The sequence below is a fragment of the Uloborus diversus genome, chromosome 8 (genome assembly GCF_026930045.1).
Source record: "Uloborus diversus isolate 005 chromosome 8, Udiv.v.3.1, whole genome shotgun sequence".
Classification (NCBI taxonomy): domain Eukaryota; kingdom Metazoa; phylum Arthropoda; class Arachnida; order Araneae; family Uloboridae; genus Uloborus; species Uloborus diversus.
The window spans coordinates 387,764-449,988 of record NC_072738.1 but is presented as its reverse complement, the minus strand read 5'-3'; the positions used below and the strand labels follow the sequence as shown (position 1 = coordinate 449,988).

Here is a 62,225-nt window from a genome sequence, read left to right as displayed (position 1 = left end):
TGCTGAGTCCATTTCGACCATTTTTGGAAAATGTCTGTCTGTCTGTGTGTGTGTGTGTGTGTGTGTGTGTATGTGTGTGTGTGTGTATGTATGTGTGTGTGTATGTATGTGTGTCACGTCTGTGTGTGACCAGTTTTTTGTGGCCGCTCTACAACAAAAACTACCGCATGAAATCGAACGAAATTTAGTACACATATGTGCCCCTATGTGAACTTGTGCCCATTAGTTTTTGGCGCGAATTCCTCCAAGGGGGGTGGAGCAATGGGACGTTTTTTGAGTTACGCGTGCTTGCTATTCCTCAGGAAGTATCTGGCGGAATCAAACCAAATTTTTTGTCCATATGTTGCCATTAACAGGAGCAGGTGCTGATTCAATTTTGGTGTCAATACCTCAAACGGGGGTTGAGCTATAGAACGTTTTTTGTCGTCAATTGTGACTGCTGTATCTCAAGAAATAATGAACGGAATGAAAGAAAAATTTATCGGCAAGTAGCCCTTAGTGGGTATAAGAACTGATTTTATTTTTGTGTCAACAGCTAAAAAGGGGGGTAGCACAATCACCCCTTCTTTTTTTCCATTTTGAGTGCCCTATCTCAAGAAGTAATGCTACGTTCTGGTTGAAATTTGGAATATATGTGAATCCATTTGTAAACAGGCTTTGGTTCAATTTTGACGCCGATCGCTCTAAGAGGTGTTGATTTTTTTTTTTTTTTTTCCGAATAAAAATATTTTTATTAATGCAACAATAAGAAAGATAAATCGTAATAGATTGTCGTCTGCGTATTTCTCGTGATTTTAATTGTATTCAAATGGCCGGAAATATTATCTCAATGATTTAAAATTTTTAACTGTTGCCATCTTATGTTTGTTAACAAATAAAATATTTGTAATTAATTCAAGCAAGGCTTTTAAAATAACTTTCAATTTTCGCTCTTTGCTTTACTTTTGCAATAATTCAGACATTGGGATGGTCGTCAAGTTTTTGCATGTGTAATTTTGTTTTTGTTGGGAATATTGCTTCCTCGTCAAGCATGGGGAGGGATCAGAAAAAAAAGAAAAATATAGAAGAAAGTTTCGTGATGGCCACAACATACTAGTTCTTTCTTATTGTTGCATTAATAAAACTATTTTTATTCGCAAAAAAAAAAAAAAATCAACACCTCTTGGAGCGATTGGAGTCAAAATTGAACCAAAGCCTGTTTACGTATGGATTCAAATATGTTCCAAATTTCAACCAGAACGTAGCATTACTTCTTGAGATAGGGCACTCACAATGGAAAAAAAGAACGGGCGATTGCGCTACCCCCTTTTTAGCTGTTGACACCAAAATAAAATCAGCTCTTATACCCACTAAGGGCTACTTGTCAAAAAATTTTTGTCTGATTCCGTTCGTTATTTCTTGAGTACAGCAGTCACAATTGACGACAAAAAACGTTCTATAGCTCAACCCCCCTTTGAGGTATTGACACCAAAATTGAATCAGCACCTGCTCCTGTTAATGGCAACATATGGACAAAAAATTTGGTTTGATTCCGCCAGATACTTCCTGAGGAATAGCAAGCACGCGTAACTCAAAAAACGTCCCATTGCTCCACCCCCCTTGGAGGAATTCGCGCCAAAAACTAATGGGCACAAGTGCACATACGGGCACATATGTATACCAAATTTCGTTCGATTTCATGCGGTAGTTTTTGCTGTAGAGCGGCCACAAAAAACTGGTCACACACAGACGTGACACACATACATACACACACACACACATACATACATACACACACACACACAGACAGACAGACATTTTCCAAAAATAGTCGAAATGAACTCAGCACACCTCAAAACGTTCGAATCCGTCAAAATTCGAAATTCGAAAATTTGCACGAATCCAATACTTTCTTCTATATATTAGATATAGAAGAAAGTAAAAAGAAGAAAGAATTATAGCAAATCAATCTTTGAAGATTCTTCCAAAGTATAAAAGAAAGGTAAAATGGTCAGTTTTTCATAGATTCACTAACTTTAAAAACTAAATTACTCGGCACTTATTACAGCTACATTAAAAACAAAAAAAGCTTTTTAAATATACTTTTATGCTCTTAAAGTTACTTACAATTTTGCTCACAAGAAAATAGTGTTTGAGATAAAATACGAAAATTGAAAAAAGGAACTAAAAACCAAGAAAGCGGCACGAGTTCCGCCTTCCACTGGTGACTTTTAATATGCTCTTCAGGGACCCGTTTTGTATATGTGTACCAATTTTTAAAACTGCTTGCCTTTTTTTTTGCGTGTGTGTGTGTGTGTGTGTGTTTATTTTTTTTTTTCGAGCAATCACGATTACTTATTGCTTTCATTTGACTGTTTTGAGGTCCCATCATTTTATTTTCCCGCCAGCACTCTCTGCAGCATCACCGTCGACCGGCCACCTCACGATGCTACTCCTCTAGCGAAAACCGCCTCCAGGTTGCGTCCATATCCTACACATACGCGCATACATACACACACATACACAACTACATACACACACACACATACACACACATACACAACTACATACACACACATACACACATTCATGCCTGCACACAGACACAAACACATACGCCTACACACACATACACATACCCCGCCCCCCACGCACACAAACACTCATACACACAACTACCAACATTCATGCCTGCACATAGACACAAACACACATGCCTACACACACACATACCCCTACACACAAACACACATTGCCCCCCCCCCACACACACACAAACACACACGCCGAGATACACACCCACACTCGTGATTGCGAAAAACATAATTTGAATTCCAGATGACAAAGTTTTAATTAATTTTTTTTTCCACTTTTTGTTTGGTCTTCGTTTACTAGACAACCAAGGGAGAATAAAATTCTAATGCTAATGACAAGCAGAGAAATTTTACCAACTACTCTCTTAAAAAATTCCAGCGATTTTAACTCAGACTGAGTAAATTTTCACTCCTTTACAGTTTCGAAAACGCACTTTCCTTATAGGAGTGAATTTCATTCCTTTTGCGGAGCGGTTATTTTCACTCCATTTGGATAAGCTAATTTCACTCCATTTTGATAAGTGTTTTCCACTCTTTTTTAAGACTAAATTAATATCCTAAATGAGTGACTGCTTTCCGTTTTGGAAAGCCGCTATTTCACTCTTTTTTAGAATAAAATAGATAAAATCATTTCACTCTCATTTGGTGAAATTGTTTTTTAAATGTGTTTTCATGTGCTTATGCTGTGTATTTGAATTTAAAACTGTTTTTAAAATTATTTCATTTGAAAAAAAAATTAGGTTAAAAAAGTGAAAAAAAACTGTTTTTAGTGTTTCCGAAGAGGTTGCACAAAAACTGTATGGTAAGTACGAAGACTTTTCTAATTTATTATAACTTTAACTGGTAATATTTCTTGAACTACTCGTATATCGTTACAAATCACCCACGTGCAATATTACGTACATTTCCGAATTTAAAGATTAAAATAAAATTAAACAAACCCACACAGTTCCAAATAAATAGATTTAAAATTTTGAAACTCTATATTGATATTCTCGGTGTGCCTTTTAACATTAATAATGTTTTAAAAGTTACCTCAGTTCAAATTAATTTAAAAAGTCACTCATAAAGTATGACAAGATACGTTTGAATTCAATTTTGTTTCTTCGGGGCCATTCATTAATTACGTAAGGACAATTTTGGCGATATTTTTGACCTTCCCTTCCCCCTATGTAAGGGTATGTAAGATTCCCTCCCCCCCCCATCTTACGTAAGATTCTTTTTTTTTCTTCACAATAATAAAATAACAAATATTACATCACTGGGATCGTTCTTAAATTAACTATCATTATTATTTTTTAAAACCTTTTTGAGTAAAGAAATGTTTACTGTAAGGAATCTAGACCGAATGTTTTTTCGACAAATAATTTTTGTATATGATGCGATACTAATTAAAAATAAGACATGCAAAACACAGAGCGATTCTTTTATTATATTTTACACGTTTCATTCTTTGAAACACAAAACAGCTCATCCTATAATACATACTTCTACCTTCCTGAAGCAAATGAAATATAATATTTGCCAAACCACTTGACCGCGGATTTCTAATATAAAATATCGGCTTAGAAAATATTAGTAAGAATGGATCTAACCCCCCCCCCTCCAAGCAAGGGTATGTAGAGAATTTTCCACCCCCTCCCCGTCAGGACACTTACTTAATGAATTGGATGTTACACATATGAATGAGTGTATTGTACAAAGTTTATGATACTCTTTAAAGTTTATTATACACACAAACAATATTTGATTAATTTAAAATATACGAAGTGGTTGGAGCTCCGACCATCGGGAGCGGATTCGGTATCCGACCTATAGATTTGCGCATGGTCGGGTCTGTAACACCTGCCTAAAATATATATACAGTACACACACACACACCAAAGATGGCAACGACTGTTTCAAATGTCCTATTTTTGATTCGATGACCGAAACAAAATTGTTGATGAAAGTTTCATTCATTTGGAAGAAAAAGTTACAAAAAGTTCGCCATAACATTGCACGTGGGTGATTTGTAATGATATACGAGCAGTTCAAGAAATATTAACAGTTTCAAGTTTTGATAAAAAAGAAAATTCTTCGCACTTACCATGCAGTTTTTGTGCACTTCCTTCAGAAACCTCATTCGGCAACAAATATTGTTTAAATTCATTAAATGAAGACATTTAGATAGCGACATCCACTTGGTACTCGCGACCAACGTTGGGTAAGCCTAACGTGGAGGTATAGAAGATTCTCCCTAAACAAAATCACGTGACAGAATCGAACCAATGAAAATGTTTTTGAGTCCTTCTTTTAAAGAATGTTTTTATATTTCGCTCATCAAACGGAGTGTTTCCGAATTTCACGCGAATAAAGAAAAGTTTTAGTCTTGGTTTTTTCGTAAAGCGTCTTTTTTCGATAAAGCTAGCACTCAGAAAGAATGAATGCACCCGCAATAGATTTCACTCTTTTTAAGAGTTATTTTTTCGCTCTTTTGAATTAAGAGTGTAAGAGACTAACTACAAATGTTGTCACAATTTGACTGGGGTGGGGAAATTTGGAAATTGTGACAAGGGAGAGGAATTGGGTTATAAGAAGTGTGACACCACGCATTTTTTATAAGAATACGTTTATGAAATATAGTGTGACATGAGACAAAGGGAAGGTAAGACGAAGTGTAACACTTTGTGACAAATTAATGGAGGGAGTCAAAACTATTGAAATAAATTGTGACATCACTTAAGGACAGCCCCCAAGTGACATTTTCAATTATCGGAGGAAAATCATAATAACAAATTAGGTGAAAAATTATTGTGATTAAAAGAAAAAAATTATGAATGCAAAAAAAAAAAAAAAATCCAAGTGATTATGCAGAGGTGCAACCAAAGGGTAAGGACCTCCCACCGAAACTTCGGGCTTCCTAGTTATGATTACACGGGGGTACACACCTGGGGGTCATGGCGCAGACTGAGCCATTGAAATTTTTAGGAGGGGGGGTTTGAGGGGCATTTTTCCCTTTTTAGGGGGGGGGCTCTTGCTTTTGGGGAGGGGTAATTTCGATTTTTAGGGGGTGCGCCCTTTGCTCGAAGGGGGGGGGGGAACCCCTGGATTAAAAATGCTGTTATGCTTATCAAAGAATTTTTATGGCCTCTCCCGCTCAAAAGAAGAAATAGTTGTGACACTGTCATTATTATAAAAACCCACTGAATGAGGAAACTTTTTCTAAATATTGAAAACGAAATCCAAATAACTGCTGAAAATCCTACTCTGAAAAAAAAAAAAAAAAAAAAAAATCTTGAAAATCTAGATTTCCAAGGTAAAACTCCAATGTGATTAAACGAATTGAGTTAATATTACACTTTCCAAAACCATTCATTAACTTTTGAATGACTGTTACAAAACCAATCACGAGATTCTGTTACGTTTCCGTAATATGCTGTCATCATTTATATTTAAAAAAAACCCAACGCGTTCAAATCAATACAGCGTTCGAGACTTCGGACTTTGTTCCATTGGTACGCGATAAAATGACAATCGAATTGAGTGAAAAATTTCCCTGTCGGCGCGATGTACGATAGCAAAGAGTTATTAGGAGATCGGGTGCTAACAGGTTCGAAGGCCAGTTTCGAAATCTGTCCATTATCTTTCAAATTTTGCGGAAGTGCAGATATTTATCTTAAGTCATCTTGTTCTAGAATTTAAAAGAAAAAAAAAGGAAGGCTATGTTTTTGAATTATTATTGTAATTTATACATACGTATCATTTATCTGGGCAAGGTTAAATTCGGATCTACCTGATGCAGGATTCACGGAGGTAACCAGTGTGATATGGGTTGGTGCTGTAGATGGGAATATAAACATTTCTTTGCAAACCAGTAGCTTCGTTGCGAAAAGATCAAAACATGTTCAAAGTTATTATTTCCCAAGTGAATAGGGTTGATGCTGTAAGCGGGAATATAACATTTCTTTGCAAACCAGTAGCTTTGTTGCGAAAAGATCAAAACATGTTCAAAGTTATTATTTCCCAAGTGAATAGGGTTGATGCTGTAAGCGGGAATATAACATTTCTTTGCAAACCAGTAGCTTTGTTGCGAAAAGATCAAAACATGTTCAAAGTTATTATTTCTAGAGTGATATGGGTTGATGCTGTATGTGGGGATATGAACATTTCTTTGCAAACCAGTAACTTTGTTCGAAAAGATAAAAACATGTTCAAAGTTATTATTTTCAGAGTAATATGGGTTGATGCTGTAGGTGGGAATATAAACATTTCTTTGCAAACCAGTAGCTTTATTGCGAAAAGATCAAAACATGTTCAAAGTTATTATTTCCAGAGTGATATGGGTTGATGCTGTAGGTGGGAATATGAACAGTTCTTTGCAAACCAGTAGCTTTGTTGCGAAAAGATCAAAACATGTTCAAAGTTATTATTTCCAGAGTGATATGGGTTGATGCTGTAGGTGGGAATATAAACATTTCTGGGCAAACCAGTAGCTTTGTTGCGAAAAGATCAAAACATGTTCAAAGTTATTATTTCCAGAGTGATATGGATTGATGCTGTAGGTGGGAATATAAACATTTCTTTGCAAACCAGTAGTTTTGTTGCGAAAACATCAAAACATGTTCAAAGTTATTATTTCCAGAGTGATATGGGTTGATGCTGTAGGTGGGAATATAAACTTTTCTGTGCAATCCAGAAAAACTTAGTTGCGAAAAGTTTGTTTTGTCGAAACATATTCAAAGTTATTATTACCAGAGTAATATGGGGCGACGCTGTAGGCGGGAATATAAACATTTCTTTGCAAACTAGTAGCTTTGTTGCGAAAAGATTGTTTTGTCAAAACATATTCAAAGTTATTGTTACCATAGTGATATGGGTTGATGCTGTAGGCGAGAATATTAACATTTATTTGCAAACCAGTAGCTTCGTTGCGAAAAGTTTGTTCTGTCAAAACATATTCAAAGTTATTATTACCCTAAAAACGGGGAGTTATATCTCTCACGAAAATGCTTTACTTCCCTTTTTAGTTCATAAATAAAACAAGGTTGTAGGTCCTTCTTATTAATTAATTATGTATTATGCAGGAATGTAATTAAAAAAAACTTTCTTAATATGCCTTCTAGACGGACTAGTTCCGTGAAAGAGAGGGAGAAAAAGAAAAAAGGCAACCATGTTTGTCCGAACTCCAGAAGTGGGCGATCCCGAAATCTTGCCTTTCGTGATGGGATACTTACCCGAGAACTACCGGAGAAAGGCGGAGATCGAACTCAGAGACACACCGGAAAAGCGGGTGCAAGGCCTTCGCCTTCTTAAAGAAATGATGAAACGTAAGTACCCGATGTTTTTTACTGAAAATCTGAAAATTTTTGATACTGCATAAATTTTTATTGTGTTAATCTTTACTTTGTGACACAGCCTAAAGTGCATTATGCTCAAATAGTTTTCCATTCTTCCCCACAATTCTCGGGTTCTAATTCCATGTTCGAAGTCACTTCACTTTAGCCGTTTCCATGGGCACTTTCGACCCCGGAAAAAACCTGCTTTTCACCGCATTCCGGTTATTAGCGGGGTTTTGTGTGGAATCTTTCTACCCCTGCTAGCTTCTGGAGTGAAAGCGGTGTTTCTACCCGGAATGCATCACGCGAAACAAGTTCGTCTGCTATCCGCTAAGGATGCTGGGTAAAATCCGCTTTCTCTGGTATAATGGGAGAACCCATAGACTAATAATAAGAGTAGACCGAGCTTCCCCAGACTTGCTGATGAAAAAATTGATTCATGGATACATCATGTGACTGGTGGAAGGCTCGGCGAAAACCTTGGCGCCATGGTTGCCAGCTGGCAGGATTATCTATAGTTTGGCACTCGGCATGTATTTTAAGACGTAATGTATTTTTATTATAATTTTTTCCCCAGATGCAGAGATGATTGAATTGTTTTTCTTTTAGTTATACATTATTTTGACATTAGTAATTAGTTTTTGATCGCAGATTTCAGTAACTTTAATTTCATTCGGAAATACTACGTTGGCGTAAACGTAATGGCGTACACGTTTTGCGTTAACGCAAAAATGTACTAATCGGTATCTTAAATTGAAATTGTAGGTAAAAATCTTACCGTTTGCCGATTCTTTTTGGGCGCTTGCATCTTTAATTGCTCAGAGAGTTATTAAAATTGAATAAAGAATATGCGCAGTACTATCTAAACGAAAAACTCACTATATGAACAAAATATTTACAACTCAGAATAACAAATTTACAAATCGGACTCCATAAAAGATCATTCTTCCGTGTTCCATCAATTCTATTTATTTTATTTCTCGCGGACGTTGATCGTCTGCTACCATCAACGGCCGCTGTTGCTAGGATATCCACCAGTCACATGGTTTGGTTTATGAGCAGCAAGAGGAATGCCATAGCTCGGTCTACTCTTATTATTAGTCTATGGGAGAACCTCTTTTTACATGGAAACGGGGAATTTTTCAATCGGGTTTTTTGCGGAGCCAGAGCGGGGATTAACCGGGTCGAAAAGTAAGTTGTGAACGCGTCTGCTGAGAAAGGGGAAGGTAAGGAGGTTAATCCTTTAGAACTCGCGTGCTAAACAGCACACAAAAGGTCGCGCGGGGTACCTGTATAACCCTATCCATTAATTTTTTCTTGATGCAATTTATTACATGCCAATTATAACAGAAGTTCATTACCAATTAATCAAATAGATTTTTTTATGTATTAACTAGTGGCACCCGCACGGCTTCGCCCGTAATAGAAAAATAAAAGGTCTTTTGGTTCGCCTGTATATTTACAAATAATGTGTGGTGAATTTTCTCGCCAATTGGCTAGTGCCCACGTTACAGTTCCACGTTATGATAATTTCGTATCTCGCCAATTGGCTTGTGCCCATGTTACGGTTCCACGTTATGATAATTTCGTAATTTATGATAGTTTTTTTTCTTAAAATTGGAATAAAAAAAGAACCACATCGAATTTTCGAAAAATCGCTTCGAGGTACACACCCCTATGCTACATACTAACTTTGTGCCAAATTTCATGAAAATCGGCCGAACGGTTCAGGCGCTATGCGCGTCACAGACATCCAGACATCCTACAGACATCCTACAGACATCCAGACATCCTCCGGACAGAGAGACTTTCTGCTTTATTATTAGTAACTAGTGGCACCCGCACGGCTTCGCCCGTAATAGAAAAATTAAAGGTCTTTTGATTCGCTTGTATATTTACAAATAATGTATGGTGAATTTTCTCGCCAATTGGCTTGTACCGATGTTACGGTTCCACGCTATGATAATTTCGTATCTCGCCAATTGGCTTGTGCCCATGGTACGGTTCCACGTTATGATGATTTCGTAATTTATGATAGTTTTTTTCTTAAAATTGGAATAAAAAAAGAACCACATCGAATTTTCGAAAAATCGCTTCGAGGTGCACACCCCCATGCTACATACTAACTTTGTGCCAAATTTCATGAAAATCGGCCGAACGGTTTAGGCGCTATGCGCGTCACAGACATCCTACAGATATCCTACAAACATCCTACAGACATCCAGACATCCTCCGGACAGAGAGACTTTCTGCTTTATTATTAGTAAAGAAGATTACACATGAGGATATTTTAAATTGATTACTACATGTTTCTGAGCAAAAATAACAGTGTTTCAAAAAAAGGGAAAGGAATAAAGAAATCCCACTGACAAGACATTTAACAGATACCCATATTAAATTGCACTTCATTTATCGCAGACATCATTTGGTTGAACTATTCAAGTAAATTGTTGACATTTAAAGCGAGAGATTTTGGCTTTTCTGATTTGGCCTCCTGTTGCAGTTGATGGCTTTCCAGAAAAATAATGAGCCATTCAAGGACGGATCCAGAAAGTTTTCAAGGAGGGGGCGTTTTTTTTTTTTTTTAGCTGACCTCTTACTACATATATGATAGGGGGGGGGGGACTTCTACAACACTTTTATTTAAAATCTTCTCTTTTTGAGCAATCACGATTGCTTATTGCTTTCATTTGACTGTTTTTGACGTTCCTATCATTTTTTCCCTCCGCCACCCTCCGCAGCATCACCGTCGACCGGGTCCTCACGATGCTGCACCTATAGCGAAAGCCGTCTCCAGGTTGCGTTCATGTCCTACACACACGCGCATACATACACGCACCTACACACATATACATATATACACCTACACACACATACATACACCTACACACATACACACATACACTCACATACACACATATACACCTACACACACATACATACACCTACACACATACACAAACACATACACACATACACTCACATACACACATATACACCTACACGCACATACATACACCTACACACATACACAAACACATACACACAAGAACACACATACACTCACATACACACAACTACCCACACACTCATGCCTGCACACAGACACAAACACATATACCTACACACACATACACATACCCCCACACACGTACACACAACTACCCACACACTCATACCTGCACACAGACACAAACACACATGCCTACACACACACACATACCCCTAACACACAAACACACACGCTTACATATACACACACACTCGTGATTGCGAAAAACATAATTTGAATTCAAAATGACAAAATTCAAATTAATTTTTAATTTTTTTTTTTACTGAATAGATTTTTATTGTGTTAATCTTTACTTTATGACACAGTCAAAAGTGCATTATCTCCTATAATTTTCCATTCTTCCCTTGCAATTGAAGTCAGAGATCAACAAACCCTGTAAGCTGAGAGTAAGTACATATGAATTTAGGGGAAAGTGGTGATTTTCAAACTTTAATTACTCCGGTCCATCTTGTCCCTGGGGTTTGAATTTTTGTATATGTCCTTAATGGCCCCCCAAGAATATGTATACACAAAATCATTACCATAGCCCCCTGGGGGACTGCTGCAGAACTCCGGGAAGGAACGATTTGGGGGGTAAAAACAAGGGGGGAGGGACAGGGGTCAAATGGCACAAAAGGCACATCAGTAGGGCACAAGGAATGTGTGTGCGAAATTTCAGCTCGATTCCTCTTCTCATCTGGGCTGTAGCCCTGTCAAAGAAAGCGAAAACTTTTTTGAATAGCGATTTTCTAACTTAAGTTCCTCCTCCCCCTGATGGTCCAGGGGATTGTATTTTGGTTCATGTGTTCAGGGGCCACCAGAGATCGAGCTTACCAAAAATCAACTCCAGGGGTTTTTATGAGGCTGAGATACAGAGGAGTGAAAAACCCCAAAAAAAAAATCCAACCTGTTCTGTCTCGTAAACTGTTCTTAGTCGCTTTTATTTTCTTTCGTCTTTCTTGGCGGTGGATTTGCTTTTGTTGGCTGCTGACGTTTGGTTTCCTTCGCGGCGGGACGCTTCCGAGTCCCGTGATTATAACACGAGGGCAAGGTTATTTAATAAACCTATACATCACTTGAGTTTTTTTTTTTTTAATTAGTTTATAAAGAAAATCATAACTTCATAACATACAAGTTTTACTAATTCAGAAACTATTTCAGTGCAAATTTCAAAACAGTTGCTGATTTGTTCAAAAAGACATTATAGAGTTGAGATAACATATTGATACTACATGCCGTTTCCATTAAAAATCATGTTTTTTCCAAGAAACTACCATATGATTTCTTTCACTTTGCATTTTTCATAAGCTGAAAAAGAAATCTATTATTATGCTAATAGGTTCTTGGATCCAAATGACTCTTTTAGGTGCGCCTACACATTTAAAAAAAAAAAAATGGTTATCATTGAATCCGTCAAAGAAGAATTAGTGGAAGAATTACGATAACACGACCCCTTGAATTCGAAACCAGTGAGTTTAATTTATTCTGCAACTCTGAACCTCTAAATCCAGTAATACTTCTTTAACAAACAAAAATGCTTTTATTCAAAATATGCTGTGTGTGTTTTGTGTTCTTTTTAATTAACTACGTAAAAAAATGCAAAAGAAAGGTCAATTAAAAAGAAATAAATAAAATAGATAAACTAATTCATCCTTTTTTAGGGAGGGGCAAGGGCCCCCTGGCCCCCCTAAAATTCGCTACTGAAAGCAACATTTGAAGGATTTAAAATCAAACGATTATTGTATTTTACAGAAGGGAAACGCTTAAGCAACCTAGAACAGCTGTCGGAATGGTTCTATTTTTCAAAGATTTGTTCTTGCAACGTAGAAAATAATTCATATTTTGGAAACGAGAAAAGTCTGTGCAACTTGGAGACTGTAAGTCGTCGGACTCGTAAACCAAGGGTCTCGTGTTCGACGGCAGACAGATCGATAATCCTTAATGTTCGTCAATGGCGACTGGGGCACGTTAAATATGCCGTGGTCACAAAGTCCTCTAAGTGAATCAATACCTGTAGGCGGGCTAGACCAGGTATAGCTCGGCTTCTGGTCTGGATCAGAAAAACAGAGCTGTCTTCAGGTTCCCATTCAACCGGTTAAACCACAAATAGTGCTAGGTATGGGGAACACTGGAGTGTAATATGATATGTGATATGATACTCTTACAGAAACTGTTTCCTGTGGTAAAATGTCTCTGGCAGCTGGAATAAACCTTCAATGTCCTCATCAAATCAGTCATTTCAGATTTTTCCAAGGGGGGAGGGGGGTCACAGTGTATAAAGTCAATGTATATTATACATCCAAACCTGTTTTTGTGCTGTCTTTTTTTTTTTTTTTTTTGGTGCGATTTTTTTTTTTTTTTTTTTGTGTGTGTGTGTGTGTGAGTGTGCGTTATATGAAAATCATTTGTAAAACGAGCGGAAATTATTTATAAAACGAGTGCGAGGTAGTATCTTCAAGTGACGACAGGGGCATCTCGATGGGAAGTCACTGTGACCTCCCAAAAATTTCCTTATTCGGCAAATTTTTCGGGAGTCGGAAAAATTATCATTACTTGGTTTATTTTGATTTCGTTTAAAGATAACTTTTTGGGTTATTTTCTACGTGAGACTTTTTTTTATACGGTCCCTATCCACCGCATACAAAAAAAAAATAATAATAATAATAATAAACTGTGTTGCGAAAACAACTTTTTATAGGTACTCGTGAAATTTCGAACAATTTTTTATGCAGTCTCTATTCACCGCATAAAAACAGGTTTGGGTGCATTGAAAAGCTTCAAAAACCACTCCCACACATACGGAAACATATTGATTTCTCAAAGCCAGGGGGTCAATTGCACCCCTCCTGACCCACCCACCTAACCTGGCCCTCATATACTGTCCAACCACGGATTGCATGGAATTTTCAAACTTACAGATAAGACAAATCTATGTGAATAAGGGGGAAAATTAAAATTTGATGGGCGTATTCCGCTCTTTTTAATGAGACTCTGCTTCTTTAAAAGTTGACATACGTAAAAAATAATAGATTCGTCCATTTCCGGCTGTAAAACGGATGTTTGTCTTTCCATACAATGCGTGGTCAGACAGTAATCTTGATCATTTCGCAGACGAAAAGAGCCTGTGCAACACGGAACTGGATGACGACTTCCTCATGCAGTACTTGCTCTTCCGGAAGTTCAACGTCGACAGGGCCTTGTCGACTCTGAAGGCCTACGTCAAGCTGCGGAAAAAGAATCCGGATATGTTCCGGAACTTTCATTTCGACCGCATCGTCCGGACATCCACTGATCGCATCGCTGTCTTTCTGCCATGGAGGTGCCCGGATGGTTGTGCCATTATACTTGTCCAACTAGGTAAGGAGTTAAACTTAACAGTTACTGGTTGCTAGTCAATATGGCACCTCCCCTTTTACTCAATGTATGGCACCATCACTCTTACCTGTTATAAAAGGTGTCACAAAAGTAATGAAAGATTTGAATTTGCCATCTTTTTTTTTTTTTTCTTCAGGGGAAGCCACGATTTTAATTTTGTTCTTATTATACTAAGTATTTCAAAAAGATTCTTCGTTCTTTGAGTTAGTAGTTTCTTCCGGATCTCGGTTAGTTACAAGTTATAATCTTATTATTTAATTTTAAACGCTTCGCTACGGTGGTTTTGAATGGCTTAGGGGTCTAAGGACCTTTAACCTTCAAAATTTTCCACTTTTTTGGAAAAAATAAATGTTTTGCATAATTTAATTCTGAACAATTTGATACCTTATTTAATACCATACGCAAAAACCTTTCCAAGTTATCGCAAAATTGCGTAAACTTTCCCCATAGAGATGTATGTTAACAGCAGCTGTTTAATCTTCTTTTTCTCAGGTGCCGGTTTCTCGTTTTGCGTGCATCTCAGAAAGTTTCTTATATATTTCTGTAAAATTTTATCATGCATGTTTGTCTGGTTTATTTTTATTATCTGAACCTAAATTTATTACTTTTTTAATTAATTATTTATTTTTTTGAAATTTTATAAATTAACAACAAAATTTTCCAAAATTATGGGCGGAAATATATTTTCTTTTAATATTAACTGTTATTTTTAGTTAAAATTTAGGTTCAGCACATTAAAACAAACCAGACAAACATGCATGAAAAGTTTTACAGAAATATATAAGAAACTTTCTGAGATATCACGCACGCAAAATGAGAAATCAAAACCTGAGAAAAAAAGACAAACAGCAGCTGTTAACATGAATCTCTATGGGGAAAGTTTACGCATTTCTACGATAACTTGAAAAGTTTTTTGCGTATGGTAATAAATAAGGTATCAAATTGTTCAGAAATAAATGATGCCTAACATATATTTTTTCCAGAAAGTCGAAAACTTTGAAGGTTAAAGATCCTTAGACCCCTTAAGCGCATATAAAGTAGCTGCTTTTTTCATTGGAAGAGGTAGTTTTGACAGACAGTTGTCGTCATTATATCAGGATTTTTTTAAATAACTTCATGGAATATGCTTCGAGTTTCGGTAAAATAAAATGTGCCCATTTTAATTAACAAAACAGAATCTTTAATTCACTTCGGAGTGGGAAGGGAGTTTGCTAAAAAGATTTTTTTTTTTTAACTTTATAGCGCGAGCACAGCTACTTGTTTTATAACAATAGAAGAATGTTTTGACTTCCCATAAAATAATGCTACACTAGCTGCGACGCCCGGCTTTGCACGGTTCACCTCGAAAATAAAAGTTACGTCAAGTGACGCGTGTTCAACAACTCAGGCTTAAACAAAAACAAAAACAAAAAAAAACAGTAAAATTTTGCGGCAGATTGCGGAAAAAAATAAAAAGTAAACATTTTAAATCCCCCGATTACAGGGGAAAGCCTTTAAAACAAAAGTTTGCTTGAATTTTACTTGTTAATATTCGAGAAAAAAATGGCAACATATCTTTCGTCTCAACGATTTTCTTCATAGACTAATAATAAGAATTACTCTTATTATTAGTCTATGATTTTCTTCACGCTATAAATTTTAATAAAAGCATTGTAGCGGAAAGTTGAGATGAAGCACTGAATAATAATTTGAATGGAGAAAAGACTTCGAAAAATAGGGGTTTTATGTCGAAATCTAAGTGTCATAATTAATATATATAGTTTTTAATTGATATATCCGCTAATTATTATGAGAGGATTATGTTAAATAGCCAAACATATAGACGGGAAGATTGCAAATCCATCGATACCTGGTTCGAGGGTCAGTTTACTGTCGTCCGGGAGAAGTAACTTGAACATACATACATACATAGTAACATACATAGGTACATACGCTCAGTTTTTAAATATATAAGATGAGTAAGATAAATAAATACCTTTGTGCTGAATAGTAAAGTCAAAACAAACAACGTAAGTAGAAGCACAAATTTGTGCTTCTGGAACTGCTTTACAAATTTGTGCTTCTACTTACGTTGTTTGTTTTGACTTTAATATAAGATGAGTATCAATTTTTGAAAATTGCTTGAATTATGCTATGCTTTGATCTTCAGAGATTTCCTTTTTTCCTAACTAGAGTACAACTGTTATTACATGGTTGCAATACTATCAGATAGGTGGGGCTAAAAACGGCACATATTTCCTCATTTCCCTTTGCCCACCCTATTCGTGTTTTTCAATCGAAGTCAAATGTTGCTAACTGGGCTTTAAACCAAAAACCGTGCTTAACACAAAAGTGAAGCACCATTTATACGTTTCTCTTTTATACGCTTTTATCATTTATACGTTTTTTTAAATTGGTCACTGCAAAGTCCAATACACATTAACGTATACCTATTATACGTTTTTTTCATTTGTACGCTTCTTCACGCAGTCCCTTCAAAAACGTATAAACGGTGCTTCACTAATTTGAAGCACTATTCGCACGATTTAAACAGGAATTAAAAGCTACGCAACAATGTTAGGAAAGCAATATACCAGACATCCCAGTTATCCCATCCTGAGACTGCAGTTTCGTTCTTATTAGAACTTCTCAGTCAGGAATGGTGAATAATTGAGTTAGAGGCAGATGTCATCGCATTGAAGCTGAGATTGACAACAATTAATTAAATAGAGTTACCTCACCAGCGAGTGTCCGCTGCATGGTGTGGTTTGACTCGAGAATTGAAGGCAAAGTTTGGGCATTTAGCAGTAAGTTACCGGCCCTAAGTCAAGGCTAAGGTAGAACTACATGCAATATAACAAGCAGCCTGGTTATCATATCCTGAGACTGCAGTTTCATTTTTATTAGAACTCATCAGCCTGGAATAGTGAATAACAGAGCTGGAGGCAGATGTCATTCCATTGAAGCTGATATGACAAGTCTCAGCTTCAATATGATGACATCTGCCTCTAACTCAGTTATTCACTATACCAAACTGATAAATTCTAACAAGAACGGAACTGCAGTCTCTAGCTGTGATAACCGGTCTGTCTGATATACTTTTCTCCGCACGCACCCCACCTGCATGTAGTTCTGCCTTAGCCCTAGCTTAGGGCGGGTAACTTACTGCTAAATGTTTAAAAAGGTTTCTAAAAAATCAGACAATTAAGGGTTAAACGTTCCTTTTGTTCTGTTTGTCTAGCTAGGTGGACGGAAAGCGAAAGATGCGCTCTGCATAATAAACGATGTTGCAAATACAGTCAAACCTGTTTATCTCGAACCTGCCTATCTCAAAAAACTCTCTATGTCGAAGTTTTTCATTTTCCCTGTACCATAATAAAGTATTAGTTCAATGTTTTCCCTCATGTTTGTCTCGAATGAAATTTTCTGAAAACCTGTATATCTCGAATTTCGACTACAGTGTCTTTCTTGAATTCGATCCTCAACGATTTTCATTAACTGGAATTTGGGGACAAAAAGCATTTTTCTTAATATTAGCAGTCACATACTCCTCCAGAATTAAAACTTTATGTACAAGAAGCAAGTTTTCCAGCACTTATATCCATTCGGAAACTGAGAGGAAGGGGACATTGTTGATTAGTGAAAGTGCTTCAAAATTTTACTTTCGAGTCATTGCTCCAATTCCTTATTTTTAGAACTTTTTTCAAAACCTCTGTATCTCGAAACCTTCATATGTCGAATTTTTCTTCTCTTCCGTAAAATTCGAGATAGACAAGTTTGACTGTATTGTCTTTCTCTTCGCAGACAACTGGGACCCCACCGTGTTCCCCGTCGAAGAGGTGAAGCGGATGGTGGCGGTGATAGTGCTGCAGTCCCTGCGCGACCCCATGACGCAACTCAACGGCTTCAAGGTCATCTTCGATGTCAACAGCAATCCCTTGCGACATCTGAGATACATCACTCCACAGAACCTATACCTCCTCTACCACGGCACACAGGTGAGGTCCCTTTTTCCAATGGACTATCCATTTGACATCAGTTATTGAGAAATCTTTGCGGACAAATCTGTGCGTGACATAATGACATTTTTGATAGAAAAGGTTTTTGTGATTACGTAAAATCATTTTGTATAAAACTCTTTTTTTCTGCTTTTCATCGTTAACAATTTAATATTAAAAACAAAACGGAAAAAACTAGTATGTTGTGGCCATCACGAAACTTTCTTCTACATTTTTCCTTTTTCTGATCCCTCCCCATGCTTGACGAGGAAGCAATATTCCCAACAAAAACAAAATTACACATGCCAAAACTTGACGACTATCCCAATGTCTGAATTATTGCAAAAGCAAAGCAAAGAGCGAAAATTGAAAGTTATTTTAAAAGCCTCGCTTGAATTAATTACAAATATTTTATTTGTTAACAAACATAAGATGGCAACAGTTAAAAATTTTAAATCATTGAGATAATATTTCCGATCATTTCCATACAAATAAAATCACGAGAAATACGCAGACGACAATCTATTACGATTTTTCTTTCTTATTGTTGCATTAATAAAGCTATTTTTATTCGCAAAAAAAAAAAAAAAAAAAATCAACACCTCTTGGAGCGATTGGCGTCAAAATTGAACCAAAGCCTGTTTACGTATGGATTCACATATATTCCAAATTTCAACCAGAACGTAGCATTACTTCTTGAGATAGGGCACTCACAATGGAAAAAAAGAACGGGCGATTGCGCTACCCCCTTTTTAGCTATTGACACCAAAATAAAATCAGCTCTTATACCCACTAAGGGCTACTTGACGATAAATTTTTCTTTCATTCCGTTCATTATTTCTTGAGATACAGCAGTCACAATTGACGACAAAAAACGTTCTATAGCTCAACCCCCGTTTGAGTTGTTGACACCAAAATTGAATCAGCACCTGTTCCTGTTACTGGCAACATATGGACCAAATTTTGCTTGATTCCGCCAGTTACTTCCTGAAGAATAGCAAGCACGCGTAACTCAAAAAACGTCCCATTGCTCCACCCCCTTGGAGGAATTCGCGCTAAAAACCAATGGGCACAAGTTCACATAGGGGCACATATGTGTACCAAATTTCGTTCAATTTCATGCGGTAGTTTTTGCTGTAGAGCGGCCACAAAAAACTGGTCACACACAGACGTGACACACACACACATACACACACACACACACACACACATATACACACACACAGACAGACAGACATTTTCCAAAAATAGTCGAAATGGACTCAGCACGCCTCAAAACGTTCGAATCCGTCAAAATTCGAAATTCGAAAATTTGCACGAATCCAATACTTTCTTCTATGTATTAGATATAGAAGAAAGTAAAAAAACGAGCTGATGTGTGCATCACATGACTTCCTTTTACTGCAATTTAACGATAAAAGTGCCTCGGAGTAAGCAAAGAAACACTTTAAATGTTTTCACCACAAGTTTGTTGCAAACTGAAGCAAAAAAACTGTTTTATACCGATAAATTTTCCCAATATTGGCAATTTCAATGTGGTTCGAAGGTTAACTCTCTAAATATGGCCAAATTGAAACCACATTTAAAAAAAAAAAAAAACGCCACATTTGCCGCCAAGTTAGTGACAAAACTTGGCGATCAAAAGCTTGGCGATATATCACCAACTGTTTGCCAAATTATACCACCACTTGAGTTTGCAATGAGATTAACAATGATTTTTCCCCAAAAAGGTGTAAAAGACCCCCTTGGGGAACATCCGAATGCTACCAAAATAGGAGGTGCACAACTAGACCCCAGTAGGAGTCTACGCACCAAATTTCAACCATAGGACATACCGTTTTAGAGTTATGCGATATACATACGCACATGCACACATACGCATGCATACGTACTTACAGACGTCACGAGAAAACTCGTTGTAATTAACTCGGGGATCGTCGAAATGGATATTTCTGGTGTCTATGCGTTCACAGGTATATATCCACTTGTGGTCGAGTTGAAAAAAAAACTCAGTATTCATTCGACGGCGAGCAAAATGGAAATTAAGGCCGATTTTGAGTGAAAATTTTTTCGCTAATATAATACTTCCTTTACTATGTAAAAGGAAGTAAAAATTGTTTAATCTTTCGATTTTTGTTCTAATTTTGCTCTTGGTGACGGAATGACATTCGTCTTGTCCATTTGTTTTGATCACGTCAACCAAGCTTTTGGAGTTTTTAGTGTTCTGTGAATTATGCATGAATTCATTCTTTTAACTAATTTGTGTTTTTTGAGTTACAGAGGTAACAATGAGAAATTGTAAATTTAAATAATTTGTCGTGCAGAGAATGAAAGTAATTGACGTTTATATGTTGTGATGGAATGACAAGAATTTTGTAAGTCCATATATTGCGATAAAAAAACATATTTTAAATTTAATAACTAAATTTATTACTCTTAGCCCATATAAAATTGCCGCGTACAGTATAATAAATGAAATTACTTATAAAAATCGTTCCAATAAAGTTAGCAAATATACTTATGCCCAAAATTAAGGTCAGAAACATGTTGAGGAAGTGAATATTCGACGTATGGACTGGCCCTAATAGACAAGACAAATGTCATTCCGTAACAAAAAGCACAAAATAGAACAAAAATTGAAAGATTAAATCTTTTTTTTTTTTTTTTTTTAATGTTTTGTTTTTAATATTTTATCGTTAACGATGAAAAGCAGAAAGAAAAAGGAGTTTTATACAGAATGATTTTACGTAATCACAATAACTTTTATTTTTTATCAAAAACGACATTCTGTCACACATAGCAAAGATTTCTCGAGTATCGTGGGCTTCCTATGCCGCGTTGCTGTGATAGTGCTGGTGTAAATTCTACAATTCATCACAGGAACTGGCCCACATTTAAATATTTATCTTTTAAGGAACGTTAAAAGCTTTAAAAGAACATAGAAGGTAAAAACTTGAATACCCCCCCCCCCGGATCAAAGTCGTTCACACAGCCATCGCTCAGAATCGGAAGCCTCTGACACGTTTATTCTTTTCTTTCTTTCGCTGCTTAATTGCACAGGTTCAGAGCCTGATTACCGCAGGGGCATGCGGGGCACAGGCCCCTCCTCTTAGATTCAGGGGGGCCCAAAATCCCCTCAATTTATCATGCTAATTAAAAATAGATACTGATTTCACTCAAAATTTAGAGTATAATGATATCATTGATAGTTTTGCAAGAGCCAAGATAAAGAAAAAAAAAATCCTAAAAAAAAAATTCCTTTTCAAAATTTGGTTTCTGTACAAATCTCAAAACCACTCCAAGCTTAGTCTGTATTTACTATTAAAAGTTATATCATAGATAACTTTGATATTTACGGAACTGGAACGGGCAAAGTTTAACCACATCTTATAGAATTATCGTATATTATATCTCTTCTACATTTAAATGTTGTGATATGAGGTACCACCAAATTTAGCATGGTTGTGTCGATACGCAAGTATCGAAATATTTCACAGCTTCAGAATAAGCAGGAATAGGGGGAGGGGCTACAAACGGAATTTCATGCCCAGTGTCTTCAAAAATCTTAGTCGGGTTCTTAGAGGGGCCCTGAAATAGAAATGTGCCACATGTCCAATATCAGAATGATCGTGCTCTACACAGGTTTATTTTGATGAGGACTACAATCCGAGTTCCTTGCCTCCCTTACGCATGATATATTTTTATTACACATATAAACAACACATGAAAGAATTTACATCACAAAGAAGGGAAAGTAAAACCGGAGCGTGGGTGGGAGTCGAACCCACCGCCTCAAGTGTGCGAATGTCAAGCAGTCACCCAGACCGCTCGGCCACTGAGGCCTCGTTTGTTCTTTTCACCTTGCTTCTAGCCGCAAGTAACTCAGTTCACTTCACTTCACAAGCCTTTTGGTTTGCACATTTGCATGGAATTTTGTGCCGCAAGTAACTCAGTTCGCTTCACTTCACAAGCCTTTTGGTTTGCGCATTTGCATGGAATTTTGTGCCACCACACCAAGCATTTATTGACATCCTCATAAAACAGTATGAAAGCTAGTGGTGAAACTCGTATAGCAGTGCACGGTGGTCACGCTCCATATTAGACAGGTTTCCCCGTGATAAACGCTTTATCTCTGATTCATAATTTAACACTTTTTGGTGTATCCTGTTCGTAACTCATAATTAAAATACTTCCATGTTGTTACGCTTCTATGTTATTTCTCCCATTGTAATCAGGGCCGCAGGAAGCCAAGGCGGGCCCCTCGCCCCCAAAAAAGAAGAAAGAGAAAGGAAAAGAAGAGGGAAAGAAGAAAGAAGGGAGGAGGAGAAGAAAAAGAGAGAAAAAGGAATGAAAAGGGAGAAAAAGAAAAGAAGGGGGGGGGAGCGAGAAAAAAAATCAAAACTGCTTATTAGAAGACTATTAACTCTATTTTAACTGCAACAACAGAAAATAGAAAAAGTGTCGATTTTACTTAATCTTTACGTTTTCTCTTATTCGAAGTCCCCCCCCCCTTTTTCCTTCTCCCTTTCTTTTTTTCTTTCCTACTTTTTGTGTCAGTGTTGACGGGCTCCTAGTTTCCGACTAGGCTGATATGGCCTCTTGTCGGACCTGATTGTAATATACCTTTGTGCCAAGTTTCGTGGCAATACATTGAAGAGTCTTTCAGTTTTCGCAGATTTTATGTTTGTGATCTTAGTCTCCGACATGAGTGTACATATGTATTTGTGCATTCGAAAAAGCTGTCATTTTCATGGAATTACACTGGATAATGGGCTTTTTGCGTTGCAGGAGTGCATACCCGGCAGGTTCAAGGCCATCCATTTCGTGAACGATTCCATCACTTTCAAGGCAGCGTGGTTCATATTCAAGAATTTCCTCACGGATAAGTTCCGAAAAAGAGTAAGTAGCCTTATAGATTCCACAGGAATACGGTAGACTTTCGAAGAACCGGATTATTCTGCCGTGCAAAGCGCAAAAGTGGAATCTACAGCTGAGTTCAAAGTGAGAAATTAGCCTTTAAAGTTGTGTGCCTCCATGTATTTGATTCAGGTGAAACTTTTTCAGAATTTTTTTAAAAATATTTCCCATCGATAAATGACCATAAAACATTGTACTTGGGTGAAATATGCGGCAAAGCACCACCTGGTGAAAATTAGTCAATTTCGACAAAAAAGTGCAGATACGACTTTTGTGCTTAGCACGGCAGTATTAGTGTTGCGATCGATCGCCAAATCATAAACGGCGTCAATTTTGTTAAAACATGAGCGCCCGAAGGTGAAATATACCTTTGTGCAACACTTGATAAGCGCGAGGGTTTTACTGACAGTTTATTTGAAACTAGCTGCGTTACCCGGTCTACCTTGAAAATAAAAAATGTGTCAAGTGACGTATATTCAACAATCAGGCGTAAAAAATAAATAAAAAAAACATCATGATTTCCCTTCCAAACAATGACGACAGATATTAAAATACTCTTAAGAAATTAAATCCAGAAAGCTGGATTTAAAATGCGTAACCATGGAAACACAAAATAAAATAAGTTTGAGGAATTAAAATGCGAAAGAAAATGGTTCACAATTTGAATAAAATCGAGATTTCTTAAATTTGATTTAAAAAGGCTTGTAACTTTTTTCCCTTTCGAGATAAAAGCTTATTTTTTCGACCATAGGTCGAGTGAGATCTGGAGTAAAAAAGGTCGCTTTTTCCAATGGCGTCAAAAAGAAAGCTGTGGGACAGTTCCTTCACTTTTTATTGATTTATTTAATGAAGAAAGTAGTGCCTAAATTTCAGCTAAGCCTAAAAAAATTCGAGTTAAAAACGCAAATAACTCCCGCCGTAATAAAGTTAGAACATTGAAACAATTGCTTAGAACGCGGAAAATTCTACCCTTTCTAACGATATGTAATATGAATATGTGCAAGTTATTTTTCACCCCCATATTTGAGAATTTATGTGAAAATTGGACGTAAATTGGAATAAAAAAAGAACCATTCATCGAATTTTATTCGAACTGGTCTGCAAACCTTTTCAGGACTTAAAGGAACAAACTGAAAATTTCAGCGCAATCGGCCGGGTAGTTCTCGAGTTTTGCGAGTTCAAACACACAGACGCTTTTGGGGGACTTCATTTTATACTATGTAGAGATACATATCCATTATTCTCGATTATCGGTCCGGAATTTCGCGATCCAGATTTATGAGTCTACTGTGATATTGAGGCACGACTACGTCAAAACACGGAAACAAACCAAGATTATAGCCGAGAAGACAAAGTTTTAGTGTTTGATCAGCGCTTTTCAGGTCTTGCAAAACAAGATAAAGTATTTACCGAAATTTTGAAGTAAATTTCTTTGGTTAGAGGGGGAGTAAAAATTTTCTCCAGATCCTCTGACAAATATTCCGTCATTCACCTATGTTCACTCCTTTAATTATCTGTTAAAGTGTGGGAAACGAATTTTTTTTTAGAGTGAATTATCCCTTCAGTGCAATTCCTGCAGCGAAGAAAGCGTTTCAATGACAATCTCAACATGATCCTTAACGTACGATTCTATGCGATTTCTCCAGATATTACCAAACTAACACTAGATTTGGAGTCTCATTATTGAAACCACCAAATTTGCTACAATAACGATAAGTAGTCGCCAAATCTTTCGTCAAGCCTAGTAATTTTTAATATTCTCAGCTCTTTCCGTCAATGCAAGCAGCCTCTTTGTCGGGTCAAAAACATTAATTAAGGAAAACAATGGAAGACACATTTCTTGGGTTTTAGAGCCAGTTTTCGGCCCTGATCTTGCAACAGCTACTGAGCTGATATTTAGAAGTATTTTCTGGTCACCGAGTTGGTTAACGATAGAGGTTGGTCAGCAAAGAGAGCATGGGCGGAGCTACTGGTGCGTATATATATATATATATATATATATATATATATATATATATATATATATATATATATATATATTTATATATATATATATATATATATATATATATATATATATATATACATAGTATAAAATGAAGTCTCCAAAAAGCGTCTGTGTGTTTGAACTCGCAAAACTCGAGAATTACCTGGCCGATTTCGCTGAAATTTTTTACAGTTTGTTCCTTTATGTCCTGAGAAGGTTTGCAGACCTGTTCGGAAAAAAATCGATGAATAGTTCTTTTCTTATTCCAATTTAGGCCCAATTTTCACGTAAATTCTCGAATATGGGGATGAAAAATTGCTTGCACATATTAATATTGCATATCATTAGAAAGGGTACAATTTTCCGCGTTCTACGCAATTTGTTTCAATGCTCTAACTTTATTACGGCGGGAGTTATTGGCGTTTTTAGCTCGAATCATTTTAGGCTTAGCTGAAATTTAGGCACTACTTTCTTCAATAAATCTCTCAATAAAAAGTGAAGGAATGGTCCCACACTTTCCATTTTGACACCATTGGAAAGAGCGACATTTATTACTCCAGATCCATCTCGACCTTTGGTCGAAAAACTAAGCTTCTCTCCCCAAAGGGAAAAAAGTTACAAGCCTTTTTCATCAAATTCAAAAAATCGCATTTCCATTCAAATTGTTGACCATTTTCTTTCTCATTTTAATTCCTTAAACTTAGTTTATCTTGTGTTTCCATGGTTACGCTTTTTAAATCCATCTTTCTCGATTTAATTAGATATTTTAATATCTGTCGTCATTGTTTGGAAGGGAAATTTTGAATGATTTTTTTATTATTATTATTATTTAATCTTGATTGTTGAATATACGTCACTTGATAAAATTTGTATTTTCAAGGTGGACCGGGCAAAGCCGGGCAACGCAGATAGTATATATATATACAGGGTGTTCCGTTTTAACCTGCAAGACCTTTATTTTCGCAACCGTTAATCCTAGATGTATACTTCCAATTGCAAAAATGTTCAAAATCAGATGCAGGGTTAAGATACTGAAAATTTGAAGTGAAAATAAAATTGAGTCAAAAAATACAAAATTCGACTTTTTATGCGGGCCCCATGTCCCCTAACTTATATTTAGGGAAATAATATCCATTGAAAAATAATTTCCAGCACAAAAAGTTTGAAATTAGAACAACCAATATTCACCGAGATATAAAACGCAGCGTTTTGTGACTTGCACCACTTTTCACTCGCCGTCAATAACACCTTTTAGGGGAAAATATAGTGGTTACAAGTGTTTAAAATTACATGTGTGCATAGAGTGATTTTTCAAATTAATTCGAGGTTTTGTAGTGTATTTTTGCGTATCACGGCATAACATTTGCATTTATTTTTGAATAGCAATGAAAAATATAAGTACCTTGGTTTTCTCACTTTGACAACTTGTCATTCTTCTGAAAGAGCGATAAGTTCCTATCTCGTCTTCTGTGTGGTCCCTTAAATTTTTAAACTGGAATATCTCGTTGAGTTTTGCTCACACAAATGTCAAGTTTTTTGCGTTAGTAATAGTTTTCAATGGAGATTATTTCTCTAAATATTGGTTTGGGGATCCAGGGCCCGTATAAAAAGTTAAATTTCGTATTTTTTGACTCATTTTTACTTTCTTCTATATCTAATATATAGAAGAAAGTATTGGATTCGTGCAAATTTTCGAATTTCGAATTTTGACGGATTCGAACGTTTTGAGGTGTGCTGAGTCCATTTCGACCATTTTTGGAAAATGTCTGTCTGTCTGTGTGTGTGTGTGTGTGTGTATGTATGTATGTGTGTGTGTATGTATGTGTGTCACGTCTGTGTGTGACCAGTTTTTTGTGGCCGCTCTACAGCAAAAACTACCGCATGAAATCGAACGAAATTTAGTACACATATGTGCCCCTATGTGAACTTGTGCCCATTAGTTTATGGCGCGAATTCCTCCAAGGGGGGTGGAGCAATGGGACGTTTTTCGAGTTACGCGTGCTTGCTATACCTCAGGAAGTTACTGGCGGAATCAAACAAAATTTGGTCCATATGTTGGTATTAACAGGAACAGGTGCTGATTCAATTTTGGTGTCAATAACTCAAACGGGGGTTGAGCTGTAGAACGTTTTTTGTCGTCAATTGTGACTGCTGTATCTCAAGAAATAATGAACGGAATGAAAGAAAAATTTATCGGCAAGTAGCCCTTAGTGGGTATAAGAACTGATTTTATTTTTGTGTCAACAGCTAAAAGGGGGGTAGCGCAATCACCCGTTCTTTTTTTCCATTTTGAGTGCCCTATCTCAAGAAGTAATGCTACGTTCTGGTTGAAATTTGGAATATATGTGAATCCATATGTAAACAGGCTTTGGTTCTATTTTGACGCCGATCGCTCCAAGAGGTGTTGATTTTTTTTTTTTTTTTTTTTTTTTTGCGAATAAAAATATTTTTATTAATGCAACAATAAGAAAGATAAATCGTAATAGATTGTCGTCTGCGTATTTCTCGTGATTTTAATTGTATGGAAATGATAGGAAATATTATCTCAATGATTTAAAATTTTGAACTGTTGCCATCTTATGTTTTTTAACAAATAAAATATTTGTAATTAATTCAAGCAAGGCTTTTAAAATAACTTTCAATTTTCGCTCTTTGCTTTGCTTTTGCAATAATTCAGACATTGGGATAGTCGTCAAGTTTTTGCATGTGTCATTTTGTTTTTGTTGGGAATATTGCTTCCTCGTCAAGCATGGGGAGGGATCAGAAAAAAAATAAAAAAAGAAAAATATAGAAGAAAGTTTCGTGATGGCCACAACATACTAGTTATTTTTGCTTCAAACTTTCAATATCTTAACTCGACATCTGATTTTGAACATTTCTGCAATTGGAAGTATACATCAAGGGTTAACGGTTGCGAAAATAAAGGCCTTGCAGGTTAAAACGAACACCCTGTATATATATAAGAAAAATTATTCAATTTTGAGTAAGAATGTTTTATTCCATCCAGATTAGAATGTTGTTAGTCACACTTTTTTGGGTATTTTGATTGGCATTAAAGATTAATGAATTAAAGCAAACATTAATGCTGATGTCTCTAAGAGTTAGGGGCAAGAAATGCCTTTTGATAAGTAGTTTTCATTTGATTCAAAGGCTTAAACCTTACCCTTACTTTTTCCAGATATTCTTCCACTCCAAAATGGAATCTTTGTTCGACCACTTCCCGCGCTCCATCCTGCCCACCAAATATGGCGGCACTCTGGAAGATTACGACATGACCGAGTGGTTGAAAGACGTCATGCAACCGGAAAAACTGGCAACGCTCGGTGGCACCATTCAGACCACCACGTGATCTTTCGAGACGAGTCTCAAGTGGGCAGACGGAAATTGATATTTATTCAAACACATATAGACTCATTTGAACAAAAAGACGCTGGTCGTTGAATATGTCTAACGGAGGAGCATATTTGTTGAGATATATGCTGCTGTCTTCGGCCCAGGAGCAACAGCGACAGAAATTCCGAAGCTATTGTCGATTACATGCCGAATACTGCGGAATCGACCAAATATGCAGAGCAGCATACACTGAGCTATGGACATCACACCATTTGAGAGAATTTATCCATTTCATATGACGTCACAGAGCAATCAACGAATCACGGTCATCTGGTAGAAGTAATCTTTGGTGATCAAATAAATTGCAGCCAATCGTAAAACGATTAGTCACATTATGTTTGTTAATTAAATTGTAAAGAACCAATTACAAACACAAAATGTTTTTGCTGCTACTTTGCTCAAGATCTGAAGCCAGTTTTTAAGTAAACGATGAACATTATCACACGTTGTTAAAATCGACTGAATTCGGAATCACATATTTCTTCAATAGAGTTCATTCAAAACTAACATTGTATATCTTACTATTCTTATAATTAGTTTTGACTTAGAAATAAAGCTAAGAAAGTTACTTATCTTAAAATAAAGAACTGTTTCAATTGTATACCTTACGATTCCTATAACTACTGTTTTGACTTTGAAATGAAGCTATGAAATTTATTTATCTTAAAATAAAGAACTGTTGCAATTGTATATCTTACAATTCCCCTAACTACAGAGTGTCCAGAAAAAGACTGACTGTTTTTAAAAAATTATAACGAGAAAACGGTAAATAATAAAAATATAATTCTTGCAGAAAATTCATGTGGTGGGCCGTAAATTCCCCCCCCCCCCTTATTTCCAAATTTTAGTTGAAATTTTTACAATAGATGGCGCTGCAGATAGTAAGCCCCATAAGTCAAAATATATATATAAAATTACGTCGTAATTTTTCGAAAATAATGAACAAAAGAACAACACAATATTTTCAAACAATCGTCGGCTGTAATCCCCTGTCACAATCGGAGGAAAAATCAGTGAATTTCAGTTCTTCTTTTTTGACTTACCGGCTTACTATGTGCAGCGCCATCTATTGAAACATTTTTGAACTAAAATTTGGAACTCTGAGGGAAGAAATTTAGCGCCCACCACCTGAAGTTTCTGCAAGAATTTGTTTTTTATCATTAACCGTTCTGCTGTTATAAATTTTTGAAAATAGTCAGTCTTTTTCAGGACACCCTGTAGGTACTGATTTGATTTTTAAATGCAGCTAAGAAAGTTATTAATCTTAAAACAAAGAACTGTTTCAATTGTATGCACCTCAATTTCTATAATTACTGTTTTCACTATGAAATAAAGCTAAGAAAGGTATTTATTTTAAAATGGAAAACTGTTTAAAGTGTAAGGAAACCTTTAATTCGGTGATGAAATAAAATGCCAACATAGCAGAGAAAATGATATATTTTTTTAATTTTAACTTTTCTTTAAAAGATTCAAATAGTTTAATCAATGTACACGTACGTCAACTTATTAACTTTGAAGTGTAGAATTAAGTTATTCTGAAGATTATCTACGGTTATGTGTAAATTAACTAAGGTGATCCTTTAAAGTGTGGAAAATAGATTCATTCCTCAAATTACCCAGCTAATCTGCAAATTACCTAAATAATCTGAACATGAAAAATATGATCTTTGTTGAAATAAAAGCAAATTTTCAATCCACTTAAACAATCTTTGGATAAAAGTAAAGGAAAATATAGCAACTTTGAATCGCACACATTTGCAGAGAATTGCAGGCACGTGTTTCGGTGTTTAAATGAACCCTTTTTCAATGCAGAAAAAGTAAGTTTTAGGATCTAAAGACAGCCGATAAAAGCTATCGGATGTCTTTACTCTTTACATCCCAAAGCTCACTGTTCTGCATTGAGAATAGGGATGTGTCGTTCATGAACGAACGGGTCCTTAAAATGAACGAAACCGTTAGTTCACATAAAAAATGAACAACCGTTCTTTTGAGAGGTGAGCAGTTTGGAACATTTTATTGATGCACTTGTGATAATATCGCTTTTTTTTTAAATTTATTTACAGTCATCCTGAATTTTTTTACTCTTAATCAATCTCAAATTTTCCTTTTTCTCAGTAATACAGCACAGTATCATTTCGTACCTTTTTGCTTTCTGCTTTATAGCACTAATGGCACCCGCACGGCTTTGCGCGTAGTAGAAAATTAAAAGGTCTTTTATTTGTATATTTACAAATAATGTATGATGAATTTCTCGCCAATTGCTTGCCCATGTTACGGTTCCACGTTATGATAACTTGGTAATTTACTCGTCCATCTTATAATAATTTTGCTCGGGGAAAAATGTTCTTAAAATTGGAATAGAAAAAGAACAAAATCGAATTTTCGAAAAATCGCTTCGAGGTGCATACCCCCATGCTACAAACTAATATTGTGCCAAATTTGATGAAAATCGGCCGAACGGTCTAGGCGCTATGCGCGTCACAGAGATCCTGACAGAGATCCAGGTAATATCGAGACAGTGAGACTTTCAGCTTTATTATTAGTAAAGCTTTTTCTTTACTCGCTGCAGATCATTTTCAATTTTCCAATGTATCCATTTTTCACTTGCTTGACGATTTCCAAGTCGCTTATTTTACATTCAATACCCAGAGATTTTTTAAAAGGGTATTATTACTGTCTATTTTTTCCCCCATTAAAAAAAGTGTTGCTTTTTTTTTTCTCTCTCTCTCTTCTCATTGGTACTGTGGAATAATTTTGATGCTCCCCAATATTTAGATGAGTCTTTTTAAATTAAGTTATCCGGTACTCCGGCTGAGCTACCAGTATATTTGTTGTTACTTTTATTGGTAATCTTCACTAATAATAAAGCTGAAAGTCTCTCTGTCTGGATGTCAGGATGTCAGGAGGATATCTGGATGTCCGGAGGATGTCTGGATCTTTGTGACGCGCAAAGCGCCTAGACCGTTCGGCCGATTTTCATGAAATTTGGCACAAAGTTAGTTAGTAGCAGGGGGGGGGGTGCACCTCGAAGCGATTTTTCGAAAATTCGATGTGGTTCTTTTTCTATTCCAATTTTAAGAACAAAACTATCATAAGATGGACGAGTAAATTACGAACTTATCATAAAGTGGAACCGTAACATGGGTACAATAGCCAATTGGCGAGAAAATTCACCATACATTAATTGTAAATATACAGGCGAACTAAAAGATCTTTTAATTTTTCTATTATGGGCAAAGCCGTGCGGGTACCACTAGTACTATATATATGTATACAGTGCTGTACCTAGTTGGATATTTTGGCTGGAAAAATTTGAAGGACGAACCTCTTTCTTTTGGGTAGATGTTATGGTGGACAGATGTTTGTTTTGGGGTCAAAAAAAGGTCAGTTTCGACAACTTACACCAGTTTTTATTTAAATAGTAGGCGTTTTATGATCATAATATTATTGCTAAGTTATGTACAGTTAACGTACAGAGTTTAAACCAACATTTCTTTATTCTAGTGTTTTATATTCCTGTTTCTTTCTTCTTCTTTTTTTTGTTTGTAATTATCTCTTTTATTTGTTTCCTGACTTACATTTTTTTAAACGTAACCTAAAATATACATTCAAAATTATTTTTTGCTTTATGTTCACCTGTAACCATACTACACTTGGAGATATATTTCTATTTGGAATTAGTGCACTATTTCACGTAAGTTCAGTTTTCTGAATTTTCTGACGTCCCAAACAGTTTATTTACTTTTATACAGTAAAATTTAATAACTTAATTTTGTGACATGCTGAAAGGATCCTGTGAATTTTGGAATGGAAAACAAATCTCGCCATTCGGCAACTGAGAAATATCTTACAAAATGAACCATAACTGTTTCATGCATCTAAACCTGAATAAAGTGTTTTTTATTTTTACTTTCTTTTACAAAAAAGGAAGTACAGTCAAACCTTGATATCTCGAACCTCCATATCTCGAAACCCTTGATGTCTCGAAACAAAAATTTTCCCCAGCATTTTCTATAAAAATCCCTATGTATTTTCCATAGTTATCTCGAAATTTATTTTTCGAAACCCTTGATATGTCGAAATTTTTGCACTGAAGCAAGATTCAATTGTCGTTTTGCTTTGGCAATTTTTGTAGTAAAACCAGTTCCAGAGACAATTGCTTAACGTTTTTCATTCCTTTTCTTGGAAATTTTGTGAATAGGGGATTGGGGCAAGATAATAGGGGAGTGTTAGCATGAAGGGGGTGCAGTGTATTCCCCAGAGTTTAGAATCTTTGTGCATTTTTCTCGAACATGTTCACTTTGAGGAAAGGGGTTCGATTTTTCGTCCGTCGGCAGTTTTCAAGCGAAAACGGAAAATGCGTTTCTCATTTTCATCATTCAACTTTTTTAACTCCTACAAAATGGCTGCTGAAAACTTTTTGAATGTGAGGTAACTGGTTAAAGATAAAATTAGAATTTTTAAATATTTAGGTGAAAAAAACAAGTTGAAATTGTTGTTCATTTCAAAATCTTATCCTGTGCACTTTCGACAGAAAATTTCAAATCTAGTGAAATATTGAAGACTACTTTATTGATCGTATTTCGAAGTGGTCCCATAATACATATATAAATGCATATAGCGTACGCGAGTGTAAATGTGAGAGTTACTAGTGTATTTTTTTAAAAACCTTGATAACTGGAAAACTTGATATCTCGAAATTTTTCCCCGTCCCGAGAGATTTGAGATATCGAGGTTGTACTGTATTGTATTCGCGAAAAAATTTTCACTCAAAAATCGGCTTTAATTTCCATTTTTCTCACGACCGAATGAATGTTGAGTTTTTTTTTCGACCCGATCACACGTGGATATATGCCTAGGAACGTACAGACACCCGAAATATCCATTTTGACGACCCCCGAGTTAATTACTCGGGGGTTGTCGCCAACTTGGTGACAAATTTTTGGCGATTTTTTAAATTTATTTATTTATTTAATCTGTTTCAATTTGTCCACTGTTGGTGATATTTAGAGAGTAAACAATTGAATCACATTAAAATTGCCAATAATGGGGAAATGACATTAAATTGGAGTGAAAGGAAGTCATGTGATGCACACATCAGCTCGTTTTCATAGGCATATTTTCTTACTTTTAGATGATTTTATATATTTTTCCTTCAAATTATATTACTGTTACAATGAAACATTTCGAATGTACGTGAGTATGTCGTGCATCGAGATCACCTGCAACTTTTTAAAATGAACGAAGTTGTTCAAATGAACGAGTTAAAGGAACGTATCAAAAGAACGAACGGTTCTCTGTTGAAGGGATCATAAAAAAGAACGACATTGCCCACCTCTAATGGGGTCGTTTCCAAAATTTTAAAGGTATTTTTTTCTGAAAGAGTATGCTCAAAAACATAGGATCTGACCATTTTTTAAACAATTTGTTTCAGTTTAATATTTTTTAAAAATTACTTAAATCGGTATGCTTTCATTGTTTATACTTCTGCCGATGACATCACAAATGATAAAAATGCCATTCAGTGTTGCCATTCACAGAGCAAAATATTTAATTTGCATCTTTATTTACGTGTACTGGCAACGATAGGGTTGATAGCATGCGTAGAGCGCAATTTTAATTCGCTTCTTGATTATCATAACGTGGAAACGCGATAGAAAGATGCGCCAAAGAGCATCATTTGTGACGTCATCAAGACCACGCCTTGTTTGAAAAATCGGACACCTAAAAAAATTAATTACAAAATAACTGTTGGGAAAATGAAAGTATTTTCTGGGTCCATGTTATTTTTTGAGCAATCACGATTGCTTATTGTTCTCACTTGACTGTTTTTGGCGTGTTTTGATTTTAATTTCCCCTCGCCACCCTCTGCAGAACCACCGTCGACCGGCCTCACGATGCTGCTCCTCTAGCGAAAACCGTCTCCAGGTTGCGTTCATATCCTACACGCATACATACACACACGCATGCCTACACACACATGCACACATACCCACACACACGCCTACACACACACACATACACATATATACACACACACTTACACATATATACACACACATACCCACATACACACACATGCCTGCACACACGCAAAAAAACACGTGATTGCGAAAAACATAATTTGAATTCAAGAAGTCAAAATTCAAATTAATTATTATTTATTTATTTATTTATTTTGCTTATTCTATCAATTTCAGTGACAAAAAGTACTACTTTTGACTGAAGGAAACAACCCCATTGAAAAAAGGGTTCTTTAAAATTCCGAACCATGTGTCTGCAGTTCTCTGCAAGTTGTATGATTTAACGCTGTTATATATATATATTTTTTTTATTTAGCATGAGGTTATTTACTTTTTTAGGTGTCGAAAGAATAAGATTGATAAAACAGTCAAAAAATCAACAAATTGGTTCATAGAATCAGTCCTCAGTCAGTAGAAAAACTATAGTACGAAACATCCATTAGTTCTATCAACGATTTAAAATATAATTACAATTAAGGAAACTAACATAATGTTATTCACTTTTCGATGTCGAATCACGTTAATACATTCAAAAGCTCAAAACATTATCAAAGATATCAGTCAAAACATTATCATAAAATCAGTCATCAATCAAATAAAAAAAAGAATAATACAAAGAAAAAAAGAAGCGGGGAAGAGACAACAAGTAGAGAACCCTATATAACGGTAACTTAATGAAGAACCAATGTAATCTCAACTATTCATAAGGACGATATAGTGAATGCTTTACGAAATAGTTTCTGAACACTTCAAAACAAATAATTTTAAAAAACCGATCAATATTCAATTGGCTCAAAATGTTCTGAAAATAAAAAAAATTAACTATGCGTCCTCATTCGAAGTAAATTTACTTTTCTTCACTCAAAAGTACATTAATTGTGTTGGTTTTTCGCTCTCTAATTTTATTATAGCTCCTTTAATCTTGAGTATTATCTTTTTAAATATTTAAAAAATAAATAAATAAATCAACGTTGGGTCAGTGAAAACTTTGGCCAAAAAGTGTCAATGTTTTAGCCAAAGCTCACATCAGCGATTGATTATGTGCTTATTACCAAAGCAAATTGCTTTTTTCTTCCTTTTCGGGATTGCTCGCAAAAATTCGTAACAATTTTTTGTGCGTTCAAATGAAAAATCTTTTTTTATTTCTGTATGTGATGCAAAAAGTGTGTTTAAAATAAATGTTTTAAAACCTGTATAGTTGTATTCAGTCAATATCATCACGCATTTTCCCCCCGTAGACCCGATTTCTAAATGATGTGGAGCACAGTTTAACTTCGGGTCTTAGGTATACTTGGAACGAAAAACGAATTGTGTTAGTAAAATTTTGCACTTACATTTTGAAATGCATTTTGAAAAATGAATCATCTTTACGAATAATCAAGCTGAAATGGATGTCCGGAGGATGTCTGGATGTCTGGATCTCTGTGACGCGCATAGCGCCTAGACCGTTCGGCCGATTTTCATGAAATTTGGCACAAAGTTAGTTTGTAGCATGGGGGTGTGCACCTCGAAGTGATTTTTCGAAAATTCGATGTGGTACTTTTCCTATTCCAATTTTAAGAACAAAATTAGCATAAGATGGACGAGTAAATTACGAAATTATCATAACGTGGAACCGTAACGTGGGCACAATCCAATTGACGAGATATGAAATTATCATAACGTGGAACCGTACCATGGGTACAAGCCAATTGGCGAGAAAATTCACCATGTCTTATTTGTAAATATACAGGCGAACCAAAAGACCTTTTCATTTTTCTATTACGGGCAAAGCTGTGCGGGTACCACTATGTATAATAATCAGATACGTCAAAACTTTAAATTAAACTCTCGTTGAACTGTTACTTATTTTTTCCTAGGAGTATAGAAGAGAGATCCTCCTTGATTTTTTCCAAACAAAAAGTGTGGTGCTGCCATCTCTGAGGAGACAGACGTACTATAATGTTAAAGTTAATATAAGTGTGGTAGCTTGAATATGGACCGAAAGCGGATGACCTTGAAACCAGGGCTGCGGAGTCGGAAGAAAAATGGCCGACTCTGACTCCAGGATTTTAAAACGTCCGACTCCGGCTTTTTTTTTTTAAATTTATTTTTAAGGAATTAGTATTTCAATCTCTATTTTGCCCCCAAAATAGAGATTGAAATATTAATTCCTTTTTATAAAATTTTCGCGTTGTATTTTATTGTAAACCTAAAATGCATACAACGTTAGAAATTCAATTTGAAAATCCAATTATTAAATAGTTGTGATTTCTAAAGTGAGATTATTTAAAAATCCCATTAAAAAAATGAAAAGGATCAATTGCTCCCCTTTAATGTTTAACAAATAGATGTTGATCAAATCCTGCGCTTTCAATTTTTGAAAGCACAGAGAAGAGTGAGAGAAAGAGTTTGGATAGAAAAAAAAAAACTTTTTTGCTAAGTCAAAAGACTTTTCTTGAGAGGGAGCGGTCCCCCCTCCCCCTCCCGGGTGACACCTATCTCGTGGGTGACATCTCAACTTAATTTCAGAGTTTATAAAATTGAAATACTTTAATTCTGAAAAATTTCCCCAATAATAAATCTTGAATTTCATCTTAAAAGTTTCAACACAAATATTGCACTATTGGGTAGAGAGGTTGAGTACATGTACGTCTGGAACAAATTTTACATAAAATGCGGCGGTATACAGCTTTGTACGAACAGCTTTTACTACACCTACATTTCTTGGCACAATTTTTAATTTTAATTTTATTGGCAGCTTCAGAATCAACCCTAGTATGAAAATTTTAGGATCAACTACAATTACTGAGTGTTGTAACCAATTAATCATGAACTAATTTTATTTTATATTTTTCAGTGATAACACAGCTTTCTTACATAAAGTCTTAAGATTTAAAAAAAAAATTATATTTTATCGGATTTTTTGGATTTGCGCTTTCGTGCTAACATTAATTTCAATATTCAGTAAATTACCGCCCATTAGCCAGGGTTAAAGCAGAAATACGTGAAATACACCACCAGCTCAGTCATTTCCAGCCGAGGACTGCAGTTTCGTGCTTATTAGCACTCATCAGCCCGGCATAGGAAAGTGACTGAGCTGGAGATGGAAAACCTCGTAAGGAAGCCAAGAGTGCGAAACAAACTGGTAGCTAATACATAATTAGCACTGACTAGACGAGTGACCGAAGCAATGGTTCGGTTCAACTCGAAGATTGAACGCGAGGCAAGGTATATTCAGTAAATTACCGCCCATTAGCTAGGGCTAAAGCAGAAATATGAGAAATACACCACCAGCTCAGTCAATTCCAGCCGTAGCCTGCAGTTTCGTGCTTATTAGCACTCATCAGCCCGGCATAGGAAAGTGACTGAGTTGGAGATGGAAAACCTCTTAAGGAAGCCAAGAGTGCGAAACAAACTGGTAGCTAATATAGAATTAGCAGACCAGACGAGTGACCGAAGCAATAGTTCGGTTCAACTCGAAGACAGAACGCTAGGCATGGTAATTCACGTATTTCTGCTTTAGCCCTGGCTAGTGGGCGGTAATTTACTGAATATACCTTGCCTCGCGTTCAATCGTCGAGTTGAACCGAGCCATTGCTTCGGTCACTCGTCCGGAAATGACTGAGCTGGTGGTGTATTTCACTAATTTCAATGTTCCAAGCACAATCAGAAGTTTCCGGACTTTCTCAAGCGTTACATACATTCCTTTTACTATTTTATGACTACGATCGAGGTACAAAGTATAGTATTATTTTTATTTAGAAGTGAGTACTTAGAAAATCTTAGGCAACAAAACAGTTTGCTGACAGTTGCTATCAGTTAAATAAAGTTAGAAAACAAGCAAACTAGGAAACGGCGTAGGTAGCTGTCACAGAAAGTTCGATAAACAATCAAGCTAGCTGGTTGTCCCAATGACAGTTATTTTCTTAAGTAGGCATTTGTACATGTAATCAAATTAATTGGTAGTCAGTTTTTTTAAAAATGCAAAGAGAGTCAGTGAAAATTAAAGAAAAAAAAGAAACCGGAGTCTGAGTCGAAATGTTTCCGAACGACTCCGACTCCTTAACCCCAAAATCAGTCCGACTCCGACTCTTCGACTCCACAGCCCCGGAATGAGACTATTCGGCGCGGCCGTTTCGGCGCCGCCGTTTTGGCGCGCCCGTTTCGGCGCGAAACCCATTTCGGCGCGGCCGTTTCGGCGCGACCGTTTCGGCGCGGTTCATTTCAATACGACCTGTTCAAAAATCGAAATTGTCAGCATGTAAATCTGCCAAACTTTGCTTCAAAATTCAAGATATCTTTTGTTTTTTTTTTAAGTTTTGTAAAAAGTTTTATGAAGTAATATTTTTAAAGGTGTATTTTGTTTTCTTTTTTATTATTATGTGATAACATGTAAGTTTAAAAACATCTTCATAATTTTTCGAAGTAGATAAGTTAGGAAACAGCATTGACATTTTTCTATGAAATGTAAATATAAAACTCATTCAATTTAAATTGATTGTTTTTTCGTTGCTGATCATTAATTTGTGCACTTAATTAAATATCTTTTCTATAAAAAATTAAAAAATGTCAACTAATAATAAGATGAATTTTTTATATTTTTTATTGGAAAAAGTTAACGTGTTGAGAAACTCACACGTAACCCTGTTCTCTACAAAGTTAAGTTGTGTAGTGTGCTTTAAATACAGGATAGACAAGAAAAATTTTTATTATGTGAAGATTATTATTATTTATTGCTTTTAAGTTTCATAAAGACTAATATAATGAACAAAAAATATTTTAAACTTATTTTTTGAATAAAAATAAAATATTTTGTGTCTTTTTAGTTCCTGTAACTGTTCTATAGCACTAAACTGTCGACTGACTATTTCGTAACAAAAAAAAGGCAATAATAAAAAATAACAATAATAATAATAAGACTTTTTTTTAAAAAAGTAATATACAAAAAATTCATAAATTGATTACAGAAAAATAATAGTGTTTAGAACTAACTTTAAAAAGTAAATGATTTTTTAGTCAATAAAAAAAATCAAACATTGCCCTAAATTTACCTTGATGTCCGTACATGGGTTTGTAATAGTTAAGTCGAGCTTTTTGGTTAGTTTGAAACGTGTCTTCACGTGAAGAAGACTTATGAAATTATTTCCAATAGCTGCTACAACAAAGAAGTAATCACCACAGAAACACAAAACGGCTCAGCATTGATTTAAAAAAAAAATAAAAATAAAATAAAATAAATCGACAAAGAGGTAGGACTGGTACTGGCATTATTTTCTAATTTTTCAAGATATTTTCTTTTATGTTATCGCAGTAAAACATACGTGGATCACATATGGCCTCTCTTTTCCCCCGCTGTAAATTTTAAAATAAATTTTAACTAGCTTCTAGTGCGCTAAATTCACATTCTTCTTCCAGAAATCTTTTTCCTTCTTTGAACTAAAATTTCTGAAATTCATAAAGTTCAGAATGCAAAAATCTGGCGCCAAAACGGCCGGCGCCGAAACGGTCAGCGCCGAATCGGCCAGCGCCGAAACGGCCGCGCCGAAACGGTCGCGCCGAAACGGTCGCGCCGAATCGTAACAAACCCCCACAGCCCTGCTTGAAATGGAAACATCATTTGTATTAGGTAGTTCGTTATAATTTTGTAATAGAGAGGATTAGCCAGAACAAGCCTCTTACTACAATGCGTTTTCGCCTCAGTCTATATATTACACTAATATTATTGTCTGTGATAGTTTGTCGTAGATGAATGACCATAAAGTTGTCACATCATTGACTATTAATAGGTTTTTGATGGGCAAACAAATGACACATAAGGGGCTAGAGACGATGCGATGTGTGGGGCGGCAACCCAACCATGGTAATGTTTCTTTCTCTGCAATATAAGATTGCCTGCAAAGTTACGTGAGATTTATGAATGTCAATAAGTCCCAGAGGAGATAAAGACATAAGGTCGCGTGAACAAACATACAGACATAAGGGTTTACAGGATTTATTAGAAGAGCCAACATAGTGAATTTAAAAAATTCGAAACACGGGGCAATATGACGAGCTTATCTTTGGCACGTCATCATGCCCCGGACTACCTGTTTAGAAGAATTCGTCTTCATTGCCATAAAGGAAGGTGATTAATTGACATTTATTCATGGTAATAGGTAGTATCTAAACTAAGCTACTCATCTCTACATAGTATAAAATGAAGTCCCCAAAAAGCGTCTGTGTGTTTGAACTCGCAAAACTCGAGAACTACCCGGTCGATTTCGCTGAAATTTTCACAGTTTGTTCCTTTAAGTCCTGAGAAGGTTTGCAGAACAGTTCGAATAAAATTCGATGCATAGTTCCTTTTTTATTCCAATTTACTTCCAATTTTCACATAAATTCCCGAATATGGGGGTGAAAAATTACTCGCAAATAGTAGTATTACATATCGTTAGAAAGGGTAGAATTTTCCGCGTTCTACTCAATTTGTTTCAATGCTCTAACTTTATTATGGCGGGAGTTATTTGCGTTTTTAGCTCGAATTTTTTTAGACTTAGCAGAAATTTAGGTACTTCTTTCTTCATTAAGTAAATCAATAAAAAGTGAAGGAATTGTCCCACAGCTTCCTTTTTGAAGCCATTGGAAAAAGCGACGTTTTTTACTCCAGATCTAACTCGACCTTTGGTTGAAAAAAAGAGCTTTTATCTCGAAAGGAAAAAAAGTTACAAGCCTTTTTAAATCAAGTTTAAGAAATCTCGATTCCATTCAAATTGTGAACCATTTTCTTTCGCATTTAAATTCCTTAAACTTATTTTATTTTGTGTTTCCATGGTTACGCTTTTTAAATCCATCTTTCTCATTTTATTTTAATTTCTTAAAAGTATTTTAATATTGTCGTCATTGTTTGGAAAGGAAATCATGGTGTTTTTTAAATTTATTTTTTACGCCTGATTGTTGAATATACGTCACTTGACACAATTTTTATTTTCAAGCTGGACCGGGCAAAGCAGCTAGTAAATACTAAACAGACACGATATATCTGACCTGTACCTGTAGCAGAGCTTATTTACACATGCATTAAATTTATTATGTATATAAACAATCAGAGCTTCAGAACTAACACAAATATGACGATTTCACACCTAAATACTATTACTGAACGAACAGCGGATAGGAGAGCCAATACTATCCAGTTGATGCTGTTACCGAGTGGAAAACGGAAAAAATTAAGACATTCGTCATCTTGCCTCGGTCTCTCCTGATTATTTACTAGTGTTATAACAGCTTTAGTCCCAACCTTTGTATGCACCAAACAAAAGCTTTTCCGCTTTCTTGCTAACTAGTGATAATGTGACTTGCGTTGGTCTGGCTTCTAGGTACAGAATTTATCCCAGCGAATATAAAGTCTGATTCATAGACTAATAATAAGAGTAGACCGAGCTTTCTCATTCTTGCTGATAAAGAAAATTGGTTCATAGATGTATCATGTGACTAGTGGAAGGGCTTGGCGAAGACTTTGGCAGCATGGTTGCTAGATGGCAGCATTATCTATAGTTTGGCACTCGACATGTATTTTAAGACGTAATGTGTTTTCATTAAAAAAAACTTCCAGGTGCAGAGATTGAACTGTTTTTCTTTTAGTTATGCATTATTTCGACATTAGTAACAGTTTTTGATCAGTTTTCGGTAACTTTTATTTCATTTGGAGCTGTCAGCGTTGGCGTGAACGAAATGGCGTAAACGTTTTGCGTTAACGCAAAAATGTACTAATCGGTATCGTAAATTAAAACTGTAGGTAAAAATCTTACCGTTTGCAGATTCTTCTTGGTCGCTTGCATCTTTTATTGCTTAGAGAGTTATTGAAATTGATTAAAGAAAATGCACAATACTATCTAAACGAAAAACTCACTATATTAACAAAATATTTACAACTTAGAATAACAAATTTACAAATCGGACTCCATAAAAGATCATTCTTCCGTGTTCCATCAATTCTATTTATTTTATTTCGCGCTGGCATTGATCGACTGCTACGATTAACGCCCGCTGTTGCTAGGATATCCACCAGTCACATGGTTTAGTTTATGAGCAGCAAAAGCGTTGCCATAGCTCGGTCTACTCTTATTATTAGTCTATGGTCTGATTATCTGAAGGTAGCCATTTTTAAACTTATTAATTAGCCTGGTAACGAATCATGTGCGGAGGGTACTTTTGGCGCCTTAAATTATGCATGAATAATCAGCTTGCAAAAGAAAATGAAATGATCTTTCATTTTGCTAAACGAATTAAACACCATAAGTTTAATAAAAGTCACACGTTTATGTGGACTACGTTAAAGTGAAGGCCTAAAAAAGTCAGACGACCAGTATACCGAGATTTTCTTTTCCTAATCTCTGTTATAATGTGTGTGTGTTTTTTGAGCAATAACGATTGCTTAGTGTTCTCACTTGACTGTTTTTGGTGTCTTTTGATTTTTCCCACCGCCACCCAACGCAACATCACCGTCGACGGGCTCCTCACGATGCTGCTCCTACAGCGAAAGCCGTCTCCAGGTTGCAACCATGTCCTTACACACACGCGCATACATACACAACTACACGCGCACACAAACACATACACACACCTACATACAAACACATACACACATACAAACACATACACACATACAAACACATACATACAGACACCCACACATACACACAAAAACATACACACAACTACCCACACATTCATGCCTGCACACAGACACAAACACATATGCCCACATACACATACCCCCCACACACACACATTCATACACACAACTACCCACACACTTATGCCAGCACACAGACACAAACACACATGCCTGCACACACATACGCCCCTACACACAAACACATACCCCCCCCACACAAACACACACGCCTATATACGCACACTCGTGATTGCGAAAAACATAATTTGAATTCAAGATGTCAAAATTCAAATTATTATTTTTTTTTACAGGGCACATTTGTTTAAACTGCCCACTTGTTCAGGATCAGAGTTGGTAACTCTCATGTGCATCGTGTAACTCTAGATGACGTATGAAGTTGGAGCACTTGTTCATGGGCAATGCACTGCATGATTTCACTGATTTTGTTAGAAACTACAAGCGAGTTCTAGCTCACTAATAGCGTCTAATGACTTATAGTGCAACTCAGGATTGTTGTCGTTCGTTCTTGAACGAATACACTTCAAAACAGGTAGGAAACAAGCAAAGATTGGGTTTCTACAATCAAGCACTGGTGAACGTCGTGGTTTGCTTGCAATGAAAAATAAATTGCAACTGAAAACACGTGCCTAAACTCCCAGATGAGGTGCACATTCTGGAAGTTTTAACTTGCTCTTTGAATTTACTGCCCTTCCTATGACATACGAATTCAATGTTTCCTACTCTTCTAACAGAGCGCCAATTATACTGAAGTAGAGCAAAGCCAGGCACTGGTATATACATAAATAACAAGCACATGAAGTTTGAGATAGCACAAAGTAAGATTATTTTCAATCACATTTTAGTTTTACACAGAATGCCACGGAAATATAAGTTCGTTGCTTGAGGCACCTGGGGCCCTGCCCCTTATCCTCTGGTGTGCTATGTTGATAGTTCCTCTGTTGGGGGCGTGGCTTTATTTTGACGCAGAAGATGGTTGCGTGGATGTACGAGAGATGTGGCTTCCTCCAACGGGAGTACCATAATGGTTATAGCCGAAGGCTCTTCAAAGTAAATTTTATCTAAAGTTCTTCTTTTTAAAATAATAATTTATTAAATATTTTTTTTCGCTTCCTACACATTTTTTAAGTTTTATACTTTTTTTTCCTTCCCTCCCCTCCCCCCGTGGGGGTTTTCTAGGCTATTTGAATGAATAAAAATAATAAAATAAAATTAAGACAATGATAAAATTCCACAGAATGACTTTTAATCACAGTATAACATCAGTACATCAAAATAATACAACTCAACCAGTTTATTTCATGAATTTTAACACATGTATCTATATGTCCAAGAAATAAATAACAGAACAACGACAGGTAAGGAAATGAAAGGCTGAAATTAAAATTTATAAGGAGTCGGGAAAAAGAGAGTTTCAACTAAACCACAAAATAAAAATGAACTTTCTCCTCACACTGTTTCACATCTATTTAGAAAAGTTACATTCCTAACATGGGGGATATTTCGATAATTCGGAATTTGGCACGGTCGTCTCATTTTAGGCGTAAATAATTTTATTTTGGTAACGCTGCTGATTTATAGTAACCCTATGTAAATAGATTTTCCGATCATAGACTAATAATAAGAGTAGACCTAGCTTTCCTAGACTTGCTGATGAAAAAATTGGTTAATGGATACATCATGTGACTGGTGGAAGGCTTGGCAAAAACTTTGGCAGCATGGTTGCTAGATGGCACAATTATCTATAGTTTGGCACTCGACATGTATTTTAAGACGTAATGTGTTTTCATTATAATGTTTTTACCAGTTGCAGAGATTGAACTGTTTTTCTTTTAGTTATGCATTATTTTGACATTGGTAATTAGTTTTTGATCACAGTTTTCAGTAACTTTTATTTCATTTGGAACTTGCTACGTCAGCGTTGGCGTGAACGTAATGGCGTAAACGTTTTGCGTTAACGCAAAAATGTACTAATCGGTATCTTAAATTGAAATTGTAGGTAAAAATCTTACCATTTGCCGATTCTTTTTGGGCGCTTGCATCTTTAATTGCTTCCCAGGTAGCATCAACTCATCGGATTTTGCTCGGCCGATCATCGACTCCTCCTAAACTCATCGCGTATTTCACGCTGATATCGTTGCGATCAGAATCCGAGAACGGTTTTCGATGAGCTGTTTTTTATCGGAAAACTATATCCTTATGATCAAATTTCCCGATGAAAATTTGCCGAGCTGCATTTCATCGAAAAAAGAGATCGTAACGATAAAATTTTCCGATGAAAATTTGCCTAGCTACATTTCATCGGAAAAAGAGATCGTAACGATCAAATTTTCCGATGAAAGTTTGCCTAGCTACATTTCATCGGAAAAAGAGATCGTAACGATCAAATTTTCCGATGAAAATTTGCCGAGCGAAATTTCATCCGAAAAAGAGATCGTAACGATCAAATTTTCCGATGAAAATTTGCCGAACGAAATTTCATCCGAAAAAGAGATCGTAACGATCAAATTTCCCGACGAAAATTTGCTGAGCTACATTTCATCGGAAAAAGAGATCGTAACGATCAAATTTTCCGATGAAAATTTGCCGAGTTACATTTCATCTTAAAAAAAGTAGGTCGTTTAAATTTTCCGATAAAAGTTTTCCCAATCTAAAACTTTTGGAAATCTCCCAACTGTTAAAATAGGATAAGTTTTATTATTCGAATATCCGACTATTGATCAAACGTAAGGCTATACGGATCAACATTCAGGGTTGAGAATCGGAGGAAAAATGACTGAGACTTTGACTGCGAATCCGACTCCTGGATTTTGGAAGGGTTTACTCCGATTTGCTGCAAAATCAATTCTACTTTAACTCCACGATTCCAACCCCGATTACCTCACTGGAATTGCGAACAAAATGAGACTCCGACTCTTGAATGATTTCTCTCTATCTCCAAAACAATTCCATTCTGTTCAATTTGACTTCCAAAATTACCGACTCCGACTCGGTTTGCGGGCAAAATGATCGACTCCGACTCTTCATTAGCTGGCGCCACAAGTATATTCATTGAATAAAATTCTCACTTTCCGTTCAGAAATCTGTCATGGCCTTACCCCCCGATAGATGGCGCCACAAATGATTTTCTATTTAATACATTATTTTCCTCCTTGGAGAGAGCTTTGCTTGTCCAGTGGTTAGCATATGAATCTCGTATTCCAGAGGTCTAGGGTTCGATTCCCGGTTAAAGTGAATTAGATTGAGCTCATGAATCACGTTCATCAAAAGTTGTTAAATTCGAAATTAACTGAACAAGTTATCAAAAGAATTAAAGTATATTAAATAATTGTCCCAAATGACGTCATCCGAAAATACCCCTTCTGAAAGTTTTAAAGATGGCGGACGTGTCACGTGATCATCCAAGATGGCGGACCCATCTTCCCACTGTTATTTTTTTTTTCCTCCTGCTTGTCCCTATATCGTGGTTGTTATTACTTCTCATCGTATTTTCATCCTAAATTCATCGCCTCGGAACAGCACTGCTCGTATATTACTCCAAATCTCATCGTATTTTCATCCAAAATTCATCGCCTCGGAACAGCACTGCTCGTATATTACTCCAAATCTCATCGTATTTTCATCCAAAATTCATCGCCTCGGAAAAGCACTGCTCGTATATTGCTCCAAATCTCATCGGTATAGGGAGCAAAATTCATCGGATTCCGATGATCGGATTCCACTATTGCCGATGAGACATACTGGAGCAATTTCCGATGAAAACTCATCGGAATCCGATCATCGGCCGATCATCGACCGATCAAAGTTTGATCGGATTTCGATGAACGGCCGATGATCGGCCGATGGGTTGATGCTACTCGGGTTAGAGAGTTATTGAAATTGACTAAAGAAAATGCATGGTACTATCTAAACGAAAAACTCACTATATTAAAAAAATATTTACAACTTAGAATAACAAATTTTCAAATCGGACTCCATAAAAGATCATTCTTCCGTGATCCATCAATTCTATTTATTTTATTTCTCGCGGGCGTTGACCCGAGTAGCATCAACTCATCGGCCGATGATCGGCCGTTCATCGAAATCCGATCAAACTTTGATCGGTTGATGATCGGATTCCGATGAGTTTTCATCGGAAATTGCTCCAATATGTCTCATCGGCAATAGTAGAATCCGATCATCGGAAACCGATGAGATTTGGAGCAATATACGAGCAGTGCTGTTCCGAGGCGATGAATTTTGGATGAAAATACGATGAGATTTGGAGCAATATACGAGCAGTACTGTTCCGAGGTGATAAATTTTGGATGAAAATACGATGAAATTTGGAGCAATATACGAGCAGTGTCGTTCCGAGGCGATGAATTTAGGATGAAAATACGATGCGAAGTAGTAACAACTACGATATAGGGACAAGCAGGAGGAAAAAAAATTAACAGTGGGAGGAAAACTTTCAGGAGGGGTATTTTCGGATGACGTCATTTGGGGCAATTACTTAATATATATTATTTTTTTAATAACTTGTTTACTTAATTTCTAATTTAACAATTTTTGATGAGCGTGATTCGTGAGTTCAATCTTAGTCGCTCTTTCCGGGAATCGAACCCTAGACCTCTGGAATACGAGATTCATATGCCAACCACTAGACAAGTTATGCTCTCTCCAAGGTGAGAAATAATGTATTAAATCGAAAATCATTTGTGGCGCCATCTATCGGGTGGCAAGGCTATGACAGATTTCTGAAAGGAAAGTGAGAATTTTATTCAAGGAATATACTTATGGCGCCAGCTAGTGAAGAGTCGGAGTCGATCATTTTGTCCGCAAACCGAGTCGGAGTCGGTAATTTTGGGAGTCAAATAGAACGGAGTGGAATTGTTTTGGAGATAGAGAGAAATCATTCAAGAGCCGGAGTCTTATTTTGTTCGCAATTCCAGTGAGGTAATCGGCGTTGGAATCGTGGAGTTAAAGTTGAATTGATTTTGCAGCAAATTGGAGTAAACCCTTCCAAAATCCAGGAGTCGGATTCGGAGTCAAAGTCTCAGTCATTTTTCCTCCGATTCTCAACCCTAAATGTTGATCCGTATAGCCTTACGTTTGATAAATAGTCGGATATTCAAATAATAAAACCTATCCTATTTTAACAGTTGGAAGATTTCCAAAAATTTTAGATTGGGAAAATTTTTATTGGAAAATTTAAACGACCTACTTTTTTTAAGATGAAATGTAACTCGGCAAATTTTCATCGGAAAATTTGATCGTTACGATCTCTTTTTCCGATGAAATGTAGCTCGGCAAATTTTCATCGGAAAATTTGATCGTTAAGATCTCTTTTTCCGATGAAATGTAGTTCAGCAAATTTTCATCGGAAAATTTGATCGTTACGATTTTGTTTTTCGATGAAATTTCGCTCGGAAAATTTTCATCGGTAAATTTGATCGTTGCGATCTCTTTTTCCGATGAAATGCAGCTCGGCAAATTTTCATCGGAAAATTTCATCGTTACGATCTCTTTTTCCGATGAAATGCAGCTCGACAAATTTTCATCGGAAAATTTGATCGTTACGATCTCTTTTTCCGATGAAATGTAGCTCGGCAAATTTTCATCGGAAAATTTGATCGTAAGGATATAGTTTTCCGATAAAAAACAGCTCATCGAAAACCGTTCTCGGATTCTGATCGCAACGATATCAGCGTGCATTACGCGATGAGTTTAGGAGGAGTCGATGATCGGCCGAGCAAAATCCGATGAGTTAATGCTACCTGGGGATAGTTTGCAACGATCAACGCCCGCTGTTGCTAGGATATCCACCAGTCACATGGTTTGGTTTATGAGCAGCAAAGGGGTTGCCATAGCTCGGTCTATTTTTATTATTAGTCTATGTTTCCGATCTCTTTTGATTTGCAAAGAAAAATACCTCTCGAACAGGCGCTGGAGCCACAAATTGACGCCAATTAAGAAAGATCGCCAGATTCCCAATTATCGAAATACCCCCCTAACATGCAATAGTTAAACTTCAATTTGAACCATTAAGTATTTAGATAGTACTTTAAGTCCATGAGCTCTACTATGTACCATGCGGAATAATTTTGACCGAAATCAAACCGGTCTCAGAAATAGTAATTTCCTTTCGTCGCCAATTTCGAAAATGATCGCACCATGAAGTCTTCCAAGGTGGTTACCGGTGAAACCTCTTCCTCTCTCGTTTTCGAACAGTCACGTGAGCAAAATCGTATCCACTTCACCAATCTGATTTCAAATTCGTCAGTTGGCCGTGTTGAAGACGATATTGACGTTAATTCGAGGTAAGCCTCGGATTAAGCGGACTGTTTGTTTTGTGCGTATGAAAATAGACAGACACTATTAGTACACATTCTTGACTGTGGAGTAAAGTTTATTTTTAGTAATAGTAAATTTAAAACATAAGTGTCTATCACCACCGATAACACTGTTTATAGAAGTGAATGGCACAACGGCATCAAATTCAAATCCAAGAGGGGTTTTCAAATCAACGTTGAACTAGAAAACAGTATTAATGAGTATTTGTAACATTAACTAATGATGAAAAGGAAGTTCCTTTTTATCAAAACTTGTTTGTATACACAGGATAATCCATACACAATTTAATGCACCAAAACTATCCTCTACTGGCTAAAATTTTTAACTAGTAAAGGATTTTTTTTCCTATCCGAAACCGGTTCCGATGTGTCTCTTCAGTACCGAAATCTTTGAAAGCATTTTTGGAACCTAAACAAAGTAACTCGACGTTAAATCCCAGTTATCACAAATTTGCCACTTCAACTGCGCTTGCGCGCGGACTTTGCTAATTTCAAATATCTTGCTAAAATTAATAACAAGCATTTTAAATTTGTTAATAAATATGAGATGGCAACTGATAAAAATTAGAAATCACAAAGTTTTCTCTGATTTAGTTTTTAGGCCTCAGTGAAGATTGAGTTTTGCGCCTTAATTATTAATGGATTCAAAGTCTGATTTTCTATCAAACAAAGGCCATTTTCAGGGCCAAATTTTTAAATACAAAGCCGAACCCTCAACCTAAATGAAAATGTATAATACTAAGCTGTTTACGCCTAACGTAAATATCCGCAAAAGACAGATATCAATACTCATGTTCCAATCATTTTTGAAGTACACAACGTGTTTTACGTTTCAAACTAATAAATATTGAAGTGTCATTTTTCTCTTTACATTATAAAGATTATCAGTTATTCATATAATGTATCACGAAATCGCTGTGAAAGTATTCTAATCGCATTCATTAATTTGTTGAGACTCTAGCTCAGCCTAAATATAAACAAGCAACACGAAATCTTAAAACAGAAAGCCCAAAAAGCTAAGTCTTGCGCGCAAGCGCAGTTGAAATGGCAAATTTGTGATAACCGGGATTTAACGTCTAGTAACAAAGTATGGTGTTCGTCAGTACATATAGGTATCAGTATGATATTGCCTTGGCGGAACCAGTATAAGCACCAATATGGATTATCATATGATTTTTTTTTTTTGGTTGAAATATGAATTTAAGGTTTTACCTTAGGATGTATTTTCCTAATATGTCTTGAAATGTGGATATTACGACAGTACCTCCCTGCAAGTTTCATTAGGTATTTGGTTCGTATGAACTTTAGTATGATTCTTGAGAGATTGAAAACTATAAAATGCCGCTGAACAATACTCACGATCGTACGGTCCCCCGGCATGGATTTTCATATGAGCTTTAAAATGTTCTGAAAGAGAAAAGGATTCAGAACAATGTTCACAAGACAGTGATTTTTCACCCTTATGAACTCTCAACAAATGTGTTTTCAGGCCTCCAGATTGAGAAAATTTCTCAAAACATAATTTACAGATATAGGGCTTGTCTCCAGTATGGCATCTATTATGTGCAGTCAATGTCCCTACATCGGAAAACGTCTTTGGACAAAGATCGCAACAATACGGCTTCTCTCCCGTGTGAATTCTTAAGTGTCTACTGAGGGTTCCGGACCGAGAAAATGCCTTTGAACAGACCTCACAAGAATAACTTTTTTCCCCAGAATGGATCGTCTCATGCTTAGTTAAGGCTCCCCGTTCAGTAAATGTCTTCGAACAATAATCGCAAGAATAAGGTTTCTCCCCGGTATGAACCCTCAAATGTTTCTTCAGGCTCGCGGATTGAGAGAAGGCCTTTGAACAAATCTCACAAGAAAATAATTTTTCACCAGTATGTATTTTCAAATGAGCCACTAGACTTGATAATGCAGTAAAACTCTTTGAACAATGTTCACAAGCGTAACGCTTGTGGTCTGTATGCGTCCTTGAGTGTGTATATAGCGTTGAGGAACGAGAAAATGCCTTCAAACAAACTTCGCAAGAGAATGGTTTTTCACCAGTATGGACTTTTTCATGCTCGGTAAGGTATCTCAGTAGAGAAAACTTCTTTTGACAATGCTCACAAGAGTATGGTTTTTCACTGCTATGCGTTTTTGAGTGTCTAGTTAGGTCAAAAGATCGCGAAAATGTCTTTGAACAAACCTTACAAGAATAGGGTTTTTCACCAGTATGGATTTTCTTATGAGAGATTAAGTATGATGATTCAAAAAACCTCAGCGAACAATATTCACAGGCGTAAGGTTTCTCACCAGTATGGGTTCTTAGGTGTCTAATTAGGTTAAAGGATCGAGAAAATTTCTTTTCACAAACCTCACAAGAATATATTTTTTCACCAGTATGAACTATTAAATGATCCTTTAGGCATGAGGATCGAGAAAATGCCTTTGAACAAACTTTACAAGAATAGAGCTTTTCACCAGTATGGATGCTCTTGTGCCTAGTTAGGGTAGCCTTTTGGGTAAAAGCTTTTGAACAATATTCGCAAGCATAAGGTTTTTCTCCAGTATGGGTTTTTAAGTGTCTAATTAGGCCAAAGGATCGAGAAAATGTCCTTGAACAAACCTTACAAGTAAATGGTTTTTCCCCAGTATGGGCTCTCTCATGCTCGGTTAGGTTTTGCAATTCAGAAAACTTCGCTGGACAATATGCACAAGCGTGAGGTTTTTCACCAGTGTGGGTTCTCATGTGTCTAATTAGGCCAAAGGATCGAGAAAATGTCTTTTCACAAACCTCACAAGAATACATATTTTCACCAGTATGGATTTGCTTATACTCGGTTAGGCTTTGCAATTCAGAAAACTTCGCTGGACAATATTCACAAGAATAAGTTTTTTCACCAGTATGAAATCTTAAGTGATCCTTTAGGCATGAGGATCGAGAAAATGTCTTTCCACAAACCTCACAAGAATATGCCTTTCCACCACTATGGGTTTTGCTTATGCTGAGTTAAGGTTTTTAATACAGAAAACTTCTTAATGCAATATACACAAGAGTACGGTTTTTTGTCTGTATGAAGTTGCTTGTATACTTAAATGCGATTTAAGAGAAACAACGTTTCGGAACAAACAATACAGTTTTTTGCAACTGTTGCGTTTCAAAGGGACGGTCCTCGATGAAGAGCAAGAAATAATGTCTAAATGAACTTGTCAAGAAACTTTCAGTTTTGTTCAAGACCCTGAGTGAAGGACTTTAACCAGAATTTAAAAGAATGAAGTTTTTCTAAAACATACAAATAGTCCTATATTTATGGTCAGAGTTAAATAGATCAACAATGTTAACCTAAAACGAAAGTTGAAAGCTTAAGTTGTTAGAAGCGTCTGCGCAGAACGATTACTTTTTTCCTTTCTTCAACACTGCTATTAGCCTTTTATGGCTCTGCCCCTTTAGCAGCAGTTGTTCACAAAATTTTACTGTATAAAAGAACTGAACTTTAAATTTAGGATAAAATGGCAACTTCTGATATCATTAGACATTCCTATTTTGAAAGAGTTCAAACATTAGTATGTATAAGCCGAAAGAAACTGCAACCAAGAAAACAGACTTTTGACTACGGAAATGTGTATTTTTGCACTATGTCTGTCTCTACATGAAATTAGTTTAAGGAGTTACAGAAAGGGACATCTTGACTCGATTTGTTTCGAAAATATATGATGATGTTTCTTAGTAAGGAAATTGAATACTCTGTTGCAGCTTGGGCTTGTGGCACTCTGCAAGTCAATTCAACTTGCACTCAGCCATTTTTCTTTGATCTTCTCCACCAAAGAGCTGTTTATTTCAATTTCTAGTTCTAAAATGTAAGGAAATGACTTTTGTTGCATTCATTTCAAAACGTGTTTCATCAGCATTGCTTGAATAAAATGCCAAATGTCAGTGTGCTTTAACAACGAGTTTAGTGGTAGATATCAAGTGTCCCACAAACTGATACCACGCTGTCCAGATTCCTGAAAATAAATAGGATGAATTAGAATAATTTATATAAAAATAAAAAAAGAAAGTTTGACTGCAAATTAATCAGTGGTGTTTCCCAGGATTTGACAAAGAAAATGAATCTTTCTTAAGAAAATTTTCTCATATTTGTTTGCATTAATAATTCATTTCCTCCCGTTACCAACTTAAAAATTTCAATTTTAAAAATGCTATTTTGTATAAACAAGTAAGTGAAAAGAATAAATTTCAGTTTCTTGAAGAAAATTTATTTTTCTTTTGAATTTGCAAGCAGAAGAATGGTTTTGTTATATACGTCACCCTTCATGTTACATCCAAACTTCAATTGTTATCATTGAGAGCCACATAAAAATTTAAAATAAATAAAATCTCAAACTTGGGATGAAAATCATTGAAAAGTATTTCGGAATTACATGTCGGGTAAAGGCACCAATTGTTGACACCACCCCAATTACTGACACACGCTCATTGTGTCTTGAAAAATAAGAGGTTCAGGTCACCTAGGAATTCAAAACCATATTTTATGAGTCACCATATTTTATGAGTCACACTTGGAAGATTAAAAGAATATCAAGACAGCTATTATTACGTCATCTTAAAAAAACATTTGCAAAATACTTAAAAATATTATATGCATACAAAAATCATTGAGAAAGGTTTAGAATGTATTGTCAACCCAAAATTTACGGATCACTAACACCCCTGACTATTTTCAATCCCGTGAAAGTCCCAACCCAGAAGTTGAATCTTGGCCGGACTAATAATGACCCCTGTCGTACCACTAGAAGAACAATGACATAACTCCAAAAACTACTTTTCGAGAAAAACCAGTTTGGAAGTTTCTAGTTACATTATAAAACATTGAAATTAAGTCTTGCATTCTAATGGAACTAATAAAAATGCGCCAAGACATGTATATAACTCAAAATCGACAATTTTTGACTTGTGTCACTGTTCTTCTAGGGGTGCGATGTTTTGAACAATCAACATCACATGATGAACAGAAGAAGAGTAATAAGTCACTAGTAACTATGCAAGAAACGCTTCCCAACAAAAACCGAACGAAATTATACATTATAAGTCAAATTATAGACTCGTTGACCAAATTGATCTGTTTATCAGTTACCACGTACGGCGGTTAACTAATAAAAAGTCAAACCACAACTAAAAATTATTTATTCAAAAGCGTTTACGAAATAAACGATTTTGAATCGTTGCACGTTTTTAAATGAAACAGTAAGTTTATTTTATGCCATTCTTCAACGCTTTCACGAGTTATTCGGAAGTGACTTTTGAAATCTGTATCCCGCCCAATCCAAAAAAAAGTGGACATGAGGATGAAAATTCAAATTTTATTCAATATGGTTGAAATTTTGCATACACACTGTTAAAAGAATACTATTTCATATTTTATTGAAAAAAAATTCATTTATGTCATTAACATACTTATTTTAATTACTAAAGTGGAACTATATCAGTGCGAACTAGACCGCACCAAAACTGCTATGTTGCATGGTCTAATACAGCTGAACAAATAATTCTACAAATCTATAAAGTTTCACACATAATCTGACCTTCATTAGCAACAGTTTTTTCCTAAAGAGAAATGTCTACTAATCTTCAGTGCAAAAGGTAAGCACATTTAATTATTCTTAATTATTGTGTCACACCCGCAACAAAAAAATACATTTATATTTCCACAGAAAAATTTATTTGCCTGAAAGTTTTGAAACTTTGTATTCAAAAATAGTTTACTAAAGTACTTTGAATAACAAACAGAAAAAAAATAATTAATGTTTTAATTGGAGTTATTAAGCGTTGCGGGTGTGACGTGTTCCTGTTGCGGGTCTGACATTTAGTTAAAGCCACACCTGCAACATCTTTTTAAGTTAAACACAAATGTAATCCTGGAAAGTATGTAGATGACAGCACTAATGTTTTACCCTTGACCTTACCTTTGTCCTTTGACTTATTTGTCTGAACCTCAGTTAATTCAAAAATTAGTATCTTTAGAGCATGTGCAGTTGATTTATTTAGTTTGGTGTTCTATATTATTGGTTCTCCTAAGAAACATTTTTGTATTTCTTGATTTATAATTAAGACAACTATTCAATAAGGTTTTTTTTTTAAATAAAACTTAAAAAAACCAAAAAATTATTTTATCTTTTTTAATATGTATAAAAATGTATAATTTTGCTTTCAGCATTTGGCTTTTTTCCTCTTTACTTACAAATAATGTAATATTAGGGACAGATTATTTTTTACTTCAAATTCAAAATAAATATAAAGAAATAATAAAAATAGTAATGAAACTGTTATTAAAATATTTATTAACTTTGTATAAAATGTTGGCTAGTTAAAGTTTTAAATGAATCAAAATGTAACGTTTTTAATTTCATTTGGGGTTAAAAAAATTCAAAGAATTTCAAAAAAAATAATTTAACATGTTCAACATTATATTTTTGGACTTGTAGTGCTTTATTTATTCACTTTACACATTTTTTTTTTTTTTTTTGCAGAATGAACAGCACTGAAAGATTCCGAAATCATCGTAAAAAGATGAAAGAAAACTCTGCTAAATATTCAGAATATTTTCAAAAAGGGAAAGAAACAAAGCAAGAAGAGAAATAAAGAAGAAACTACTTAAAAGAAGTACATCTGTGGTCAAGAAAGAAAAGAAAATGTAGAAACAAAAACAGAATGAGAGGCAGAGGAAGTGTAGACAGAGAAAGAAGTCTTCGACAAAAGGTGCCACTACATCTCCAGCTGTAGAAGCAGAGTCAATGGGAAGTTTTCGAAGAGCTCAAACCTTCGTTAATGCAATCCATAGACAGGTACAATCTTCTGTTAATGTCATACGGCCATAAAGACTACAACAGTAAAATTGCATGGTCATACTTTGCAAGGTCTCATGGAAAAGAAGCCGTGGTTGGTGTTGGTGTGGTAACAAAAAAAACGGTGTCACTTGCTGTTCTACAGCGTAGAGCAACAGTCTATTCTGCATGGGATTTTGCCATTCGAGCAGAAAAGGCTCTTAAAAAATCAGAGTACTTTATTCTGCCGAGAGCGACATCACAGAAGATGCTGTAAAAATGCTTGACGGACGCTGCCGCCATGTACAAGCTGTACCAAACTTACAATCACCATGTTGTACCGATCGATTACACCATGTTGTACCGATCGATATGGGTACAATTCAAGTGGCACTAACTGCAGAAAGTGCACTGAAGGTAGTTTCATTCCTGCCTCAATCGGAAACGAACTCCCTTGGTAATATAAATGCCATTGGAGATTTTGTAGAATTAGTTTTGTTTTCTACCTCAAAAAAAAGCAAAGAAAATTTTGTTGGTCAAATCAAGCAAATAGATGGAGAAGACATACAAGTAGAATACTTGAAAAAAAACTTCAGAACATGTATGCATCTGGCCCAATCAGCTGGACATATCATGGAAGAAACAGAACGTTGTTATAAGAAAATTAATACCCCCTGAAATTATCAATTCTGGATTGGAAATAAGATTTATGTAAAAAACTGTTCCTTAGTTATTTGCAATTTCTCTTATTTATTACTGTGCTAATCATAAAATGTCTGATTGATAACTATTTGTGTATGTTGTTATTTTATTGGCCACACAAGTCACACCCGCAACGGGCTGTCACACCCGCAACGGTAACTTTGAATATTTTTTACAGTGAAAATAATTGAGTGAGTATTTAAATTTTTTTATAGAATAATTAATTGAGTATTGCTGTCTAACATTAAAAAAAAACCAGTTCGATCGGTTGATATAACTCACAGAGTTTTGAATGTTTTGATCGCAAGGTGAAAATGCATGTCCTTTTTACGTCACACCCGCAATGGCTAGAAATTATTTTTTTTAAAAATAAATAAAATATCAATCAACTTGCAAATTGGCATCAATGTACCTGCAAGTAGTCTTTATTGAAAAATATAGAAATTGAAATCTATACTCTAAAATATTTTTGCTGATGACTAATTTAGTTAGTGTAAATGTCACACCCGCAACTTTGGATTGGGCGATCCAGCATTGCTGGAGCAGTTAGTTCGCTCTAGTTCCGAACTCCGGGGACGTCAACTCTTCTCCTTAATGCATGTGATATTGAAATTTCATCCTCGGAAGATGAACTTTCTTCGGAATCGCTAGTATTTTCAAGTAACTCCTGAGCTATCTACAATATTACGTTACTGTTGTCCGCCATGTTGTTATCGGATTTATCGTCCCAGATGTCCCAAGTGATGTTCAGAGCACAACTGCTCGGGCTCTTAGACCATCGAGATTCAATGATCTAAGATCGGGCTCTGCCCTTTAAGTTATAAAAGACGTCATGGCTGGGACATTTGGGCGGCTCGTGCTAGTTCTCTGAACCATAGACTAATAATAAGAATAGACCGAGCTATGGCAACCCTTTAGCTGCTTATAAACCAAACCATGTGACTGGTGGATATCCTAGCAACAGCGGGCGTTGATCATAGCAGACGATCAACGCCCGCGAGAAATAAAATCAATAGAATTGATGGAACATGGAAGAATGATCTTTTATGGAGTCCGATTAGTGAATTTGTTATTCTAAGTTGTAAATATTTTGTTAATATAGTGAGTTTTTCGTTTAGATAGTACTGTGCATTTTCTTCAGTCAATTTTAATAACTCTCTAAGCAATTAAAGATGCAAGCGCCCAAAAAGAATCGGCAAACGGTAAGATTTTTACATACAATTTCAATTTAAGATACCGATTAGTACATTTTTGCGTTAACGCAAAACGTTTACGCCATTACGTTCACGCCAACGCTGACGTAGCAACTCCAAATGAAATAAAAGTTACTGAAAACTGTGATCAAAAATTAATTACTAATGTCCAAATAATGCATAACTAAAAGAAAAACAGTTCAATCTCTGCACCTAGAAAAAAAAATTATAATGAAAACACATTACGTCTTAAAATGCATGTCGCTTGCCAAACTATAGATAATATTGCCATCTAGCAACCATGCTGCCAAAGTTTTCGACAAGCCTCCCACCAGTCACATGATGTATCCATGAACCAATTTTTTCATCAGCAAGTCTGGGAAAGCTCGGTATACTCTTATTACTAGTCTATGCTCTGAACACATCCCTTTGATTTAAAATAGAATTTTACGCCAATTCAAAAACAATAAATTCATTATAAAGTGTCTTATTGGTGAAAAGTAAATGCACTTCCACTGTGCTGCAAAAGAAGACCCTTCAAATTGCCTCTGAAATTCTTGCTGATTTTTATGCAAAAATTGGAAATGGCGTCTCATTTTTTTAAGCACTTTTAGTATACTAGGACTGATTGTAACGGAAAAATCTCAGGCCTGCGCCTGCTTATATCGCATCAACTAGGCCACTTAAGAGACTTCGGGATTTCAATAAATAATTTGCTTAATCTTTAGGTTCAACTTAACGCTAAAAAAATCAATTCTAAATTTAAATTATTATTTTGGTTAGGATGGAAAACAGAAAATTTCATGTAATTTCCCCATTAAATATTTAAATATTAAACCCATTGTTACAAATTTTGTTGCCTTACAACAGCAATATCACAAGTAATCAAAATAAAAATTTTGAATCAAGGCCTCTCAGGAGCAAGCATGAAATTTATCCACTGTCATTGCTTTCTTAAGATTTTTATCCCCATCTATGCCGATAATCGAAAACGGGTCTAAGTAAAGACACACATTAGGATCTTTATCAAAAGTTAGTAACTTGTATGCTGTGAAATATAAATTAGTTTCGCAAACCTTTATTATTTAAATGGATCTAACTAAATTATCACTCAAACAAATCCTAGAGAGGAACCATGATTAATTTTTAGTGCCAAATGCTTAAAGTTTTAGACAGGTAGTTTTTTTTTCCTTTTAGTATGAAGCATTTATATAGAAAGAAAGAGATGAAATTTCGTGATGGAAGCATTATTCTATATGTACAGTCTTGAGCAAAGAAGAGACCGAGGGGACATGATTCAGTTGTTTAAATTTATTAAAATGAAAGATGTTACGGGGCTGAAGTTTAGCACTGGAAACAGGACAAGGGGTCATTGTTTTAAGCTATTTAAATCTCAGGCTAACATGGATATTAGGAAAAATTATTATTTTAGCAGGGTAGCGGAACCTTGGAACAGCTTACCGGAAAAGGTGGTAATGAGCAAGGGAGTAGATAGTTTTAAGAGGGCCATTGATCTTCACTGGGGATTGTAAATTGACCAGGACCAGTCTAGCTGGGCCCAGAGCCTGTCGCTGGTCGTCACTTTTGTATTTGTATTTGTATATCTGAAATACATTTACACTAAAAATTATAAAAAAATAGATAATCGGGTGTCACCCATCTGGGGCGAACGTAAAGTAGAATTGCAAGATTTTGAAAAAATAAATAAATACATCAATTCAGGAAATGTCCCCGAATAATTAAAATTATATTTCCTCGATGAAACTCAGTTGCATCACCAGGGGGCACAGTGTTTCGATTAGTACAAGCTAAGTTGACAAATGTCACGTTCAAAATTCTAAACTTTGGTTTTGGGATAATGCAAACAATAAACCAAAACATGATACTTAGTTATTTGTTTATGTCTAACTCCCTTTCGTCACGTGAGAAATAAGGTTCAATGGTACGTATCAGTTTCTAATAGAATAAATCAATTGAATTCCAGACATAATTTCATCACACAAAATTTAAGTGTTCCAAATTTCATATGATTTTATTGTTCAAGATGGATATTATTAAAACTAGTAAGTGTTTTTTTTTTCCTAATTTAATTAATCTATTTACTAGTTAAACAATGTTAAATTTTTTTAAAAAGATAAAAGAAGGATTTTTACCCGTTTCAAAACTTTCAAGTGATTGTAATGGCTCGTACCCATTTGTACCCGGTCTAAATTTTCTGTACATACCAGCTGCAGCTTTCAAATTATTAATAAGACGTATTACAGTCAGCACACTCGAGTACAACATATTTTTTTATTCAAAGCTTTGGGTGCTTCAATCATTCTTCAAAAGAAGTCCCTACTCGAAAGAAAGTACTCTAGAGGAAAAAAAAATATGTTGTACTCGAGTGTGCTCACTATAATACGCCTTATTAATAATGGCAAAAGTACAGCTATTATATACAGAAAATTTAGCTTAGTTAACAAACGGGTAAAATCATTGCCATCACTTGAAAGGTTTTAAACAAGCAAAAACCTCCTTCTTTTAATGTTCCCTCCTTCTTAAATATTCGATACGTCGAATTGTATTTCATTGCTGTCGTCAAAAGTTCTTCGCTGAAGTAACTCCATAAATCGAAATCGTGTTTTTTTTTTTTTTAAATCCTCAAAAAGTATGAACAAAAAAAAAAAAAAAAAGAAAAAAATAAATTGGCGCCACTGCATTGCATTGCATTAAAATGTGACTAGACAAAGTGGATCTAATAAGTCTCTAAAACCGATTATTTGTTTATAATTTGGCAAGGTTTTTTTTTTTTTTTTTGAGCAATCACGATTGCTTATTGTTCTCATTTGACTGTTTTGATGTCCCTTGATTTTATTTTCCCACCGCCACCCTCTGCAGCATCACTGTCGACCGGGTCCTCACGATGCTGCTCCTATAGCGAAAGCCGTCTCCAGGTTGAATCCATGTCCTACACACGCATACATACACATACACACACTCAAACACATACACACAACTACCCACACATTCATGTCTGCAGACAGACACAAACACGTATGCGTACACACACATACACATACCCCCCCACACACACACATTCATATGCACAGCTACCCCCACACTTATGCCAGCACACAGACACAAACACACATGCCTACACACACATACACATACCCCTACACACAAACACACATACCCCCACACACAAACACACACGCCTACATACGCACACTCAAGATTGCGAAAAACATAATTTGAATTCAAGATGTCAAAATTCAAATTAATTTAAAAAAAAAAATTTAAATTATTGTTGACTTCATTTCCTTCGGTAGAAATGAAAACTCTGCACAGGGAAACCAAAGCTCCAGTTTAGTGCAGCCAAAAATGAGACAGAAAAAATTACAGGGAGGGGTGCCTATAGTCGAGATTATGGAAAAACACCACTTTTTGCGTAAAGGGAGGGGAAGAGGAGGATGTGGGGGTTACTAAATGGAAGAGCTATTTTCTGGATTTTGTGGTGATCAACGCAGCTGCTGGTCTTTCCAAGACTGGTTTTTTGCTTTCGTTGCAATGGAAAGCGAATGTTTGTGGTGCGTTGAATTGACTCCTGAACGGTTAGGATAGAACTTTAAAGTTGGCTAATAAAAAATTTAAAATTTTAATCTTCCAAGAAAAAGTTGAGTTGATTCGACTGTGGGGCAGAAAAGAAGGAAAATGCGTTGAAAATTGCCTCCCAAGTTTTCAGTAATTTTAAGCAAAAAAAAAATAATAATAATAATAAAAACCCGTTTCTTTTGAACATACAAGAAAAAAAAAGCAAGAAAAGCAGCAGATGTGTTACGCATTTTTACAGGATCTCTTCCGAATGCTCTCAGCTCCCTCTTGATGCTTTAACCCTCTCGGCACCCTGAGCCTCATGTGAGGCCCCTACT

The 62,225-nt window shown here is 35.8% G+C and overlaps 2 protein-coding genes across 2 annotated transcripts; one reads left to right on the top strand and one right to left on the bottom strand.

The window, feature by feature from the left end:
* Positions 1 to 7,688: 7,688 nt before the first annotated feature.
* On the top strand, positions 7,689 to 29,885 carry LOC129227710 (alpha-tocopherol transfer protein-like; the record flags this gene model as incomplete). The annotated part of the gene is given in 5 exon segments (XM_054862311.1): positions 7,689 to 7,882; positions 14,055 to 14,300; positions 18,102 to 18,295; positions 23,084 to 23,194; positions 28,378 to 29,885. Coding segments are annotated over 5 exon segments (879 nt in total). The 3' UTR covers positions 28,549 to 29,885.
* A 20,212-nt stretch (positions 29,886 to 50,097) lies between these two features.
* Positions 50,098 to 52,343, bottom strand: LOC129227858 (zinc finger protein ZFP2-like). The gene is made up of 3 exons (XM_054862477.1): positions 51,801 to 52,343; positions 51,297 to 51,452; positions 50,098 to 50,109 (listed from the first exon to the last, which is right to left on the bottom strand). The coding sequence occupies exons 1-3, from the start codon at positions 52,341 to 52,343 to the stop codon at positions 50,098 to 50,100; spliced, it is 711 nt and encodes a 236-aa protein (XP_054718452.1).
* Positions 52,344 to 62,225: the final 9,882 nt, after the last annotated feature.

What these genes read in the sequence shown, in the direction of transcription:
- LOC129227858 (XM_054862477.1), bottom strand. Translation starts at nt 52,343, where the DNA reads ATGAGAACCCACACTGGTGAAAAACCTCACGCTTGTGCATATTGTCCA. An exon ending in AAAAACCCTATTCTTGTAAG is followed by an intron (nt 51,453 to 51,800) that starts GTTTGTTCAAAG and finishes ATTTGTTCAAAG; the next exon opens with GCCTTCTCTCAATCCGCGAG.